This window comes from Chrysemys picta, chromosome 13, assembly GCF_011386835.1.
Source record: "Chrysemys picta bellii isolate R12L10 chromosome 13, ASM1138683v2, whole genome shotgun sequence".
NCBI classification, from domain to species: domain Eukaryota; kingdom Metazoa; phylum Chordata; order Testudines; family Emydidae; genus Chrysemys; species Chrysemys picta.
The window spans coordinates 1,670,280-1,741,006 of NC_088803.1; the positions used below are offsets into that span (position 1 = coordinate 1,670,280).

The 70,727-nt window shown below is 47.3% G+C and overlaps 5 protein-coding genes and 2 pseudogenes across 5 annotated transcripts in view; 2 read left to right on the top strand and 5 right to left on the bottom strand.

Annotated features, from left to right (window-relative positions):
- The window catches only part of ABHD4 (abhydrolase domain containing 4, N-acyl phospholipase B), a 6,115-nt gene extending 3,046 nt beyond the window's left edge, over nt 1-3,069 (top strand). The window contains 8 exon segments of the mRNA XM_065566501.1: nt 543-568; nt 729-786; nt 789-880; nt 1,080-1,192; nt 1,674-1,765; nt 1,768-1,805; nt 1,807-1,865; nt 2,140-3,069. Coding sequence (XP_065422573.1) covers nt 543-568; nt 729-786; nt 789-880; nt 1,080-1,192; nt 1,674-1,765; nt 1,768-1,805; nt 1,807-1,865; nt 2,140-2,230 — 569 coding nt within the window. The 3' untranslated portion in view covers nt 2,231-3,069.
- Nucleotides 3,070-30,361: 27,292 nt separating this feature from the next.
- On the top strand, nt 30,362-31,369 carry LOC135975497 (olfactory receptor 6J1-like). Its single transcript, XM_065566621.1, has one exon. It carries the CDS (start codon nt 30,362-30,364, stop codon nt 31,346-31,348), a length of 987 nt encoding a protein of 328 aa, XP_065422693.1. The 3' UTR covers nt 31,349-31,369.
- Nucleotides 31,370-36,015: 4,646 nt separating this feature from the next.
- Nucleotides 36,016-40,627, bottom strand: LOC101942266 (olfactory receptor 6C4-like). The gene is made up of 3 exons (XM_065566502.1): nt 39,713-40,627; nt 37,977-38,028; nt 36,016-36,044 (listed from the first exon to the last, which is right to left on the bottom strand). Exons 1-3 carry the CDS (start codon nt 40,625-40,627, stop codon nt 36,016-36,018), a joined length of 996 nt encoding a protein of 331 aa, XP_065422574.1.
- Nucleotides 40,628-45,263: 4,636 nt separating this feature from the next.
- Nucleotides 45,264-46,181, bottom strand: LOC103307122 (olfactory receptor 6E1-like). The gene has a single exon (XM_008177386.2). The coding sequence runs from the start codon at nt 46,179-46,181 to the stop codon at nt 45,264-45,266; it is 918 nt and encodes a 305-aa protein (XP_008175608.2).
- A 392-nt stretch (nt 46,182-46,573) lies between these two features.
- On the bottom strand, nt 46,574-48,105 carry LOC135975452 (olfactory receptor 6C76-like; annotated as a pseudogene).
- An 11,030-nt stretch (nt 48,106-59,135) lies between these two features.
- On the bottom strand, nt 59,136-60,080 carry LOC101942817 (olfactory receptor 6C75-like). Its single transcript, XM_042846092.2, has one exon. It carries the CDS (start codon nt 60,078-60,080, stop codon nt 59,136-59,138), a length of 945 nt encoding a protein of 314 aa, XP_042702026.2.
- Nucleotides 60,081-66,066: 5,986 nt separating this feature from the next.
- Nucleotides 66,067-67,490, bottom strand: LOC101943094 (olfactory receptor 6E1-like; annotated as a pseudogene).
- Nucleotides 67,491-70,727: the final 3,237 nt, after the last annotated feature.

Below are 70,727 nucleotides of genomic sequence, written 5' to 3' on the forward strand. Positions count from 1 at the left end.
AGCCCGATCCTACAGCCTGGCATACCCTAAGAGGTAAGACCCGCGCCCCCCTCCCCCCCAGCCCCTGCTACCCGCCCCTCCCCCAGCCCGCCCTGCCCCCAACCCCGATCCTACAGTCTGACATACCCTGAGAGGTGAGAGACGCCCCCCCCCCCACGCCCGGCCCCTTCTACCTGCCCCTCCCCCAACCCCTCCTGCCCCTCCAATCCTACAGCCTGACGTACCCCGAGAGGGGAGAGACCCACACCCCCCCCCCGGCCCCCACAGCCTGGCCCCTGCTACCTGCCCCTCCCCCAGCCCATCCCCCTGATCCTACAGCCTGACATACCCCGAGAGGTGAACCCCCCCTGGCCCAGCCCCCACTTCCTGCCCCTCCCCCAGCCTGACGTACCCCGAGAGGTGAGAGACCCCTGCCCCATGCATGCCCTGCCCCGCTGCTTGCCCCGTCCCTCCTCGCTACCCCCCCATCTCTCCCCTACCCCTACTGCCTGGTCCCCGTTTAGCCCTTTGCTCTCCCGTCCACCCCTCTCCATCCCTGCCAGGATCCCGCGGGGCTCAGAGGACAGAGGTGGGGGCAGGGTGGTGTTTGGGGGGTGGGAGTTAAGTCGGAGGGTGTCTCTGTCTGTGGGATGGGGGAATCTCGGGGGAGGGGGGTGTGCGTTGCCTTGTGGGGGTGTCTGTGCGTCCATCTCTCACCCTTTCTGATGCTGCCCCCTGGCCTGGCGCAGGTGAAGCACCTCATCCTAGTGGACCCCTGGGGCTTCCCCGTGCGCCCCACCGACCCCAGCAGATCCGACCCCCCCCAACCTGGGTGAAGGCCATGGCGGCTGTCCTGGGGCGCTCCAACCCCCTGGCTGTGCTGAGAGTCGCCGGGCCCTGGGTGAGTCACCAGGGGGCAGGACGGTCTGGGGGGCAGGGTAGAAGGGCTGTGGAGGGGGATGAATGGGGCTGGGGATGTGAGTTATTTTGGGGGTAACTAGGGGCAGGGGGTGGGACTGGGGGGGGGCAGGGCCCCCCTCCACACCTCCTCCCGCACCCACGTAACGGGATGTCTGTCTGTCTCCGCATCCCTCTGTCCAGGCCCTGGCCTCGTCCAGCGCTTCCGTCCTGACTTCAAGCAGAAATTTGCGGAGTTCTTTGAGGACGACACCATCTCGGAGTACATCTACCACTGCAATGCCCAGGCACCCAGGTGAGGGGCGGGGGGTCCAGGGTCACCACCGGGCTCCCGGGCCTCAGGGAGGGGATGGGACCCAGGCATCCAGGATGCCAGTGCGGGGAACTCACCCACAGGCTCCAGCGCCAGGGGGAATGGGACCCAGGTGTCCGGGACACCACGCCTAGGGAGGGGGAATGGGGACACAGAGGGTGATCGTGGTGAGGGGTGGTTTGTGAGGGACCCGGGCGTCAAGGGGGTTAGGGTGGGATATTGGCAGGGAGATGCAGACCGGGCGAGGGACCCGGGTGTCCGAGGGGTTGGGAGTGAGGTATTGGGAGGGAGACGCAGACCGGCGAGGACCCAGGCGTCTGGGGGTTAGGGGGTGGGATATTGGGAGGGAGACATGGAGCGGGCGAGGGACCCAGGTGTTCGGGGGTGGGGTATTGGCAGGGAGCCGCGGACTGGTGAGGGACCCAGGCGTCCAGGGAGCACTCACCCCTCCCCCTGCCCCCAGTGGCGAGACGGCGTTCAAAGCGATGACGCAGGCGCTGGGCTGGGCGCGCCGGCCCATGCTGGAGCGGATCCACCTGCTCCCACGGGAACTGCCATCACCCTGATCTACGGCGCCGAGTCCTGGATCGACACCCAGCACCGGGCGCCGCGTGCGGGAGCTGCGGCCTGGGAGCTACGTCCGGCACCTGGTACGGCTGGGCGCCCCCGGGGGTGGGGGGGCAGGGACTTGGGGGCCGGGCCTAGAGGGGTGGGGAGGCCTAGGGCAATTGGAGTGGGGCAGGTCATGGGGACCGGACCCAGAGGGGCTGGGGGCTGCAGTGTAGACGTACCTTAAGGGGGATGGGGGGGGGGGGGGGAGTGGGAAGGGGGGAAGGGAGCCTTGCACCTTGGGGCATGCTGCAGGGGAGGGAGGGGCATAAACCTGTCTCCTGACCCCCCCCCCCCCCACCGTTTCTCTCCCTCCCCAGGCCATTGCCTGGCGCCTCGCATCACGTCTACGCTGACCAGCCTGCCGCCTTCAACGCGGCCGTGCAGGAGATCTGCGACTCTGTGGACTGATGTGCCGACCCCACCCCAACGCGGGGGCACAGACCCCCTCCCCAGCGGGGCTGGGCCACAGGCTACATCCCCCTGTGCCTCCCCAGAGCCCCCTAGGCTCCTTCGCTGCCACTGAAGTCTCGGGGCCGCAAGTTGGGGGAAAGGGGGGACGCATCAAGATTGTGCTGATTGAGGGTTTTATTCCTCCGTCTCCTGGCTGATTCATTCCCCCCTTTCCCTTTGCTTCTCGCTCTCCTGGGCTATCCCTGTCCCCTGTGGCGGGGGAGGACTGGTCCTTGAGATGTCGGGGAGAAGTGGGGGGGCAGGGGCCTGGGACGCGGGGGCCTTTCCCCTCCACGGGTGCTAGATGTGACCCGGCCCCAGGGCGGGGGGACCGGCTCTCTGAGGAAGAGGGGCAAATGGAGCCCCTCCCCCCCCCCCCCCCCCCAGCCATCTGAATCTCCCTCTGCTCTGTGACCCTCCTGATGTGCCTTAGGCTGTTGCAGCCACCTCTGGGGCACGAGGCCCTGGTGGTCGTGTGTGCGCGACGCACGGTTTTGAATGCACATGGCTGGCAAGCTGCCAGGGGTCCTTTGCCCCTGTTGTGTCCCCGTCAGCCCCCCCAGCCTGTGCGGGACTGAACAGCACCGCCGGCTGCCCCTGTCCCAGCTCTGCCCTGGGGCTTGGGTTGGGCGGGGAGAGGACACGATCCCGAAGCCCAAGGGATCGTCCCACGCTGGGACTGGGTGCGTCCATCTAACAGTGCCATGTTCTCCCGTGGGCCGCGCCGCGGGGCTTTGTACGGGAACCGCCCCTTTGTACCAAGTTTCTATCTTAATAAACAAAACCACACTGCAAAACTTTGCATGTTCTGCTGGGGGTGGGGGGCTCAGCAGGGGGCGGTCTCCCCTCGCTCAGTGCAGTGCCCGGGGGGGGGAGGGGGGGCGCCTCGGCAGGCTGGGGAGCTCAGCAGGGGGCGGTCTCCCCTCGCTCTGTGCAGTGCCCGGGATGGGGTGGGGGCCTCGGCAGGGGCCAGGCTGGGGGACAGTCTCCCCTCACTCAGCTCTGACCCCAGTGCCCCAGCCTGGTGCTGGGGGTTGGGGGGGGCACAAGGAGCAAGGAGGGGGGCTCAGGAGGGGCCTGTCTCCTCGTGCTGATCCCAACGGGGTGCTAAGGTGCACAGACAAAGGGTCCCTGTTGAAACAGCCCTGTGCCCCACCCCAGAGGCAGCTGCATCTCCGCATTGGTGAATTTTGGAGTGGGGGGACCATGGGACTTTCTCATCTTCCAATTTCCCCCCCTTTAAGTCCCTTCTGTCGCAGCCAGTCCCTGCACTCAGCAGGCCCCATGGGACCCCCTGGTGAGGTCAGCCTCCCCCCCTCGCTGTCCCAGTAGTGCCCTCTGGGGCGAGGGCATCTCAAGGTGTTGGCTGGAGACAGTGGCCCAGCTGCCATGGGGAGCCTGGTCTCCTCTGGGGAGACATCGACGTACGAGAGGACGGTGGCCAGTCCCCAGGCGCAGGAGACAGCAATGGGGGGGCAGGATCTGCTGAGCCGCTCCCCCAGGAGCAAGTGTGCCGTGAGTTAGAGCCGAGGGCGGTCTCCCAGCCCCGGGGCACAGCGCCGCGATTCACCTTGCTCCCTCCACAGCTCAATGGGGGGCGGAGATGGGCCCATCTCCAAGGGGTGTCTCCATGGGGGCGGGGGAGCCTTGGACAATTTGCGGCAGCCATGTTGACTCCCGGGAGGCAGGGTCAGGGCCCAGTGCCTCTGAAAGCTTATGGCCGGTGGGAGATCTGGGCGGGTGGGGAATGAGGTTGCCTGAAAGGCCACCGGGCAGAGCTGTGTAAAAGGGACTTGGGGCTTTGGGGGCAGAACTGAGAAATCCCAGGGTGCCTGGCAGGGAACTGGTTTGAGGGAACCCAAACCAAGCGTTTTCCATTTGGTTGTTGCATCGAAAATTCCACGTTCATGTCGCGCGGGCTGAAAGATTTCTGACTTTAAATAACCCCCCTCGGCTCCAGGGGCTTGTTCTGATCTGGCTGTTTCAGGTGCCTTTTGCCCTTTTTTAATTTCTTTCCTGGCCACACTTGAGGTTGAAATGCCTTTTCGGATCGATGTGAAAGGCAGCGGAAGGAAAGGTTTGGAGTCTCTTCGTTTGGTTCCCCCACCCCCCACACACACACACTGAAATTGCGCTTTGAATTTGGTGCATAGTTTCAAACCCTCCAGAAATGCAATTTTTTACTGGAAAAAAACCCAATTAGTTGAAAAGCTCTCGCTCCGCTCTCCCCCTGGGGCGAGACGGGCGGCTTCTCTCCGGGGACCGGCCCTGACCCTCCACCCCTGGGTGTGCCCAGAACGAACCCACGTTCTGCACCTCGGAGCAGAGCATCCCCTCTCCCTCCCCGGGGCCTGTCCCCTCCTTGCCTGGCACCTGCCCCTCTGCAGCCTGGAAATGAACCATGTGCCCCAAATCTTTGCTCCTCTCTCAGCCTGACCCCGCTGCACGGCCGCCCCTGCTGAAGGTCCCCGGACAGTTGGACGTGCTCCTCTCGGGGCCCTCCTTGGGCAGAAGAAGCAGACGGGATCGGCAGAGGCTTCCCAGCTTGAACCCTCTGCCATTCTCCTCCATCATCCCCCGGGAACCAGCGCAGCCCCCCGCCTCCCAGGCCCACCTCCCCTGGGTGCTGCTGGAGCTGCGGAGGGAGACCTCGCTCCAGGCCAGGAGGCGCCGAAGGGGGCGGGAGCAGCTGTGGGCTGAGCCACCAGCCGTCTTCCCCTGGGTCCATGTTGGGAGAAAAGGATAAAGACACCCCCCCCACACCCATGATATAGTTCACAGGCTGCAGCTGTGTGTGGTGTGAGGCCGGGGGGCTCCAGGACGGACGGTTCATGGGTGGGGAGGGAGGGGGGCTCTAGGGGGTGCTGTACTACAGGGAACAGGGTGGGGGGCTCAGCAGGGGGCTCAGCAGGGGGTGCTCTCCCCTGGCAGGCAGGGTTGGCCCCAGGGTGGCTCTAGGGGGCACTGTGGGTCAGGGAGCAGGGCGGGGGGCTCAGCAGGGGGCACTCTCCCCGGGCAGGCAGGGTTGGCGCTAGGGGCTGCTGTGGGTCAGGGAGCAGGGTAGGGAGCTCAGCAGGGGGCGCTCTCCCCTGGCAGGCAGGGCTGGCGCTGGGGGCGCTGTGGGGCAGGGAGCAGGGTAGGGAGCTCAGCAGGGGGCGCTCTCCCCGGGCAGGCAGGGCTGGCGCTGGGGGCGCTGTGGGGCAGGGAGCAGGGTAGGGAGCTCAGCAGGGGGCGCTCTCCCTGGGCAGGCAGGGCGGGCGCTGTGGGGCAGGGAGCAGGGCGGGGGGCTCAGCAGGGGGCGCTCTCCCCTGGCAGGCAGGGCTGGCCCCAGGGCGGCTCTAGGGGGCACTGTGGGGCAGGGAGCAGTGCGTGGGAGCTCAGCTGAGGGGCGCTGACTCCAATGCCCGACCTGCAGGGCAGGCGTCTATCTGGGGCATCCGTCCCTCTGCTCAGAGACCTGTTCTCATTCCTTAGCGTCTGCTGCCCCCTGTGGCCCTTCCCAGCAGGGCGCCCCCTCTCGCTGCTGCTGTTTGAATAATCCTAGGAACACCCCGGCCACCCCTTGCGGAGACCAGCCCTGCTGGGTGTTTGTCCCTGTTCCTAAAAACCTCCCAGGACCGGGCCTCCACAACCGCCCTTGGGAGCCGGTTCCAGAGCTTCGCTCCCCTGACATTAGAAAGGGGTTTTCCTGCTATCTAACCTCTTCTCCCTTAACGTGGGCCAGGGCAGTTCGGAGCCCCAGCCCCTCTCGGCTCGCTGCTTCACTCTGAATGGCCAATGATTGCTGGAGCCCTGGCCCCGCTTTCCCGGCAGCGCTGTGTAGCTCCCTTGCGGCCAATTAAGCCCATCACGTCTTGACCTACTGTCAGCGGCTGTGGATACAACTCACCCCCAGCCTCTCTCTAGCCCTTCCCAGATCTGACCCCCTCGGTCTTTTCTCCAGGCTAAACAGGCCCAATTGTTTTAACCCAGGGATCGGCAACCTTTGCCACGCGGCCCGTCAGCGGGAAGCGGCGGTCAGCACGTCCCTCGGCCCGCGCCTCTTCCCGCAGCCCCCATTGGCCTGGACGGCGAACCGCGGCCAGTGGGAGGCGCGATCGGCCAAACCTGCCGATGCTGCAGGTAAACAAACCGTCCCGGCCCGTTAGCAGATTTCCCTGACGGGCCACATGCCAAAGGTTGCCGATCCCTGTTCTAATCTCTCCTCAGAGGTTGGGTTTTCTAAACCTTTCATCATTTTTGTTGCTCTCCTCTCCTCAAATTTCTCCAATTTCTCCACATCTTTCCTAAAGCGTGGGGCCCAGATTTAAATGCAGTATCCAGCCGAGGCCTCCTCCGAGCCAAATAGGGCTGGACCATCGTCTCCTGTGATTTACATTGTTCCAGCCTCTGAATGATAGTTGCCTTTTTGGCGACTGCACCATGTTCTCCCAGGGCTCCTCCATCCCAGAGCAGGGGGGGTTGCCTCTTTATCTGGCTGTGGGGAGCATTAGGGGGTCCCGTGGGGCAGGACTAAGCAAGGGGAGGAATGGAGGGTGAAGGGGGGGTGTCTGGCTCTGGGGGGATGGGACAGGGCCCTGGGAGCTAGGCAGGGGAGATCCCGGAGAGGGATAATGGGGTGGGGTGGGACCCAAGGGGCAGGGCCGACTCCAGGGTTTTGGCCACCCCAAGCAGGCAAAAAAAAAAAAAAAAAGCCGCGACCGCGATCTGCGGCGGCAATTTGGCGGTAGGTCATTTGCTCTGAGCGGGAGTGAGGGACCCTCCGCCGAATTGCCGCCGAACAGCTGGACGTGCCGCCCCTCTCCGGAGTGGCCGCCCCAAGCATCTGCTTGGTAAGCTGGTGCCTGGAGCCGGCCCTGCCAAGGGGACTTGATGAGAGCTAGGCGGATCTCCTGGGATCTGGCTGGGGAGGCAGTGGGATAAGTTGGGGCCTGTCTGGGATCCTGGTGGGATGATTTGGGGCTCTGGTGAGGATCCGATGAGATCACTCAGGATCTGGCTGAGACCTCCCTCTATGACGCTGTCGGCCTCTTGTGAGGTCATGGCTGGCCTCTGAGGTCAGTTTTCCTCTCTCCCATCCGGGGCTCCCAGGCACGGCGCAGGTGCATGGGGATGGGGAGTGGTGCCTCCCTGGAGCCAATCTCTGCACCAGGGGGAGCCAGCAGCCGGTGCGAGGCTGGGGAGAAACGGGGGCTCTTTGGGTGCTGCGGGCCCGGCGGCTGTGCAGTGAGTGACAGCACAGGGAAGGGTGGATGGACACACACTGGCCTGGCACGAGACATCTGGGCCCTGGTACTTCGTGTCCCTTCCCGTCTCACTTTCTGTGCACCGATGTTTGGGGGGCTCCCCCGAGCTTGGGGCCCTGTTACAATTGCCCCCCAATCAGCTCTGTGTGTGCACACGCGTACACTCTGCCTCCCCTGTGCAATACGTGTACAATGCACAGCACGCGCTAGACGCTCACTGACACACACTGGCTGGGAAAACGGCTTCCATCCAGGGAGCGTTTTCAAGACAGACCGACTCTCCCATCGCCAATCCCCACAAAGCACTTGCTGATTGCCTGTTCTGTTCATTCGCTCTGGGGCACCTGGCAGTGGCCACTGTCGGGAGACAGATACTGGGCTAGATGGACCTTTGGTCTGACCCAGTAGGGCCGTTCTTATGTTCTCTGACTTCTCCTTGATGCACCCTGCTAAGACCCAGCCTCTCCTGTTCCCTTCCAGACCCCGCTGCCCCCCAGGTCAGCAACGCCCCCTAGCGCCAGAGACCTGAGTTCCCCGTGGCCCGGCTTTGCCACGCCGTCTCCCCAGGCCGGGAGGGGCTGGAAGGAGAATTTCCACTACCGGGACCGGTGCCTGTCTCTCGCCGTGCTGCAGTGGGTGGAGGCGTCGCTGGCGGAGCTGGGCTGGGAGGTCTCCCAGCGGGGGGATCCGGGCCAGGCGGCCCCGGGGCAGCTGTGGAAGTGGCTGAGGAGGGAGTGAGGGGTAGGCTGAGAATAAAGAGCAGGATATGAAGTGGATGGCCCTGGAGTGTCTGTCTTGCTGGGAAGGGGCAATTGGAGCAGGGAGGGGGAGTGAGGGAAAGGGGTGGGGGGCTCAGGGGGGCAGGGAGGGTGCCCTGGAATGGGTGGGGAGCAGAGATTTGGGGGGGATAGTGTGGATGTGGGAGGGACAGGAAGTGGACTGGGTGGTAGGAAGTGGGTGGCAGAATGGGGAGGGCAGCTGATTTTGAGGGGGGGCATGTTCTGGAAGCAGTGGGGGATGGATGGGGGAGGGGAGATGAGGGGGTGCTCCAGAAAGGATGGGGGTTGAGTTTGGGCAGCGGGGGACACCTGGAAGTAGGGAGGGAATGGGGCAGTGGGGACCGGGCACAGGGATCTGTGTGGGGGTGGGGACAGTGGGGTGGGGGGAGCAGGGAGGGGAGCAGGGGAGTGGTGGGGGAGCAGAGATCTGTGTGGGGCAGTGGGGAGCAGGAAGGGGAGCTGAGACCCCCTTTGGCCCCTGTGACGTTATTGATATAATCTGGGACCATATAGATCATTGTTGCAACCAAGGTCCTGTAGTGGCACGCAAATCTTGTATAAAGGGGGTCAAATGGGGTGTCTAAGACAAGGTTATGGTTTACTGGTTATGATTATGCTGTCTATATGTGTGTATCACTTTTGTAGTTGAAGTTATGAATATTGGCTCTATACTGTCTGTATTTCAAACTTATGCTATGCTGCTGGGTGACATCCCAGACAAACTGGTGTTAGCTCTGCCTAGCCTGTTTGATGGCCCATTAAGGACCATCAGCTATACAATGGACCCATTGAGAGAAGGCAGATACGCCTTGTAACTCAGCAAAGTATGCAGGGACTGGCCCATGTGACTCCAGACTCCATGTTGCTGTAACTTTCCACAGTAAGAACAAAGAGGTTCTTACACCTGGAAAAGACTATATAAGGCTGATGCCTCATCTCCATCTTGTCTTCAATCCTGCTTCATACCTCTGGAGGAACTTTGCTACAAGCTGAAGCTTTGAACAAAGGACTGAGGACCCATCCCAGCGGGGGATGTATTCCAGAGACTTGATTTGAACCTGCAGTTTATTCCATCGCTGCTGCAAGCCTGAACCAAGAACTTTGCCATTACTGTATGTAATTGATTCCATTTAACCAATTCTAACTCTCATCTCTATCTTTTTCCTTTTATGAATAAACCTTTAGATTTTAGATTCTAAAGGATTGGCAACAGCGTGATTTGTGGGTAAGATCTGATTTGTATATTGACCTGGGTCTGGGGCTTGGTCCTTTGGGATCAGGAGAACCTTTTTCTTTTATTGGGGTATTGGTTTTCATAACCATTTGTCCCCATAACGAGTGGTACTGGTGGTAATACTGGGAAACTGGAGTGTCTAAGGAGATTGCTTGTGAGACTTGCAGTTAGCCAGTGGGGTGAGACTGAAGTCCTCTTAGTCTGGCTGGTTTGGTTTGCCTTAGAGGTGGAAAAAACCCCAGCCTTGGGCTGTAACTGCCCTATTTGAGCAATTTGTCCTGAGTTGGCACTCTCAGTTGGGTTCCGCCAGAACCGCATTGTCACAGCCCCCCAGGCTGAGTGCAGTGTGACAGCCCCCTGGCCAGCCCTGAGGTCACAATCACTCCAGGGGCTGTGCAGCCCCCCAGGCATGGGGAGCGGGCAGGGCAGGCAGGGAGGGGACCCCGCCATGGGGAGCGCGGTCTCTTTGAGGAAGTCATGGGAGGAGCGAGCGTGGGCGTCAGGGCTGCTGGGCCGCTGGTGGAGGGGCCGGGGGACGGTGAGTGAGATGGTGGGGCCCAAGCCCCTCCCCCCATGGGTCTGTCCGCCTCTCCGATCCCTCTGTAACCCAACACCCCCCTTCTCTTCCAGCCCCGAGAGGCGCTCCTCAGCTCCCCGGACACGCTGCGCCACCACCTGGAGAACTCGCCCTGGGGGGCGGCCCCGTCTCGGAGACGCTGGCGCCGCAAGCCCAGACCCCTGCCTCCCCTGTCCTCCTCGTTGTGGGTGGCCGGAGACGGAGGCGCTTGGGAGGAGAATTACCGCTACCACCGGCTGGCGGGCAGCCTGGTGTCCTCAGAAGAGCCCGTGGAGGAGTTCCCGCCGCTCATCCACCGGGAGGCGCCGAGGGGCCAGGCCCAGGGGCCCCCGCTGCCACTCCGGGACCTGGCCTATGCCCAGATGTTGGGTGAGGGGCACTTCATGCTCCATCTCCCACCGTAGCGCCTCGGGCACTGGCGAGATGAATAAAAGCGATGGAGGAGGATGAGCCATCTCCGTGGTATCTCTGGGAGAGCCGGGTTGTTTTGGGCCTCTGGCAGTTGTGGGGGGACACAATCAGTTTTGTGTTAAATGAAATGTTTGAGTCCTGGCCTTTTTTAAAGTGTTCCCGGGTTTTTTGATGAAAACACCAAAGACTTTTTGAAGAAACTTTCAGAGAAAGTTTTCCATTAGTCACCCCGTCTCCCTCTCCAGTTTTGTACCCGAGGGAAAGTTAGGGCATCCCTGCCCTCTGGGAGGTGTCACTTTCCATGGGGCTGAGGGAAGATATCCCCCTTGGAGACTAAGCAGAGCCAGCTAGCACTGAGTCGATAGCTTAGTCCTCCCATCACTCTTTTTAAGCTGCACAACACGAATTGGGGGACCTTGCTAGGTCTCGGAGGAGATGGGAAATTGCAGCAGCCTTCACTCTGTGCCCTGTTCGGACCTTCTGCAAATGGCAATTCAGCTTCGTGGGTCAGCAATCTCTGAACCCACAATCTATGTCTTCCCTCTAGGACTAGGGCGAAAGCCCAACACATGGTGCATTCAAAGGGCTTAACTTAATTCCCCTAAATCCCTTTGACAATTAATAGGGGTCTGAATGAAAACCCCATTGAAATCAGAGGAAAGATGCCCATTGACTTCAGTAGGCTTTGGATCAAGCCCGAGCTCTGACAGACATAAGCAGTAGTAGGCTAGTATCCTTTGCAGTCCTCCAGGTTCTCACAGCAGGCTGCCTCCGTTTTTGGGTATATGAGACACGTTGTGTATACAGAACACACAAACTTTCAGAGATTCGAAGGCCAGAAAGGAGCATGGTGATCATGTGCTCTGACCTCCTGCATAGCACAGGACTTCCCGAAGTTCATGCTTGCTCCGAGTTCAGTCGCAGTATGGCTTAGAAAACCAGCCGGTCTTGATTTCCAGATTTCCAGCGATGGCGCATCCACCACAGCCCTTGGCAAGTTGCACCAGTGGTTCATTACCCCCTACTTGCATTAGGAAAGGTCAAAATACAAACATGTTGAAGTTACCAACATGACAGCTTTCAACTGATCCTCACTACGTTGTTTTTCCAGTTTGTCAGTTCATAACAAATGTTGAGATTTCAATGTTTCCATCATTTCGATTTGGGATACGAAATCTCAAAAATTCTTGTGGGATGGGAAAATTCTTCCCTCCGAGGCCCACTCAGGAGACCTGGTTTCTGGTGTGACGGGTTGGGCCCCTGGGGAAGTCACCCGATGTGCTGATATCACTGAGTCTACCTGTTCTGCCAGCCTGGGCCCCTTTAACCTGTCTTGCTGAGCCAGGCTCTTCAAACCTCCTCTAGCGCACACAGGCAGGGCCACCCCCAGCTGCAGATCAGCTCTGGGAAGACCCAGCTTCAGGGACTTGCTCCAGCACTCAGCTGTCCATCTCCCTTGGAATATATTATATTCGCCTCTTCCCTCAATGTGGAAGAGGGTATGCACAATTTCTCGCTCCCCTCCCCCCCAATTTATAAATCACCTAAACTGGGTTGTATTTTACATCAGAAATAAATGTAGTCACTATAACAGGTGTAATTTACGTAGTTAAGGAGGTAGCAGACAGAACAAGGCTGATTATTAAGAAAATAAAACAGAGCCCACAAACGAAGCTTCATACACTAAAGAAACTGGCTCCATGTAAGTTCTCACCCTAAATGTGGTTCTAATAATCTTCACAGGCCAGACGCCCTTCCAGCCTGGGCCCAGTTCCCCCTCCCCCCCAGTTCAGTTTTAGTTGTTTCCGGCCGTCACCTCGGGTGGGGTAATGGAAGAACTGACAACCAGGATGACTTCACTCCCCACCCTTAAGTAGGATTTGCATAAGGCGGGAGTCCTTTGTTTCCTAGTTTAACCCCCCCGTGGAAAGTTCCAAGAAGTCCCAGGTCATGTTTTAGCATCAGGTGCCAAGACCACCTGACTCTGCAGGGCCCCTGTGGCCATTCTTCACAGGGTGACCCACACGGTCACAGGAAGACTGAGCTCTGTTACAGTCCATTGTCCTCGGCGATGGGCCGTCAGCGCTGTCTGGCTTTTCCATTGTTCTACCTGAAGTGTTCGCAGGGGGGGCGTCACCCAAAGAAGCACAGTTGAAATACAGATACATAGTCAATATTCCTAACTTTAGACACAGGAATGATACAGGCACACACACAGGATAATCACATTCAGTAAAGCAGAACCTTTCCGATGATACCTCACATGACCCATCTAGCATAAAGTATCTCTCAGTTATGTCATATTCAGATCACCAGCATATTTTCATAAAGAATATGGAATGAGACGTCACATCTGGTTCCTAGTTCTGCCACTGCCCTGCTGTGTGCCCTTGGTAAAGTCATGTCCCTTCTCTCCAGCCTCCCACCCGTTGTCTATTTAGGCGGTCAGCTCTTTGGTGCCCAGCTGTCTTTGTGCGTGCAGCCCCCGGCACAGTGGGCTTCTGATCTCTGTTACTGTGTGTCTCATCATCCACAAGGAGCAGATTTTGGTCACCCACTGCTGACCTGTGGTGGGATTCAAACCCATACCTCAGAGAATAGCTCAGAGAATAGCTTGTTCAGTGGCAGGGAGCTAGCTAAGAACTTGAGAAACCCAGCTCCAATTCCCTCCAGTGCCCCAAACTCCCTCTGTGACATTTGGGCTCTGTGCCTCAGTTTCCCATCTGTAAAATGAGGACGATAATTCCCTACCTGTGAGAATAAACACATGAAAGATGCCCAGCTATTAGAGTAATGGAGGCCAGATAAGTACCTTAGTTAAATAGATTTTGGGAACTGAAAAAATGAAGAAAAAAAAATCCAATAGGGGTACATTTAAATGTTTCATTTCAATTATGACAATTTTTTGTCTTTTTTGGTAACCTTTTCTCATGTCTAATTAGTTTGAATTTCAAAATGAAGTCTTATGAAACAAACCCAAGTCCAGTTTTCCAGTGATGACAGTGTCAAAACCAAAAGTTTCAAGGGCTTCAAAACTTTTTTTTCAAAAAAATTGTTGAGGAGTGATTCACCCAAATGGACCCACCTTTGCAAACCGTTTTGGTTTTGATGACTCAGCATTTTGTCAACAAAAACATTTTTTTATTGACAAAGTCCTGATTCACTCCGGATTTTAAGGTGGGATAAGACCATTATGGTCATCTGGGCTGATGTCCTGCATGACATTAGCTCCTGCATCCGTTTCTATGGTTCATGATCTTCCTCCCATTGGCAGCCCCCCCTGGAGTGACTCCTAGGAGATGAGGACCCTGAGGGTGCTGCCTCCGCAAGTAACATGCAATTAAGGAGGAAGCTCTTGGACAAGTCTTTATCTCAAAGCAGCATCCGTCAGAGATGCCCAGACACGCACCAACTCCTTGTCCACTTGTTTTACTCAGTGAAAGACTCCTCAGTCCAACTGCCTGCATGGAGACCATGAAGATCTCTGCTCTGCATTGGGATGTAGCGTGGCGAGAGATAGACCATGCTGCTACTGGAGAAGGTCTCGACTAGACCACGCTGCCTGGAATCTAGCAACAGCGAGTGCCCCAGCGTCTGCTGGGCCATGGGTCTCGTGACGCACTGATGCCGTTGCAAAGGTACGTTCACACAAGTGATTGACATGACTGCGCAGATGTGATTCGCGCACTAGGGAGTAGGACAGCAGCAGTGTGGGTGTTCCCCACTCACAGCACAGACTCACCAACGCACTAATCCACCAAAAATACAGCCCCCCGCCCCGCAGTCACAGTGGCTACACATGCACACGCTAATCTCACCTCTCAGGTAAGTCAACATTTCTGCTGTGCCGAGGTGGGAAAGCTTCATTCCAGATGATTTATATCATCCAGATGGTGTTGTCCTTGAACACCTCAGGCAGTTAACACAGTTCACGCCCAAACCCCGTTGCCAACTCTGTCCGCATATCTATTCAAGGGACACCATCATAGGACCTAACCACATCAGCTGGACCATCAGGGGCTCGTTCACCTGCACATCTACCAATGTGATATATGCCATCCTGTGCCAGCAATGCCCCTCTGCCATGTGCATTGGCCAAACCGGACAGTCTCTATGCAAAAGAATAAATGGACACAAATCAAACATCAAGAATTGTAACATTCAAAAACCAGTAGGAGAGCACTTCAATCTACCTGGACACTCAATAACAGACTTAAAAGTGGCCATTCTTCAACGACAAAAAAACCTTCATAAACTGACTTCAACAAGAAACTGGAATTAATCTGCAAACTGGACACCATCAAATTAGGCCTGAATAAGGACTGGGAGTGGCTGGGTCACTACAAAAACTAATTTCCCCTGCTGAGACTCACCCCTTCTTGTCAACTGTTTGAAATGGGCCACCCTGTTTACATTGGCCTCATTACCACTACAAAAGTGATTTTCCTCCTGTTGAGAATAGCCCACTTCCACTTTAATTGCTTTGGCTCGTTAGCACTGACCCCCCATGTGATAAGGCAATTCCCATCTTTTCGTGTACTGTGTATATACATTTTCCTACTGTATTTTCCACTCCACGCATCTGATGAAGTGTGTTTTAGCCCACAAAAGCTTATGCCCAAATAAATTTGTTAGTCTCTAAGGCAGGGGTCGGCAACCTTTGGCACGCGGCTCACCAGGGTAAGCACCCTGGTGGGCCGGGCCAGTTTGTTTACCTGCCGCGTCTGCAGGTTCGGCTGATCGCGGCTCCCACTGGCCGCGGTTTGACGCTCCTGGCCAATGGGGGCTGCGGGAAGCAGCGCGGGCCGAGGTATGTACTGGCCGCCGCTTCCCACTGCCCCCGTTGGCCTGGAGTGACCAGTGGGAGCCGCGATTGGCCAAACCTGCCGACGCAGCAGATAAACAAACCAGCCCGGCCCGCCAGGGGGCTTACCCTCGTGAGCCGCGTGCCAAAGGTTGCCAATCCTTTCTCTAAGGTGCCACAAGGACTCCTTGTTGTTTTTGCTGATACAGACTAACATGGATACCACTCTGAAACCTGTTTCCATTCTAATGTAGAACCATAGAGAGTTTGGGGTTTTTTGTATTGCTTTTGGATTTGTGTGCTTTTTTCTTGGGTGTCTGGTTTCATTTATTATTCAGTTCTTATTTTTTCATGTTCTTTTCTGTGTGTTTTGATTTCAATTTTTATTTTTATTTCTGCTTTGGGGGTTTTTTTGTGTTCAGTTTGGTTGGTCATTTTAACAACAGGGTCAGATTTTTCAAATTAAAAAAAGAAGAAATTATTGAGGGTTTTTTGACACCCAAAATTTCATCTTTGAAAACTGCTCAATTTTCAAATGGAGAAAAATGTCAAATATTCACAGGGAAGTTTTCAAAACCAAAAATCAATCAGATTCAAAACTCAACAGAATGAAGTTGTCTGTTGTAAGAGTTAAACAATGTTTTAACATTTTTTTTTAACCTCTACTTTTTATGCTTTTCTATTTCATTTTTGGAATAAATGGGTAATCCTTCTAGGCATCTAAATGCGTCCTTACGCACCTAAACATCTTTAAAAAGCTGGCCCTTCTTTAACCTCCTTTCCTGAATCTGTTTGGAATAAAACAAAGACGTGAAATATTTAAAAGGTTAACGCGTAGAAAAGAAGTCAAAAAGAAAAGCTGCCTGGTTCTCTTTGTTATCCTGGGGTGCCTCCTTGTGGCTACACTTAAAATAACTTCTCACCACTTTAAAAAAATCCTTTTCCTACTTCAGTAAACACTGTCATTTCTTTGCACACTGTGTCCGTTGGTTAATTTGAGTGTCTCATCACATTTTACATCCTGGTTCATTTATGTGAGAACAGAGGTGTTGAGAGAATTCTGGGAATGTCCCAGACTGGAATAAGTCTGTCTTAAAAAACAAAAAATCAAGGGCTGGAAAAAATGTCTGAAAATGAGGGATTTAGGGAACTCAGTCTGTTTAGTTTATCAAAAAGAAGATTGAGAGATGACCTGGTGACTCTTGGGAAGAAAATACCAGGTACTAAAGGGCTACTGAATCTATTAGAGAAAGTCATAACAAGAACCAGTGTAGGAAGTTAAAGCCAGCCACATTTAAACTGGAAAAAAGCCACAACTTTTTAGTGGTGACGGTTACGTAACAACTGGAACAAACTACCAAGGGAAGTGGCAGATTCTTGGGTCTGTGATAAATCTGTGAATCTGTTCATGGAAGAGCCCATTATAATATTCATCCACTGGGGCAAACTCCAGGCCTGCTTTGATCTACACAAGAGAATAAGGGTCTACTACTGGTGCCAACCAAGAGAGTGCCTCCTTTTACATCCAGGTTCAATTCCCAGCAGAGCTTGTCAGAAAGTAGAGTGGGTTTTTTTTTTCCTGCAGAAAATGTCAATGAAAATAAAACAAAAAGTGTAACTTTTTAAACAAAAATAAAAAATGATGGCCAACGTTTTTGGTTTACTGAGGAAACTAGAAAAATTTCCAGAGAGCCCGCACATTTTTCATAGAAACTTTTGTTTTAATCAAGAAGCCAATTTTCTATCCAAAAAAAATTGACAGGGAAAGTTTGGACATGCTTTCATCCCTCACTGAGCAAGGAACCATGAGAAGGGCTGGTAATACATGAGTTGTCTATAGTCAGATGTTTGCTAGTCAATACTCAGAGTCTGGGATTTGACGGTATTTGGACGTCTAAGCTCCCTTTAGGTGCCTTTGAAAATCTCTGCCTTTCAGACGTGCTTGAGGCCTCTTTAGGTTTGACATTAGTGCTGGGTGGGGACTGGAGTTCTGTTTCACGAAACATCCCGTGATTCTGAATTTCTTTCTATTCTGAAATGGAATGAAAACAAATTTCAAATTTGTCCATGTCACAATTTTTTTAAAAAAATAATATTTTGGGGTCAGTCAGGATGTTTAATTCTGATTCTGGCCTTTCAAAAAACTTTTACATTTTTTTTTAATTTAAAGCAATAGTCCTTTCAAAATGAAATTCAGTTGAAATGCTGTTTAAATGGGATGTAACAAGATTACCAAAATGCTTCCTTTAATGTTGTTGAAAACATAATTTCATATAAATCAACATTGTTTTTGAGCAACTTTGATTTCCACAAAAGATGGCATTTTTCATCAAAATTGTTTGGTTTAAAATTTCCCCCAGACACATGGCAGACAATACTCCAAGTGTCATTAGCTCCAGCCCTGGAGTTTCTCTTGAGCCACATACCCAGATCGATAGACGTGTTCATGAGCGCTTCAGTCGCATGAGATTTTAGATGCTCAATTCTAATTCAAATGCCCCCCAACTGCCATGAAAACAAATAGGCGTTTGGGTGTCTGAATCCCAGAGGCAAACTCAGAAATCCCAGCATCTATCCCCTCTTCATCTAACAGCCATGGGGTGAAAAGACCAAGATATTCTCATTGATATATCAGGATATTTTGGTACTTGCCCTGAGGTTACCAGCACTTATTGGTGTGTGTGATGCTGTGGACTGTTCTCCAAAACTCTGGCCTAATGATTCCAGACGAGCAATGCGATTCCACATTGCTGCCCTGGAGAAGACAGAATTGATTAGTCCTGGGGATAGAAACTAAGAGCTGCATTGGTGAAAGCACAGAGATGTCTCCGTAACTCGCCTTCAGTAGCAGTATCCTAACGCAGGTGCTCAGGCATTATGTTACCGAGAGTCACAACAGTACACAGAGAGACAGAGGAGACTCCAGTGGACTAGAGAAGATCTCTAGATGTGGCTGGATGGACAGACAGACAGATACTGCGGCGAGAAGGATGGATAGATAGAGAATGTGGAGGAAAGGGTGCTTTAGATGGATGGGGAGATACTGAACAGGAAAGGTATGGATGGATAGATGGAGATATGATATTTTTGATGCATTTTCCTCAGAATTGGTGGAACACAACATATTTTTACAGTCTTCCAGCCCTTACTGATCTGAGCCACAGCCCAGTCCCACAGAGAGAGGGAACGGTGATTGCAGAGTTCTGTCATCTTTGGCCTTCTGCAATGTGAGTATGTGACTCTTTTCGCATATTACTCGTTGCTTTGTAACTCGGTTGTTTGTAACCCCTGCATTTGAACCCACATATTGACCCTTCCCCTTTTTGGTGAAGTGGGAGCATGGTCTAGTGGTTTCATAGCAGAGGCGATCTAGGGGTGGATTCCACACCATGGAAAGGGAATGCATCTTGAATAAATCAATGGCATTCCTGTGCATTTACACCAGAGGGACTGCCAGGAAAAGGACGGATGGGCCAGTAGTCAGGTTCAATCTCCTGTTGCAGCACAAATTTCTTGTGTAACCTTGGGTGAGTCACTTAGCCTCTCTGTGCCTCAGTTGCCCATCTGTAAAATGGGCACAATAATTTCAGGTGTCTAACGGGAAAGCCAAAATTTTCAGGCAAGCGCAACTTTCCTGCAAATGAAGTTTAGTTTAAACCCCATTTTTCTAATGGAAATACGTTTCAGTGGAAAAAACGGAACCAGCCCAGATCCCTACCTGACTCATGAGGGAAGATGGATGGATAACTAATAGAGTGATGGGCACATATCGTGCTAATAGACAGAGTATGTATTGGGTTAGATAGCAACATACAGTGAAGAGAGAAAGATGGGGCGAAAGGGGGGCTATATATGGTGATCGATATTGTGGTTGGGAGATAGCTAGGTATATCCTGTTACAGGAGAAAGCGAGGGAACTGCATATGTGTGGGGTATGTAGACAGATTCCCAGGAGGGAGGGAGGGATGGAATAGACCGATAGAGGAGCATGTATGGAGCTGGAGAGATAGATAGGTTTGATGGCTATGCAATACTGATATATAGAGGGGGAGGTATGGATCCGAGAGAGAAGGGTGTGTATAGGAGGCATGTAATAGGATACATGGAGAAGAGGAACATCTGATCATGGGAGAGAAAGGAAGGCTGTATGTGGGGCTGGCACGTACCAGGATAGATTGGGAAGATAGATCTATAGCCCCGTGCATGGCTGTATGGGACAGTGCCTTATTTGCCTTACATTCATGCCACGGGTTTCTTAGGCTACGTCTGTCCTACAAAGTGTGATTCGCTTGCTCAGGGCCACACAGCAGCACTAGTTCTCATTGAGCTTGGGTCAGTAGGAATAGACTTGTAGCCGCAGTAGCACAGGCTGAGCTGGGCCGAGTTCAAATCCTCCAGAAAGTTGTGGGTATGTACCTGATACGGCTCAGCCCGGCCACGGCCGGGACCATGGGTTTGCTATTTATCCTCATGCTAGATTATGTGCACACGAGCAGGGGAGTCACAGTCCTAGTTCACAGTGTGCGTAGCCTTCCAGTGCCCTGTCTCCTCATGCCCCACAGGTGAGCCCGTAGCACGGCCGGAGGGGAGATGGACCGAGTTCACCCTGCTGGGTTCCCGATGGGGCGGCAGGCGGAGATCCTGCTCTTCGTGGTGCTGCTGGCCATGTACCCCCTGACCTTGACTGGGAACATGGCGATCCTGGGTGTTGTGCCCTCCGCACCCCTAGGTACTACTTTCTCGGCAACTTTTCCATCGTCTTCACTGCCATCATCACCCTGCAGCTGCTCAGCAACCGCCTCCCAGGGATAAATCCATCTCCTTCGTCGGCTGCATGGCTCAGTGCTACTTCGTCTCCTTCCTGGGCACGGTGGAGTTCTTCCTCTTGGCCTGCATGTCTGCAGCCTGCTGCACTACCCCGTCCTCATGAACGGCCGCGTCTGTGTCCAGACGGTGCTGGCCCGTTGGCTGGGTGGATTCCCAGCCATCATGATCTCCAGGTTGCCCTATTGCCGTTCCAATGTCATCGACCATTTTTCCTGTGGATTTTGGCCCTGTGGTGGAGCTGTCCTGCACTGACACGTGACTGACTGAGCTGAGGGACTTCATGCTGTCGTCTGTGGTCATCCTCGGCTCGTTCATCCTAACGATCGTCTCTTACACCTATATCATCTCCGCCATCCGGCACATCCCCAGCACCACGGGTTGGAAGAAATCCTTCATCACCAGCACCGCCCACCTGACCATCATTTCAATATCCTGCAGCGTGGCCATTTTCATCTACGTCTCCCCATCACAGAAGGAGATCCTGGGTTTACCAAAAGCACCTGCTGTGATGTCAACCATTGTGAGTCCATTTCTGTAAGGACTGACGCTGTCAGGGGAGCTTTGAAGCAGTCTCAGAGGCAGTGTCGGCAGGTTGTTGTTGAAAGGTTTGGGGAATTTCAACAAAGCAGAGCAGTTTGTTGCTAAGAAATTTCATGGGAAATGTTGGACTTTTTTTCTTAATCCAACCGGACCATAGCAGCTACTGTGATAAACCTAACTTTAAGAGAAAGCTATTCCTGGGGTCCGAATGCTGTTAGGTGGAGGCAATTTTAAAAAATCATGCTGGGAAATTTTTCCTTTTAATGGAAATTTTTATGGGGAAATTTAAAAATTTTCTTCATAAGTTGTTAAATGAAAACCCAATTCCTTTTTGTGATTTTAGCCGCTGAAAGTTAATGTTTTCAGTTTACTAAACAAACAACAAACAAACAAATTAATTTTCATCTGACAAAACCCAGAACATTTTCAGTTTATGGATTTCCAAAAATCCCCCAAAATATTTGATGAAAATTAGGTTTTTTTTTTCTTTTTTCTTGATTTTGTCAAATATTTTAAAGGGGGAAAACATGATTTGGTGATCAGCTGTGCAGTTAGAATTACAAGCTAGACAAATTCACGCTATTTATATGGGCTTCTAACTCTTAACACTGAGTGAAATTTCTAATTTTGTCAGCATTTTGGAGATTTTTTTCCTTCGAAAAATTGAAATCTGTTCAGGATTCAAACTGATTTTTTTTTATTTTAAAGTCAAATACATCATTTTAACTTCCTGGTTTTTTTCTTTTCCCACAAATAAACCAAAAGTTTTGACAGAAATGGGAGAATAAAGAAGAAAAATCCCCTCAAAATGTGAAGCTTTATGTTGTGGGGTGGGGGGATGGGGGAAGGAGGCTTGATAAAGGCGGAGAGCATCCAGGCTGGATAAATTCAAATTAGAAATGTAGTGCAAATTTTTAACCATCAGGGTAAAGAAGCTATTGGAACAACTTGAAGAGGGAAGTGGTGGGTTCTCCGTTACTTGAGTCTTTTTAATTGAGACTGACTACCTTTCTAAACCGAAACTGCCAGAGGATGCACCTCAAGACACGAAGGTAGCAAGATTCAAAGCAGAATTGGACATTTTCTTGGGTAACAAGAATACCCTGGCTCAATATTAGGAACATTTTTTACAGGAATTTTAAACTTCCTACTACAGTAAAACCTCAGAGTTACAAACACCAGAGTTATAAACTGACCGGTCAACCGCACACCTCGTTTGGAACCAGAAGTATGCTACCAGGCAGCAACAGAGACCAAATCAATAAATAGGCAAATACAGTATTGTGTTTAAATGTAAACTACTAAAAAAAAAAAAAAAAGGAAAGTTTAAAAAAAAAAGATTTGACAAGGGAAGGAAACTGTTTCTGTGCTTGTTTCATTTAAATTAAGATGGTTAAAAGCAGCATTTTTCTTCTGCATAGAAAAGTTTCAAAGCTGTATTAAGTCAATGTTCAGCTGGACATTTTTTGAACGAACAACCATAATGTTTTGTTCAGAGTTACAAACATTTCAGAGTTACGAACAACCTCCATTCCCAAGGTGTTGGTAACTCTGCGGTTCTAACGTACAGGGTTTGAGACAATCTTGGTGGTTAGGAGGGGACTATCATGGGGGCAGATGATACTACATACGCACACTGCTAGCACAGCAGTGACTAGTAGTAAATATTTAACTGCTGTAGGGTTCTTGCAACTTTTTATGACACATCTGGTGCTGGCTACTCTCTGAGCCGCAGACTGGGCAAGACGGATCAAGGGCCTGACTTGTAATTTCTATGTTCTTCTGTAAGATCTGTTTAGGTTAGGGGCTCAGTGCAGGAATCAGTGCCCTGGCTTGTATCATGCCGGAGGTCAGGTGAGTACAATGGTCCCTTCTGGCCATGAGTCTCGACCAGTCCCATCCTGCAAGTTCAGTGAATTGACGGGACATTGACAAGGGAGAGCGCCACAGCGAGAGTTACAATAGCAAGTGCACGAAGAGCCCAAGCTTGTGATCTTCAGTTCTTAGGACATAAAGTCCCAACTCCCATTAATTGCCAAGAGGAACTGGTCCTTTGCTAACTTTGAACGTCTCAGCCCCAGAGCTTTGGAAGAGTCACTAGACATCATTACTGAGCGTGTGAGCTCTTAGGGGCCCGGATCACATCTTTGTTCTGTGTTTATAGAATCCTGGGACTGGAAGGGACCTCGAGACGTCATCTAGTCCACTCCCCCGCACACAAGGCAGGACTGAGTATTATCTAGACCATCCCTGGCAGGTGTTTGTCCAACCTGCTCTTAAAAATCTCCAATGATGGAGATTCCACCACTTCTCTAGGCAATTTATTCCAGTGCTTAACCACCCTGACAGTTAGGAAGTTTTTCCTAATGTCTAAACCTTCCTTGCTGCAATTTAAGCCCATTGCTTCTCGTCCTATCCTCAGAGGTTAAGAAGAACAATTCTTCTCCGTCCTCCTTGTAACAACCTTTTATGTACTTGAAAACAGTTATTATGTCCCCTCTCTGTCTTCTATTCTCCAGACTAAACAAACCCAACTTTTTCAATATTCCCTCATAGCTCATGTTTTCTAGGCCTTTCACCATTTTTGTTGCTCTTTTCTGGACTTTCTCCAATTTGTCCTCATCTTTCCTGAAATGTGGTGCCCAGAACTGGACACAATACTCCAACATCAGCGTGGAGTAGAGCGGAAGAATTACTTCTCTTGTCTTGCTTACAGAACTCCTGTTAATGCATCCCAGAATCATGTTTGCTTTTTTTGCAGCAGCATCACACTGTTGATTCATATTTAGCTTGTGATCCTCTATGATCCCCAGATCCCTTTCCGCCGTACTCCTTCCTAGGCACTCATTATGCGGCACCTAGCTCCTATGCAGTATAAACAATAATCATGGAAGCCAAGGCTGGGATTCTCCAATGAGCCGAAGGACGTTCGGCACCCACAGTTTCTGGTGCTGAGAGCTTCTATCAATGTATTTTTCCAGGAAGCAATGGGGATTGGCATTAATTTGTGCCTGGGCTGTTCCAGTTTATAATAAATGCAATGTCACACCACAACTCTCCGTGCAGTTTTGTGTATAGGTGCTTTTTAAACTAGTGCTTCCATTCCAGGGTCTGTGAAAGTTGTTAAAGTCCCACGGCTGAGAATCTCGTGAAGCGCTGATTTCATTCGCTAACGATCAATTCCTTTAACCCTCTAGATAGGGTCAAGTTTCTAAAGAGGTTCCAGTTGTGAGGTTTGCACACGGCAATATCCGTGTGTGAATCTGCACCTGGGAAACGGTTCAAGATGCAGAGTTTGGATTCCAGAGATGGGCCTGGTGACTTCAGTTTGCAAATCAGGGCCCAAAACTAACGGTTTTAATTTGTGAGGGAAAGAAAACACCTTTTCAATGGAAAATGGCTCTTCACACTAATCATTTTCACATTGTGTGAAATGTGGTTTTCTTTTTTTTTTAGTCAAAATGAAATTAATCTAAAAATTTCATTTCAGTTCAAGTTGAAGTTAAATGGAAAAAAAAAATCAGGTTTTGATTTTTTGTATCCTTCCTGCACCTCCTTTCCCCTCCCTTCCATTGGACAAAACAATGGCTGGGCAAAAGGGAGGAGACCATTTGATTTGAAACAAATTATTAGCAGATTTTAATTTTTTTTATTGAATTTTCAAAAAGAAAAAAAATTCACAGAAAATACTTAACACTTTTGAGCAGTTCTGCCAACAAAGAGCACTATAAATAAATACTATGATTAAGGCTCCGTTTTCGTCACAGAGGTCATGGAAGTCACGAATTCCTTGACTTTCTGTGACCTCCGTGACTTCTGCAGCAGCCCGTGCGGCTGGCCTGGGAGCTGCCTGAGCCACCTATCTGGGCCCCTCCACCTCCCAGCAGTAGGAGTTTGGGTGTGCGGGGGCTCAGGGCTGGGGTGTGGTGCAGTGCTTACCGGGGGGGGGCTCCCCTCCCTCAGCTCCTAGCTCCATGTGATGCCTCTGCCAACAGGCACCGCCCCCACAGCTCCCATTGGCTGCGGTTCCCAGCCAATGGGAGCTGCAGAATCGGGTCTTGGGGTGGAGCAGAAGCAGCAAGTGAAGCTAGGAGCTGGAGGTCACCACTGCCCTGGAGCTGGTAGGGAACCTGCCCCAGTCCTGCCAACCCCACTCCCCCAGCACCCGCGACGTCCCCCAGGCCACCCCCCGCCAGCACCCATGGCACCCCCTGGGCTGCCCCCATCAGCACCCATGGCATCCCCCAGGCCACTCCCCCAGCACCCACAGCACCCCAGGGCCACCCCCTGAACCTCCCCCTCCAAGTTTTAGTCAGGGCTATATAGTACAAGTCATGGACAGGTCACGGGCCGTGAATTTTTGTTTACTGCCCTTCACCTGTCCATGACTTTTACTAAAAATACCCGTGACTAAAATGTAGCCTTAACTGTGATTACTGTATTTCTTGTGAGGATGGTTATCCATTGGAGCAAGCCCCAAAGGGAAGTGGTGGAGGAGTCTTTGTCTCTTGATGTCCTCAAATGGAGATTTAATGCTTTAATCAAACACAAGTTCTCAAACTCACGGCAGGGCTGGCTGGGTGAAGGTTAATGACCTGTGACGTACTAGAGAACAGAGAGATGGTCTACTGGTCCCTTCCCTAGGCGTCTAGCTCTCCCCAGGTGTTCTATTGCAAGCTGGGTTTCCTAGCTCGGGGTTCAATGTTCTACTGGGCAGCAGGGCACCTTGGCATGGAGTGTTGCAACACCGAGCACAGCAACATCTACACACCTTTACGGACCTGGGCCAGGCAGGCTGCGGATTGTCAGAAGGGGTCAGCACTCACCTACCTCTGCTCCCGTTAAAGTCAGAGCTGAAACTCCCACTGAGTGCAAACTAAGTCAGCACAGAGTGCCTTTGAAAAATCCCACCTTAAGTGATTTGCCAAAGGTCGCATGCAGCAGCTGTGGCAGAGGTAGCATTTGAACGCAGACATCCTGAATCCTAGTCCAGTGAGTTAACTGTAAATCTGCCTTCCCTATCAATCCGTCTTGCCCATCACTGTAGTATCTGACCACTTATTAAAAACTGGAAATCAGCCCTGAAGTTCATAGTGGTTAATGATTACTGCTGAGCCCATAAATCATTCCCTAGGCTGGCGCGTGAGCATCTGCCCAGCGATACACGCTGCTAAATTGCTTCCCCAGAGAAGAGAGAAGAAATTAGCCCCTGGAGGTGTATTTGCTGGGTTAAAATGACCCATCTTAGCACAATGGTTCCTCTGCAAAGCATCTGAGATTTGCCATGAAGAGAGAGAAGAGATTTCTTAAATGTAGCAAACTCTCACCATGGAAGCACAAAGCCTGTTGCAGGGTAGAGTCCGGTATCTCTCTCGCTAATCGTTGTACCTCAGCGGCATCAGAAGAGCCAAACGTGGGTATTTGTACAGGTTCCAAGATTTCATTTACCCAGCTTGGGCGAGACTTGTTTATGAAATTTTAATCTGAGAATTTGCTCAGTGAAATTTATGATCTGTTGTTCAATGAATTCATTTTTTCCTCACTATTCTTCCAGCTTGGGGGAAAAGGCACAGACATATTGTATAACAGTTTATTCAATGGATTTAATGAGGTGTTTTTTTCAATAAAATATTAGATGCTTTTTTTTTTGTTTCCATCACTCAAAGATGGCTAAAAATAATGAGTAACTTATTCTGATCTAGGCAGCGTGATGCAGAGGAGAAGGTGACTGTGCATGGGGAGACTTTGGCAAACCAGTAAAGTGCCTGAAACTACTATGGCTTATTGTTAAAGGCGGCCTAGTCAGCAGGCTGTAAATTGGCCATTCAGCAATCTCGGCTTGACTAGGGTTACCATTCGTCCAGATTTACCCGGACATGTCCTCCTTTTTGTGCTAAAAATAGCGTCCGGGGGGAATTTGTAAAGCACTCACAATGTCCGGGATTTCCCCCTCCCCCGGCACAGCAGAGCGAGCGGCTGGGAGGGCTGCAGGAAAGTCCCGGGCTGGACTCCGGAGCAGCTGGAGAGGAGCCGGATCCGCCCTGCATTCTGAGCAAGTGTCTCAGCACAAAGTGCAGCCCTCCCCTTTTGCAACTGGGAGCGGTTTCTGCCATGCAGCGTAGCAAAACGGGAGCGAGAGCACTTTGTGCTGATACAAGGGCAGCTCTCCCCTGCAGCCCGGTCCGGGCCAGGGACCGGGTTTTGTTGTGCAGGGCCAGGGACCGGGTTTTGTTGTGCTGGGGAGCTCAGCCACGTGTCCGGCTCGCACAGAGCCCAACACCCTGTTCTGAGCAGCAGGGTAAGGGGGGCAGGAGAAGGGGCAGGGAGGTTCTGGAGGGGGCAGTCAAGAAACGGGGGGGGGCTTTTTGGGGGGAGTGGAGAAAGTTTTGGGCAGTCAGGGTACAGGTAGGGGGTAGGGTCCTGGTGGGCAGTTGGGGGGGGGTCTTAGTAGGGGGCAGTTAGGGGACAAGGAACAGGGAGTCTTAGGTAGGGGGTGGGGTTCTGGAGGGCAGTTAGGAGCAGGGGTCCCAGGAGGGGGCAGTCAGGGGACAAGGAGCGGGGGGGGGGTAGGGGGCTGGGAGTTCTGGGGGGGAGCTGTCAGGGGGCAGGAGTGGGGAGAGGGATCGGAGCAGTCAGGGGAGAGGGAGCAGAGGGGTTTAGATGGGTTGGGAGTTCTGGGGGGGGCTGTCAGGGGGCAGGAGTGCGGAGAGGGATCGGAGCAGTTGGGACAGGGAGCAGAGGGGTTTAGATGGGGTGGGGAGTGGTTGGATGGGGCGTGGGAGTCCCAGGGGTCTGTCTGGGGGTGGGGGTGTGGATAAAGGTTGGGGCAGTCAGGGGACAAGAGGCAGGGAGGCTTAGATAGTCCTGGGGGGCAGTTAGGGGCAGGGGTCCCAGGAGGGGGTAGTCAGGGGACAAGGAACGGGGGGAGGGTTGGGAGGTCGGGGGGGCGGGAAGTGGGAGGGGCAGGGGCGGGGCTAGGGCGGGGCTCCTCCCGTCCTCTTTTTTGCTCGCTGAAATATGGTAACCCTAGGCTTGACCAAGGCAGGAGGGGAGGGGTTTTGGGGTGCTACAGAAAGGGCAACTTGACCCCGTGTCCTTTCTGATAAGAATTGTGTTGAAGTTGCTGACACATGCATTTTAAAAGAGTAGGATGTGCCTCAGGAATGTCTATTGGGGTCTCAAGGCTGCAAACTCTGGAAAAACCCACACCTGGTTAATCAATAATCAGAAGGAACCTCTTGCTTGATCATTGACACTGCTTACTTAACAAGGTTTCTTTAAGGGACGTGATTCTATTACTAATGTATAAATAAGGGGGAAAAGCTTGAGATAGTTGGATTCGTTTGGGGACTCTTTTTGGACTTGCCCTCTGGATACATCTTGCGGTCCCCACAAGATTTGGCCACCGGAAGCCTGCCACTGTGTCACTCGAGAGCCCACTCAGCTTTGGTAATTATCAAGGGTTGTGGGTGTTTCACTGATCTTGTTGTGGACGTGTGTAAGTCCTTGAGACTCAGTAAAGCTTAGCTTTAAGTGAAAGCACTCTTGTGTTGTCCTGTTTGCGCCAGCCAGCTATTGGTCGGACGGCCGTGTCTCCCCTGATTTATTTCCTGACACCTCCTCACACAAAGTAAAAGTTACCAAGAGCTTTGGGTTGAAAGAATCCCAGGTAACAACTGGAGTTCTGTACTGCTCGTCTCTAAGAAAGTGAGTATGTTTACACTAGTGTTGTTCATGTGTCTAGACTGGCATTTTCAGATGAGCCTCAAGGAGTTAGACACTCAAATCCATTGAAAGTCATTGGGAACTGGACACCTAACTCCCTTGGTCACCTTTGAAAATCTTCATCTCCATAGTCTAAATTTTCAAAAGCATCTGTTCATTTTGGGTGCCTCATCTTTTGGCCTGCTTATGACATCTTAAAGGAGCCTGATCAGCAGAGAGCACGTCCTCAGTATTTTCTGAAAATCAGGCTTACTTAGATACTTAAGGCCAGATTGTTAAAGTGTGTAAAGATGCACATAGGCATCTAGTGGGCTTTTCCAAAGTGCCCAACTCCCATAGATTTCAATGAGAGTTAGGTTCCTAGTCACTCTTGAGAATGCTACCAGGCACCTATATACTTCTTTAGGTCCCTAAATACATTTGGCTCCTTAGAGTGTAAATGCTTTGATATTGGGACCATGTTTTGTTTTGTGTTGCTCTTCTTTGCTGCCTGCCTCGGTTTCCCCATCTGTCTCACAGGGGTAACAATACGGCCCTCCTTTGTGAAGCATTTTGAGATTAGCGCCAGGTATTGCTATTATTTATTGTTGTTGTACAGCGTCTAGCACATTAGGTCCCCGGCAGCAGCACTGTGTCTCAATACAATTAATTATAATCAACATCGCAGTTTGGTCACCCCAGAAACTAATGCAACCAACATCACGCTAGTCATTGGTCTGCTTTCCCGCGGGTATACATCTCTCTGGCTGAGTTGAAGTCAGTGGGCCAGATCAACAGCTGGTTTTGAAGGGATGTAGCTCCATTGAATTCATGCAGGTTTTTATCGGCTGAGGATCACATCACATCCTCACCTCTCAACCCGCTGAGGCCCAAACAAGAAACACAACGTGTGACAAACACCGCAGATGAGTGACTCACAAATTATTCAGTCAGGGAACTTGATGATGTGGGATTCCTTTGTAATGGACTCTTTCTCTCACCAGGGTTGGATGTCTGTTTCCAAACATCAGTGTTGTGGTGCAACAAGAAGCTATACATTTGGTGAAGGGATTCACGAGCGAGGTCCTTTAGACTGTTGCACACAGGAGGATAGACTACATGATCATTCTGGTCCTATTTGTCCTTAGAATCTAGGAATTGATGAACCTCTGATTCATGATTGTCTACATTTCTGATGTTAATCATTTTGCACAATTTAAGTGAGAGGAGGAATATCCCATCTGTGCTGAATGTAAGTTACTGTGAGTAAAAATCATTAGATTTAGAGCTGGTCATAAAATTTGGGTGTTTTTTCTGGCTAAGGAAAATGTTTTTTGTTCAAAAACTCGGAAACTTAAAATGTTCACCCCAAACTTTTCAGAGACCATTTTCCCCCCAGAAAACTGCCAGAAACTGAAAATTGTTTGGTTCAAATGTGGAAAATATTCAGTTTTCATATGTTGCTTTTCTGGTGATATATATATGAGCAAAAGAGAAATGTAGGGCTAGCTTTTCAAAGGTTTTTAAGCATCTAAAGATGAAGATAGGTGGTTGGTGGGATTTTTTTCTAAGTGCCTAAACATATTAGGCATATAATGTCTATTGATTTCAATGGGATTTAGGTACCTATGTGCTTTTGAAAATCCTTTAAAATACCTTTAAAAATCTATCCCTAACCTATGTAGACGCTTTTGAAAATCCCACTAGACACATAGCTGCATCTTTTGGTGCCTGAATTCCTTTGCAAGTGTGGCCCATGGACACTTACCACCACCATTTTCTTTTAGTCAAAATCCAGTTTTCTGGGGCTTTTTGGTTTTGTTTTTTGAAAATTTCTGACAGTAGAATTTCACCCAGATGTAGAGATGCCCCCAGACATGAAGGACATTTGAGAGTTATGATCTGGCCCCAAGATTTGACAAACCCTACTGTATAATTGTTTCCTTATCCCAATAGGTCAATGGGGAATGGAGAACCACACTTCAACTGTGGAAGAATTCATCCTCTTGGGGTTTCCCATCCGACAAGAGACAGAGATCCTGCTCTCTGTGGTGCTGCTATACTTGTATCTTTTGACGTTATTCAGCAACATGGTCATTCTCTGCATTGTCTACGCTGACGGCCGCCTACACACCCCCATGTACTTCTTCCTCTGTAACCTCTCGGCATTGGACCTATTTTTTACCTCGGTGACCGTGCCCAAGATGCTGCAGAACCTCCTCTCTGGAGATAAATCCATCTCCTTTGCTGGCTGCATGGCCCAGTCCTACTTCTACTTCTTCCTGGGCACGGTGGAGTTCTTCCTCTTGACCTCCATGTCCTACGACCGATATGCTGCCATATGCAGCCCGCTGCACTACCCCATCCTCATGAATAGCCGTGTCTGTGTCCAGATGATGATGGCCTGTTGGCTGGGTGGGTTTCTCTCCATCCTCTTCCCAACCATCATGATTTCCAGGTTGTCCTACTGCCGTTCCAATGTCATTGACCATTTTTTTTGTGATTCTGGCCCCTTGCTGGAGCTCTCCTGCACTGACACGCATCTGATTGAGCTGATAAACTTCATGTTATCTTCTCTTGTCATCCTCTGCTCATTAACCCTAACGATTATCTCCTATGTCTTCATCATCTCCACCATCCTGCGCATCCCAACCAGCACTGGCCGGAATAAGGCCTTCAGCACCTGTGCCACCCACCTGACCCTGTTTCTCATGTCCTGCAGTATCTCCATCTTCATGTATGTGACGCCGTCACAGAAGTCCACCTTGGGGACGCGCAAGATCCCTGCGGTGCTCAGCAGCATAGTTAACCCACTGCTAAGTCCTTTTATCTACACTTTACGGAACGACATGGTCAAGAAGGTCTTGAGGGAGACTTTTAGCCACAGCAAAGCACTTGTATTTCATAGCGTGGGCGGATTATTCCTGACTTGCAGAAAGAGAAGTGTAGCATAGGAATGACCAGATCCATGGGTCAGACCCATCGTCCATCTAGCCCAGTATCCTGTCTCTGAATGTGGCCATCACCAGATGTTTCAGAGGGAGGTGTGAGAAACCTCACAGCAGCCAGATGTGGGATAACTTGCTCCTCATGAAGGACTCTGTTACTTAGAGGGTGAAAGCAGGAATTTTTATATCCCTGCCAAAACTAAACCTGCCCTTTTTACCATTAACTATTCTAACTTTGGATATTTTTGTCGTCGATATAAATATCCAGTCCCTCTTTGAATCTTGCTAAATTCATTTTTGGTATAATTTAAGGCCAGATCAGACAATTAGGTCATCTAGTCTGACCTCTCCTGTATATCCCAGGGCATTAAATTTCACACTTTTACTTCTGTACCTTCTTGGCCTCTAATATCCTGTGGTAATGAGTTCCATAGTCTAACTGTTATATGAACAAGCATTCCCTTTTGTCAGTTTCTGCATTTGCCACTTTCAATCTCATTGACGTCCCCCTTCTGCTTGTGTTAAGAGACAGTGAGAACAGAAATACCTGATTTGCCTTCACTATTTTATTGCCTTTCATCATGTCATAAGAACATAAGAGAACATGAGAGTGGCCATATTGGGTCAGATCAAATGTCCATCTAGCCCAGTATCCTGTCTTCTGACAGTGGCCAACGCCAGGTGCCCCAGAGGGAATGCACAGAACAGGTAATCATCAAGTGATCCATCCCCTGTCGCCCATTCCCAGCTTCTGGCAAACAGAGGCTAGGGACACCATCCCTGCCCATCCTAGCTAATAGCCCTTGATAGACCTATCCTCCATTAACTTATCTATATCCCCTCTTCTCTGTCTCCTATCTATGGTTAACCATCCCAGTCTTTCCAATCTGTCATCATGTGAGAGTTTTCCCATGCCCCTCCATTCGATAGTATTCTTTTTGGGATGGGCGGACAAACACTGTGAACAGTACTTCACAATGCAGATAGGCAGCTCTGGACAGGCCAATCCACACTGTAGCATCACTAATTCTGTGTAGAGATTGTGCTATCAGAGTAGGGTGTGCAAAATGCAGTCATTGGGTCCGTCTACACTTATGGCAGCATGGAGAGTGCAGACACCGCGTGTCCAGCTGGACTGGATATAAATAGCTGTGTAGATGGCGAGGCACGGCTTGTGTGAGTAGAAAAGAGTTTCCTACATGCATGAACCCCAGGGTATGTACCCGACACAGCTCTCTAGATGCCCAAGTCATGTTTCCCACTCTACACTGTTATTTTCCATGCTGTAGTGTCTCACTGCCTCCCCACAGCTTTTCACTGTGGCTCATAGTTAGGTGAGTAGTGCCTGTACTCTCCACGCCACCATAGCTCTAGCAACAGATTCATAGCAGATTGTAAGCCTAGAAGGGACCATTCGGTCACCCAGTCTGGCTTCCTGGCTAACAAAAGCCGTAGAATTGTTTCCCCTTACTCCTGTATTGAGCCCAATAACTTGCATTTGACTAAAACATCTTCCAGAAAGTCGTCCAGTCTCGTCAGGAGATGGAGAATCCACCACCACCTTTGGTAATTTGTCCCAGTGTGGAAAGCATTGTGCCCTAGTTCTGATTTGAGTTTGTCTGGCTGTAACATGCAGGCAAAGGTTCTTCTCATGCCTTTCTCCAGCAGGTGACAGAGCCCTTGTAGTGTCTGGTATTTGTTCCCTCTGATGGTACTTGCACACCAGAACCAAGCCATATCGGTGCTTCTCAAATGAAGTTGTGTGTGTGGGGACCAGACCTCAGACTCAGACAATTTTTCCCGAATATCCCATCAGCTTCCTTTGTCACCTTGGGAAAGTCATTCAATCTGTCTGTCAATGGGGCCAGATCCCCGGTGGAGTAAATCAGTGCAGCAACCCTGAAGATGGTGGAGTTATGCTGATCGACACCAGCAGAGGGTCACATAATCCTTTGGCAATGGGGTCAAATATCTCAGAAATAGCCTCTCATCTGGATCTCGGGGTATGCTGGCGCCCAGCCCGGAGGTTAAGAATGATTAGTGGGTTAGTAGGATTCCCAGGTCTATTCCCTGGGCTCTTGGCTAATGATTACAACTCAGTGATGTTCATTGAAATTGTTCCCCTGAGAAGACGGAAGTGATTAGATCCTATTATGTGCTGGGTAAGCTAGAGGAACCAGCTTCAGATGAAGGCATGTCATCCTTAGCAGGAAACACAAGTGCCATTTTCTATATGAAGAGGACAGATTTCTTCAGTACAGGCCACCAGTGACCTTAGGATCACTGTAGAAGGCTGTATGCTCATCGTGTGTTGTTAGCAAGCAGAGTCCAGGAGCATTGCATAGAATAAACAGCATTAGCTAGGCTTATTCTGTTATTCTTACTACACCTCAGCATAAACCAGGAGTGATTCTGTTCAGGTTAGATGGACTCATGTTCTTACTCACTCCAGTGTTATTCAGGAGTCACTCCACTGGAGTCAATGGGGCCTGTTCTGTCACGCTGGTGTAAATCAGGAGTCACTCCACTGGAGTCAATGGGGCCTGTTCTGTCACGCTGGTGTAAATCAGGAGTCACTCCGCTGCATTCAGTGCAGCTGATTCCCCTTTCATTCATCCTGATGTCAACCAGTGGTAACACCAAAGGAGTCAGTGGAGCTGTGACGCTGTCAGTAGTGTAAACGAGAGGCAAATCGGCCTTACTCTTACTTCTAGTTCACAAGCGTTAGCTTTGGAGGAGCAACGTAAGACTAGGGAGGCTGGATCAGACCAAGGGCCTATCTAGCAGCGTCTTCTGTCTCCAGCAACGGCTGGAACCAGCTGCTTCAGGGGAGGAGGCAAGCAAGCCTGCAGTGGGTAGTTACGGGATAATCCACCCACGTGGGACATTTCTTCCTAAAAACAAACTAACAAAAAAATCCATAGCATTATAGCAAATGTTTGACAAAAAAAGAACAAAACCACAACCTAATATACATGAAATATTTTCATAATCCCCTCCCAAAATTATTTTAATAAAACAACCTTTAATTTTTTTTTTAATTGAGCAGTTTCACCGACCTGCTAGGTGACCTTGGGAAAGTCACTTCCTGCTCTGCATCAAAGGTTCCCCATCTGTAAAGTGGGGGTGCTGACACTGACCTCCCTAACCTTGACCGTAACCTGATCAGGGGCGGCTCCAGGCATCAGCATACCAAGCGCGTGCCTGGGGTGGCAAGCCGTGGAGGGCAGCCTGCCGGTTGCCATGAGGGCGGCAGTCCGGCGGCTTTCAGCGGCATGCCTGCGGGAGGCCCACCGGTCCTGTGGCTTTGGCGGCAATTCGGAGGTGGGTACGCCGAAGGCCCGGCACCAGCGGCCCTCCCGCAGGCGTGCCGCCGAAGGCTGCCTCACTGCCGTGCTTGGGGCGGCAAAATACATAGAGCCGCCCCTGACCCTGATACTGACCTCCTTTGTACACAGCACTTTGAGAGCTACTGACGGAAAACTCCAGTTACAAGCTCAGCGTTATCGTGCGATACTAAAGCTGGTGGGGGAAAAAAAATAAAAAACTTGTGCTTTGAATAAGCATGTTGGGAATGTTGGAGTTGTTACTGGGAAATGTTTTGAAAGTGACCTAATTTTGTTTTTTTGTTTTTTATATACTTAAAAAAAATCATTATTTTCCTTCTGAAAATTATCAAAAATGTTTTCAGTAAACTAATAATTTCCATAAGGCATTCTATATTGTTTAAGGCCATCTCTATATAAAACCAGGAACATTTTCATTAAAAACAGGTCATTTTAAACAAAAATGTTTTCATTCCACTCATTTCAAGTAGCTCTACTAAATACTAAAGCTGGCTGAAAAGGAAAATCTGTATTTTGACAAAAATATTGAGGATTTTGACGTTCTTTTAGTTGAGTAGAGATTAAAATGGGCCATTTTCTGTGATTTTTAAAAAAACTAGCGGTGATTCTTTTGTAGTTGAATTTCTTTTTTGAAACATGGGTTTTGGTAACCAATTTCAGTAAGCAGTATATTAAAGAAAGCAGTGCATTGTTCATGGAAAAACCCAACTTTCTCTTTGATGAAAGACCGTTCTTTGACCAGCTGTGCGAAATAATGCTGAAGGAGGAAAAGAGATTTTTCAGGCATGACAGCCGATTTTACATGTGAAATGACACGGTGTAGCAGAATGGACAAATAAGCCACCCAGGATAGCGTAAGGGAAAGGAAGTGAGAGAGATTGATTAACAAATCAGTAGCATCAATCATTAAAAAAGGCTACACTTTCACTGACTCCAACCAGTGACGGACTCTGTGAATGATTCTTCTATGTGGGCTTAATCTCCAAGTGATGGACAAACCATTAGGTACAGATACCGTACTTTCTGCAGAGAATGTAACCCTGAGTCAAATTCACTCCTCTGACAAGGCCTACTTCCCTCTTGGCCCCCTACGTCCATTGGGAAGCCTGGGGTGAAGTCAATGAGCATCTGGGTTCACTTCATTCTTGTGCCTTTGGGTTTTCAGTCTCGAAGCCTAAGGCACTCAGAAAATCTCCTGCCATTGGCATCCTTTGACTTTTTTGTTCCCCAGAACATAGATGGAGGGTTAAACAGCTGAGTTGCCCCAGTGTACAGAAAGGACACAGCTTTGTCAAAATCCTGCCTGCCCCGCAGAGCTGGTGGGATTTACCTGGAGATGATCTGCTGTGCAATACCTGCAACCATGAGATGGGCAGAGCAGGGGGAAAAGGCCTTTTTCCTGCCTGTAGAGGTTGGGCTGCAGATGACAGTGCAGACGATGGTGACCATCAATGTGCTATAAGTACAGCTGTCACCAAGGCCACTACTTCAGTGATCCCCGTGTCTGTGCAGGAGAGTTGGAGCAACGGGGCTGTATCACAGTAGAAGTGGTTTATGATGTTTGGGGTCACCAAACAGCAAGCGAACAAGAGAAGGATGGTAGGAAACACCAGTAGGAAACTCACCAGCGAGCAACCAAGCACTGACTGGAGGCAGACTCTGTTGCTCATGCTGGTGATGTAAGGTCGTGGGTTGCAGATAGTCAAACATCTTCCCTCTGAGATGGATACCTACCAACTATGGGCACTTTGAGAAATTCTGTTCAGGCAACTGAACCAAGCAGAGACTCCCAAATGAGTATGATAGATAGATAGATAGATAGATAGATAGATAGATGGGGTGTAAGGGGATAGATAGATAGATAGATAGATAGATAGATAGATAGATAGATAGATAGAGGGTGTGTGTGGGGATAGATAGATAGATAGATAGATAGATAGATAGATAGATAGAGGGAGTGTGTGGGGATAGATAGATAGATAGATAGATAGATAGATAGATAGATAGATAGATAGATAGATAGATAGATAGATAGAGGGGGTGAATGGGCATAGATAGATAGATGATTAGATTAGCTAGTCAATGGGACGTAAGCTCTGAACTGCCTAAGTTACGACTGAAAGTGGACTTAGCCACACCTAAATCACAAAGGGCCAGAGTTTTAAAGGTACTCAAGGAGCCTAACTACTGTTGATTTCAATGAGATGTAGGTGCCTAACTATCTCTTAAAAACTCTGGTCCTTAGACATTCCAGCACTGAGCAGAGCCCACCTAAAGACCTTTACCAGTCGATGCCTTTATCAGTCTGTGACTCAGTTCCCCATCTATAAATCGGAGATAATGATGTTGCCTTTCCTGAAAAAGGGCACTATAAATATAAATCCATTCATCTTTCTTAGGTGCTCTAATGCTATTACCTCCATGGATTTGAGAATCTCAGGCTAAATGGATGAATCACTAATGCCATTCTGAGATGGAGAACTGAGAAACAGAATGGTAGACTTAGCATTTGGAGAGGAGTCGGTGACCCATCACCCACTGGATTTCAGTGGATTTGGGCACTGTACTTCTTTTGATAATTCAAAGTAAAGAAACTTAAGCCAAGCCACACAAGGATTCTGAGGCAAAGCTGGGTTCAAACCAGCTCCCCTGACAACCATCCCATTTTCTTAACCCTAAGAACGTCCTTCTGTTTCCACTGATAGAAATGAACTACTCAGCATGAGTAATGGCAGGATACTAACCACAGACCTTCAGCGCAGACATTTGTCACTTCCTGGGTATGTAAAATCTGGGCCCTGATTCAGAAGGTGAGATCTGAGCACACTTTACCATATTGGGCCCCTAGGTGAGCTGGGGTTTAGGTGTCCGGACACCTAGAGTGGGATGTGGTGTGCATGTGAATATTCACTCTGGATCTTTTTAAGTGCCTGAATATCTTTCAAAATGTGGCCCTGAGACGTGACGCTCGGGAATTTCAGAGGCGCCCAAGGGAATCTGGCATTTATTGGATTCCATTGAGATGTGGGCACCTAGGATTTCTTTTGGTTTCTTTTGGAAAATCCCAGATTCAGGGCCAGATTGTTAGAGGTCTTTATAGGCCGAACTTCCTTTTATATCAATAGGAATTCAACACCTAAATACCTTTTAAAAACTGGGCCTAAGTGACTTGCCAAGGTAAATACGGAAGAAGTCAGAATTGAACAAATGTCGATTTCCCCCTCCCCCAAAGACTGAGTCCTTCCCCCCAACACCACCCTTCCTCTTTGGAATGGGGGGTTACCTACCAAGGAGCCCAAAGACCCCATAACCAAAGAGGCAGTAGATCTTGGGATGAAGCTGACGGGAGACCCAAAAGAAGGAAGTGTATTGCAAATACCAACATATGCAGTAAGTTTATTGTTTAACCACATCAAATGTTATAGCTTTACACATGTCCTGACAAAAGGACGTGTTTAGCCTTTGTCCAGGAGCGCAATATTGATGCTGTTGCAGAACATCACCCACTGCTTCCCGAAGGAGAGATTTTCTGTTCTTCCTCTTCTCAGTCACCTTCTATTGGGGAAACTTTCTGAAGCAAGACAAGGGCGATTATCAAAGGGGCAAAGGAAAATTTGCACCCAACTCCTATTGCTAGTTGAGCACCTGGAGTAAGATTCTGCTTACACATGTCAATGGTAAAACTCTGAATTCAGTGGAGCTGGGATTTCACCCCCACCTCCCTCCCTCTGTAACTTTGAAAATATCCACTGCCAAATCAAGGAGGAAACAAATAATTTCTTCCCATGCCACTTCCAGCATTCCTGTCATAGAAATTGATACATTCATAGCCTTTAAGGGCAGAAAGGCACATTCAATCATGTAATCTGTTCTCCTGTACAGGACACACCACAGAAGCGCACCCAGTTACACCTGTATTGACCACAATAGCTTGTTTGACTGAGGGCAGGTCGTCTACTGCTTAAGTCGATCTAACTTATGTCACTTGGGGGTGTGAAAAAGACTCCCCGTGAGTGACGCAAGTTACAGCAACCTAAGTGCTGTCCGCCCCAGCGCTATGTCAGTGGGAGATGCTCTCCTGATGACATTGCTTCCATCTCTTGCAGAGGTGGAGTAATTGTGCTGGTGGGAGAGCGCTCTCCCGTCGATATAGAGCATCTTCGCCAGACGTGCAGCTGTCCCGATGTAGTGCTTCTAGTGTAGACCTGCCCTAAATCAAAATATCCCAGAAAGGCATGTGGTCAAGACTTGAAAACAGCGAGTGAGAGAGAGAATCCACCACTTCTCGTGGTAGTTTTTTCCAATGTTAAAGAGAGAGGTCTTATTTCTCATTTGCATTTGTCTGGCTTCAACTTCCAGCCCTTGGTTCTCCTTCTGCCTGTCTCCACTAGATTCAGAAACACTCTGCCATCTGGTATCTTCTCCCCATGAAGGTACTTGTATATCATGAACAAGTCAACTCCTAATCTTCCTTGTAATAAATTCAATAGATTGAGTCTCTTATGTCACATTATAAGGCGTCTACCCATCTCTAAGATCTACTCTACAAGGCCTGCATTGTCTTTTGTGTAATGTACAACGGCCTGTGAAATGGGGTGCTAATCTCCGTCGGGGTCTTTAAGCATTGCTGCAACAATACAAGGTGTGGTAAGAAGCAGACCAGGGTAGTGGAGGCCAGGTAACCAATAGAACAGGATGTGCCCATGTCTTAGCAATTCAGTAGAAGAGATAAGCCAGGACAGGCTTTCACCAAAAGCAAGCAGAACTAGACTCTATGAATATCCATTTAATTCTTCTATTGATTGCGTGTCTATACAGTGACCAGAATAGTAGGTGTTGACTGGCTTCCTTTTCCAGAGGAAGTTACCCTGGATACATTGGTTCCAAAGTGCAGCGTCTTACATAGCACTCATGACACACCTAAGCCCATTGTAAGATTGGAATGAAATCAAAGATATTCACTTTACTCTTGCATCTTCCGATTTTAATTTTTTCAGGCCCGATTCGGATGCTTAAAACATACCCTGTCACAAGCATCCTTCAGGGCCTGTTTGACTTGTTCATTCCTGAGAGCATAGATGTAGGGATTAAACAGCTGGGTGACCACCGTGTAAAGAAAGGACATAACGTTGTCAAAGTCCCACCCACCGCGCTGACCTGGTCGGATGTACCTGAAAATGGAGCTACTGTACAATATCACCACAACCGTGAGATGAGTGGAGCAGGTGGAAAAGGCCTTTTTCCTGCCCGTGGAGGATGGGATGCGCATGACAGTGGAGATGATACAGCCATAGGAAATGATGGTGACCGTCAACGTGCTGAGCAGCGTAAGTACAGCTGTCACCAGGGCCACTAATTCAATGATCCCTGTGTCTGTGCAGGAGAGTTGGAGCAATGGGGCTGTATCACAGTAGAAGTGGTTTATGATGTTGAGGCCACAGAACGGCAAGCGGACAAAGAGAACGGTGGTAGGAAGCACCAGTAGGAAACTCACCAGCCAGCAGCCAAGCACTAAGTAGAGGCAGACCTTGGTGCTCATTACAGTGATGTAATGTAGCGGGTTGCAGATAGCCACGTAACGGTCAAAGGACATTACAGCCAGGTGGAAAAACGTAGAGGAGCCCAGGAAGAAGAAGAAAAATGACTGAAGTAAACAAGTGGGGCGAGAAATGGCTTTCCTTCCTGTCAGGAGGCTGTAGAGGAACCGAGGGAGGATGACGAGGGTGAAGCATGTTTCCAAGAAGGAGAAGTTCCTGAGGAAGAAATACATGGGCGTTTGGAGGCGATGGTCCACCAGGGTGATGGTGACAATGATGATGTTTCCCATCAGGATCAAGAGGAAGGTCACTAATAGAACTAGGAATATGACGACGTTCAAATGATTGTCGTTGGTTAGTCCCAAGAGGATGAATTCCACCACTGCAGTGTGGTTTGGCATTTATGGTTCATCTTGAAGCAAATAAACAAGACATAATACTTTAAAAAACAACAACACAAAAATGACAGGGTTTTTTGTTTTGTTTTTGTTTTGCAGAACAGATAGGAGAATAAATCAGACAAATACTTTCAATGGGAATTCAGAACGTGAGCGAGATATATGGGGATAGATAGCTCAGTATTTCTCATTGCATCCTGCAGAGTAGAACAAGTATGTTGCCTGGGGCTTTCTGCTAAAACGACGGGCGGTGAAATAGAAAGCAGAGATGACACGTAGGGCACCTTCGTTAGGTTTAGTAGGTAACATCCCCTCCAGGTGATTCACACTTCTCTCTGCAGCCTCAGGCAGATGTAGCTACATCACTATACATTGGTTACAAATACAGTGCATGCCCCTGTCTTCACACCCTTCCTCCCTGGAACCCATCGCCTTTTGAATTTGAATACTGGCATAATTGGAATGTCTACATTTTTGATCATTCAGGTCATCCCGGTTTATACCATGTTCCAGAAGCTCCAAAAATCTCTGGAGAAGCTCTTCTTGAATTGAGTATGCTTGGGATTAATGCTGTTAAAACTCTGATGCTTGTGCAGAGGTCCTTATAGAGTAGGAGATGTACAGAGATGAGGACACAAATATTTGTAGAGAGGAAGAGCTGCTCACCGCATCTCAAAGAGATCCCTGTCTCTTTTCAGGTTTGGTTCCCCAACCTTCTCCACTCCCAATGTCTAATCTTTTTAACCATAGTTCTCCATGACTTTTAATTCACAGCACAAGGTGGTCCCCTACCCCTGAGGACTACCCATTTTGGAACAAGGTTTATGCAGCTGTGGTTTGTGGGATGTTTTTGGGGTCGGGTTTGGACATCAGGACATCTGCCGTAACTTGTGCCCCAAACTAAAAAAAAGTTTAATTTTCCTTAATTATATATTTCCCTTTAAGAGGATTCCTAGAAGAATGTTAACTGCATTCTCTAACGAAGAACTAATCTTGTGCTTTGACCTCAGTTTACCAATAAATTTCTCACTGTCAACATCTGCGTCATCCCTTATCCCAACCAATCTGTTTATCACCCCCCACAGAGCTGTGCCATGTTGTGCACTGACGTTAAAAGCTGTCTAGGCACAGAATCCATCTCCATCTAGCACATTGGTGGCTCCAATATGGTCCCACAAAATAAACCATAAACTATAACAATGATAACAGCACCCACCACGTTCTTCAATTCATTGTCGCTCTAAACTCCCACTCCAGCAGTCGTGCCTCGCGCATCCTCCCTCAGACGCTGTGATGTTGGAGACCTCTGGAATACATGGAGCAGGAACTGAAGAAGCTCACAAATCTTGCAGCTACAGAACTGATATGCTCCAAATTAGGTCTGTGGTCCAACAAAACATGGGGACAGGCTTGGGCGTTTGCTCCTGTGACAAATAGCACCTCGTTTTTTAAGGGTTGTGGTGCATGGAATTCTTCTCCTTCACCACTAGCTGCGACCCCTGAGACCAATTAGCTAATGAGCTTTGCTGAGAAAACACTTCTGATCCTTTCTTCCGAATGTTTGGGGACACACTTGTTTGCTTGCTATGGGCAAGCCAATGAACTCTGTCACCATTTGCAGATTCACTCATTTTCATGGCACGGCAGGGAATGGAGATAGAAAACGTGACTATAGTATAATGCCCTTCTGAGAGATTGGCCCGGGTTTATAAAGGTATTTAGGTGTCTATTGGGATTTTCAAAATCACATAGATCCCTAAAGCTCACTGATTTGAATGGGTTTTAGTGACCTAGGTGCTTTTGAAAATCCCCAAATACCTTAAAAATCTGGCCCTCAGGATGCAAAATCCCATTGAGAATCAATTGGGTTTAGGTTTCCAGATTTTTAAAGATATTTAGATATTGACACTCAATGGGATTCAAAATCCCTTTTGAAAATGAGATTTAGGCTCCTGAATCAGTTAGGCATTGCAAGGCTGAGAGCAGCAATACCTAAATATCTGGGTCCAAATGCCTAAATCACTTTCTTAAAATGAAATGTAGACTCCTAAAGCAATTAGGGCTTGTGACTCTGAGCACAGCAACACCTTACAAACTTATGAGCTGAGCGAAACCTTTGTTGTGGGCTGAAGTAAAACCTCATTTGAACTGATAAGATAGTTGTAAGAGACATTTAAAAGGGCCACATCTGAAATAAGTGCTAAAAATCTGCCCAGAAACTAGCACTATATGGGTGGAGGGCTTGATTGAGTATTAGTTTGGGTAAGTGTGTGAGGAAGGCAGATAAGAATTCAGAGAGAAAGGCAGAGGCAAAAAGCAAGCAGTAGCCTGGAAGGTCAGTGGAACTCTGGAAAAAGCTGGAGTGAGAGCTTTTGGGTCTGGTGTTGGTTAAAAAGACGGGGGGCTGGAAGCTAAAAAACTTCTCCTTTTGTTCGTGGTTCCGCGTGTGTTCAGAGAAACAGAACTTTGTACATTCCTTGTAAATAAAGAAGATTGAATCAAAGAAAATACCAGACTCCATCAATTTCTACTTCCAACTAGAACAGCCCCAGGGCCCTGAAATTTGAGTAGCTACTCAGGTTGAAATTTAAGGGCCACAATTTATTTTTTTTTAAATCTGTGTTTTTAGCTCCTAAATCAATTTGGCATTGCAACATTGAGTGCAGGAATGCCTAAACACCCTAGCCCTTACATTCAGATGTTCAAAGCCACCTAAGAGATTTACACACATAAAATCCATTTGAATGAATAAAAGTTGGGTGTTTAGATCTCTTAGGCACCTTTGAAAATTCCAGCTTTATTCTCTCTGTCCCAGCCTTTTAAAAAGTTTAAACTTCATTGTCTGTCAATGCAATTTAAATGTTTGAAGTGTTGCGTCCATGTTGGTCCCAGGATATGAGAGAGACAAGGTGGGATCAGCTTCTGTTGGTGAAAGACACAAGGCACAAGGTGAAGTGGACAGTTAACACCCCTGCAGTCATAGGACAAAAAAAGGGGGATTAGTGAGTTACCGGCTATTGTAATAAGCCATAAATCCAGGGTCTTTATTATGACCATGATTTTTAGTGTCTTTCAAAAGATGTGCCTGGGATCTTAAATTCAAAACTTTGCAAGTGTTGTGCAGGTTTCCTTTGAGAACTGAGAGGTTGGGCATGGTGTAATCACTTTGTGAAAAGTGTTTGCCATGGGGTGATGTGGTGTTTTTGTATTTTATCATTGTTCTGTGAGAGTTCATTCGAGAGCATAGTGATTGTCTGATTTCACTCACATGGTAGTTATTGGACCATATAGTGCACTAGATGAGGAACATAAGAACGGCCATACTGGGTCAGACCAATGGTCCATCTAGCCCAGTGTCCTGTCTTCCGACAGTGGCCAATGCCAGGTGCCCAGAGGGAATGAACAGAACAGAGAATCATGGAGTGATCCATCCCCCCATAAGGCCACATGTTATGATAGGCATGTAAGGTCCATGGATCTTGAAAGGTGTGTTTCAGGGGGTGTTGATCATTGTAGAAGTAGAAAGCATAATCCTAACTATACGTATAAAATGATGGGATCTAAATTAGCTGTTACCACTCAAGAAAGAGATCTTGGAGTCATTGTGGATAGTTCTTTGAAAACATCCACTCAATGTGCAGCAGCAGTCAAAAAAGCGAACAGAATGCTGGGAATAGTTAAGAAAGGGATAGATAATAGGACAGAAAATATCATGTTGTCTCTATATAAATCCATGGTATGCCCACATCTTGAATACTGTGTGCAGATGTGGTCGCCCCATCTCAAAAATATTTATTGGAATTGGAAAAGGTTCAGAAAAGGGTAACAAAAATTATTAGGTGTATGGAACGGCTTCTGTATGAGGAGAGATTAATAAGACTGGGGCTTTTCAGCTTGGAAAAGAGACGGCTAAGGGGGATATGACAGATGTCTATACAATCATGACTGGTGTGGAGAAAGTAGATAAGGAAGTGTTGTTTACTACTTCTCATAACACAAGAACTAGGGGTCACCAAATGAAATTAATAGGCAGCAGGTTTAAAACAAACAAAAGGAAGTATTTTTTCACACAACACATAGTCAACCTGTGGAACTCCTGTCAGAGGATGTTGGGAAGGCCAAGTCTATAACAGGGTTCAAAAAAGAACTAGATAAGTTCATGGAGTATAGGTCCATCAATGGCTATTAGCCAGGATGGGCAGGGATGGGGTCCCTAGCCTCTGTTTGCCAGAAGCTGGGAATGAGCGACAGGGGATGGATCACTGGATTATTACCTGTTCTGTTCATTCCCTCTGGGGCACCTGGCACTGGCCACTGTCATTAGACAGGATACTGGGATAGAAGGACCTTTGGTCTGACCCAGTAGGGCCGTTCTTATGTTAGAAACAAAACCAGGTTTGCTGTCTGAAGGGTAAAGACTTCGGATTATTTGAAAATCACTGTGCAAAGGCAAGGTCCAAGGCCTCAGTAGTAGAGGGCCAGGGTCTGAAACCTTTCCTCCTGTTCCGGACGTCCTCACTCAACATAATTTGAAATGGGTATGTACCTTTATTAGATAGATAGATAGATAGATAGATAGATAGATCAGATGATAGATTAGATCGATCAATCAATCATTGTTTGCATTTGTCACCTTGTGTTACATCTTTGGATTCTTAGAAAATACCATGCTCTGGCTGAGTGTATCCCTCATGGCCTCTTTCACCTGTTTGTTCCTTAGGCTGTAGATGAAGGGGTTGAGCAGAGGGGACACAACGTTGTTAAGAACAGCCACAGCCCTGCTCAAGTCCAGCCTGCTGCTCCATGTGGGCGTGACATACATGAAAATGCAGCTGCCATAGGTGATGGAGATCACGGTGATGTGAGAAGCGCAGGTGGAGAAAGCTTTCTGCCTCTCGGCCGTGGAGGGGATGTGCATCACCGTGGAGATGATCTTGAAACAGGAGAAGACAGTGACGGCTAAAGTGCCTAGTATACTGCTTGTGGCCAAGAGGAAATCCAGGAGTCCTAGGAGTCGGGTGTCTGTGCAGGCAAGTTTAAGCAATTCAAAGTTGTCACAGAAGAAATGGTTAATGATGTTGGGGCCACAGAATGGCAACCGGAACAATAGAACAAGTGGGACGAACACATACCCGAAACCAATAAGCCAGGAGCCCAGCACCAGCCAGTTACAGAAGTGACTGTTCATGATGGATGTGTATTGCAGGGGGTTGCAGATGGCCATGTATCGGTCAAAGGACATGGCCGCCAGCAGGCAAAACTCAGCAGTGCCCACAGTGAGATAAAATAAACATTGTGCAAAGCACCCAGCCACAGATATGGACTGATGACCGGATGCCAGTTTGAACAAAACTTTCGGGATTGAGGCCAAGGTGAAGCTGATCTCCAAAAGTGAGAAATTCCTGAGGAAAAAATACATGGGCGTGTGGAGGCGCCGGTCCACCAGAGTGATGGAGATAATGAGAATGTTTCCAGCTAAGGTCAAGACATAGGCGATGAGGAACAAAACGAAGAGCAGGATCTGCAGCCAGCGAACATCTGCAGTTTGGTTCTCCATGGTGGCTGCTCACTCACACGACGTTTGAATAAAAATACAAATTTCAAGTGATCTACGATATTTAGCAATGGATCATCTAGATAACTTGTGTCAGAGCTAATAAGTTTTACTAATGTAGCTCTGATGTTGCAATGCCCTCGTTTAGATGTATGAAATCAAGGTCTTGCAATGAAACCGAGCATGGTGATTGCTTGTTATGATTGTTACCTGCAGCAAATGCCCAACACTATTTCCAGTCCCCCTTTATTTATTTCCAATTCCCATGGTTCTTTTTCCACTTCTACTGGTACTGCAATTCCTTCAGAGACCAATTAGCTAATGAGTGCTGCAGCATCCCTGAGGATACCAGGACAAACTCAGAAAGTTTGGGTATTTTTTTTTTGGTCACAGTTTTACTGTCTGAAAAGAAAACAAATGGCTAGAATGTAAGGAAAACAATTCCATCTCTTTTTTTGCTTTTTCTTGCCCCACAAATCATAGAATTCTAGAAATGTAGGCGTGGGAGAGACCTTGAGTGGTCATCTAGTCCTGTCCCCTTCCCTGAGGAAGAACTAAGTATTATCTACACCATCCCTGACAGGTGTTTGTCTAACCTCTTCTTAAAAACTTCCAATGACAGAGATACCACAACCTCCTTAACCAATTTGTTTCAGTCCTTAACTAGCCTGATGGTTAGGAGATTTTTCCTAATGGCCAGTCTAATCCTCCCTTGCTGCAATTTTTGCCCATTACTTCTTGTCCTGTCCTCTGTGGGTAAGAAGAACCATTTATCTCCCTCTACCTTACATAACATAAGAACATAAGAACAGCCAGACTGAGTCAGACTAAAGGTCCATCTAGCCCAGTATCCTGTCTACTGACAGTGGCCAGTTCCAGGTGCCCCTGAGGGAATGAACAGAACAGGGAATCATCCACTGATCCATCCCCTGTCGCCCATTCCCAGCTTCTGGCAAACAGAGGCTAGGGACCCCATCCCTGCCCATCCTGGCTAATTGTAATTGATGGACCTAACCTTAGGCACTTAGAAAATGCTTGGCCACAGATGTCCCTCAGACCCTGTTTGACTTGTTCTTTGTGGCGAGCGTAAATGTAGGGGATAAACAGCACAGCCAACACACAGTACAGAAAAGACACATCGTTGTCAAAGTCCCAGTGCCCCACTGATCTGGTCGGATGTACCTGAAGATGGCGCTACCCTACAATATCACAACCAGGAGGTGAGCAAGCAGATTGAAAAGGCCTTTTTCCTTCCTGTGGTGGACGGGATGCGCATGATAGTACAGATGATACAGCCATAGGAAATTATGGTGACTGTTAAAGTGCCAGGTAAGACCACTACAGCTGCAACCAAGAGCATTACCTCAACGTGTCCTGTGTCCCTGCAGGAGAGTTGGAGCAATGCGGGTGTATCGCAGTAGAAGTGGTTTATGACATTGGGGCCACAGAACGGTAACAGCACAACCATAAATGCTGCAGGAAAGCACAAGAGAAAACTCATCACCCAGCAGCCCAGCACTAACTGGAAGCAGACTCTGCCATTCATGATGGTGCCGTAACGCAAGGGGCGGCAGATAGCCATGTAGCAGTCAAAGGTCATGACAATTCCCATGGCAAAACATAGAGGCACCCAGGAGGAAGAACAACCACAGTTGAAGGAAATAACCAGGGAGGGGAATAGATTTTCTCTCTGTCAGGAGGTCTGTAGAGGAACCTGGGCATGACGACGGAGGTGAAGCAGATTTAAATACATGGGGGACTGGAGGCGATGGTCCCTGAGGGTGAGGGTGACAACAATGATGTTTCCCATTATGGACAGCAGGAAGACAACTAATAGAACCACACACAGGATGATGTTTAAACGACGGTTGCTGGACAAGCCCAAGAGGATGAACTCCTCCACAGTGATTCTTCGTTTCTGGCTCATCTTTAAAGAAAAAAAATACAAACATCAAAACCAGAGTGGATAGCACCATGGGGACAGAATACGCTCAGGGGAAACTCCATGTCTAAATAGAAAACATCTCTTCAATGGGAGGTGGGTGCCCAGCAGACTTGGGTTCTATGAAAAGATCCTGACAGAGAAATTAGAACCGAGCAGAGGATCTCAGAGGACAATCACTGATAATTGCAAAGAGGGAGGGAGAGAGAGAGCTGGAGGGGAAGGAAAAATGAAAATATTTTCTTTTTTAAAACCATACATTTTTACTTTTTTTTCATAGAAACACAGATTATAAACCTAGAGGGCACCATTCTGATAATCTAGTCTGATCTCCTGTATAACACAAGCCAGAGACCTTTCCCTGAATTAACTCCTGTTCTGCACCTCCTTTCGAAAAACATCACTTTATCATTTTAAAAAATGTGATGGTGGAAAATCCACCACAAAGCTCAGAAAGTTGTTTCAATGATGAAATGCCCTCACTGCTCATTTTTATTTGTTTGTGTTCTTTCCATGTCATTGATGAAAATATTTAAAAGTACATGACCAAGAATCGACCCCAGTAAAAACATACCCGCTCAGTGATGATTGCCCTGATACATTTCCATTTGGAGTCCTTTCACTTAGACACTGTTTAATCCATTTAATGTGTGCTGTGTTAATTGTGTATCATTCTAGATTTTTAATCACAATGTCAAAAATCTAATCAAAAATAGTATCTGTCTTTAGAAAAGGGGAAGAAAGGAACATGGGGAATTATAGACCAGTCAGCCTAACTTTGTTACCTGGAAAGATACTGGAACAAATTTTTAAACGATCAAATTTAAAGCACTTAGAGGATAATGGGGTTTTAAGAAACAGCCAGCATGGATTTGTGAAGAACAAATCATGCCATACAAATCTAATGTCCCTTGTCACAGTTACTGGCCTGGTGGATAGTCGGGAACCTCTAGATGTGATATATCCTGATTTTAGTTAATGCTTTTGACACAGTCCCACATGACATTCTCACAGGCAAATTAGGAAAATGTGGTCCAGATGAAATATAAGGTGGGTGCAAAATTCATTGAAAGACTATACTCAAAGCACAGCTTTCAGTGATTCACTGTCAAAGTGGGAGGACCTAGCCAGCGGACTCCCACAACAGTGTGTCCTTGCTCTGGTACTTTTCAATATTTTCATTAATGACTTAGATAATGGAGTGGAGAGTAGGCTTATTACATTTGTGGATGACACCAAGCTGGGAGGGGGACAGGATTAGTATTCAAAATGTCCTCTCCAAATTGGAGAGGGATAGCTCAGCGGTTTGAGCATTGGCCTGCTAAACCCAGCATTGTGAGTTCAATCCTTGAGGGGGCCATTTAGGGATTTGGGGATTGGTCCCCCTTTGAGCAGGGGGTTGGACTAGATGACCTCCTGAGGTCCCTTCCAACCCTAATAATCTGTGAAATGTACAAGTTGAAATTCAATAAAGACAAGTAGAAGGTACAAAACTTAGGAAGAAAAAAAATCCAATGCACAACCCCAAAATGGGGACTATCTGGCTAAGAGATGATACTGCTGAAAAGCAGGTAGGGGTCAGAGTAGATCACAAATTGAGCATGAGCCAATAATGTGATGCTGCTGCAAAAAAAGGCTAATATAATTCTGGGGTGTAATAATATAGTGGTGTTGCTGTAAGACTTGGGAGGTAATTGTCCCACGCTTCTTGTCACTCGTGAGACCTGGGCTGAACTACAGTGTCCGGATCTGGATGCCTCACTTAAAAGAAAGATGTGGAGAAATTGGAGAGAGTCCAGAGGAGAGAAACCAAAATGATACAAGATTTAGAAAACCTGACCTATGAGGAAAGGTTAAAATAAACAAGGCCTATTCAGTTTTGAGAAAAGAAGACTGAGGGGAGACTCAGTAACAGTCTTTAAATATATTAAAGACTGCTCTAAAGAGGACAATGACCAGTGGTTCTTCATAGAATATCAGGGTTGGACGGGACCTCAAGAGGTCATCTAGTCCAACCCCCTGCTCAAAGCAGGACCAATTCCCAACTAAATCATCCCAGCCAGGGCTTTGTCAAGCCGGGCCTTAAAAACCTCCAAGGAAGGAGACTCCACCACCTCCCTAGGTAACGCATTCCAGTGCTTCACCACCCTCCTAGTGAAATAGTGTTTCCTAATATCCAACCTGGACCTCCCCCACTGCAACTTGAGACCATTTCTCCTTGTTCTGTCATCTGCCACCACTGAGAACAGCTGAGCTCCATCCTCTTTGGAACCCCCCTTCAGATAGTTGAAAGCAGCTATCAAATCTCCCCTCATTCTTCTCTTCTGCAGACTAAACAATCCCAGTTCCCTCAGCCTCTCCTCATAAGTCATGTGCTCCAGACCCCTAATCATTTTTGTTGCTCTCCGCTGGACTCTTTCCAATTTTTCCACATCCTTCTTGTAGTGTGGGGCCCAAAACTGGACACAGTACTCCAGATGAGGCCTCACCAATGTCGAATAAAGGGGAACGATCACGTCCCTCGATCTGCTGGCAATGCCCCTACTTATACAGCCCAAAATGCCGTTAGCCTTCTTGGCAACAAGAGCACACTGCTGACTCATATCCAGCTTCTCGTCCACTGTGACCCCTAGGTCCTTTTCTGCAGAACTGCTTCCTAGCCATTCGGTCCCTAGTCTGTAGCAGTGCATGGGATTCTTCCGTCCTAAGTGCAGGACTCTGCACTTGTCCTTGTTGAACCTCATCTGTTTTTTTTTGGCCCAATCCTCTAATTTGTCTAGGTCCCTCTGTATCCGATCCCTACCCTCTAGTGTATCTACCACGCCTCCTAGTTTAGTGTCATCTGCAAACTTGCTGAGAGTGCAGTCCACACCATCCTCCAGATCATTAATAAAGATATTAAACAAAACCGGCCCCAGGACCGACCCTTGTGGCACTCCGCTTGAAACCGGCTGCCAACTAGACATGGAGCCATTGATCACTACCCGTTGAGCCCGACGATCTAGCCAGCTTTCTATCCACCTTACAGTCCATTCATCCAGCCCATACTTCTTTAACTTGGTGGCAAGAATACTGTGGGAGACTGTATCAAAAGCTTTGCTAAAGTCAAGGAATAACACATCCACTGCTTTCCCCTCATCCACAGGCCCAGTTATCTCCTCATAGAAGGCAATTAGATTTGTCAGGCACGACTTCCCCTTGGTGAATCCATGCTGACTGTTCCTGATCACTTTCCTCTCCTCTAAATGTTTCATAATTGATTCCTTGAGGACCTGCTCCATGATTTTTCCAGCGACTGAGGTGAGGCTGACTAACCTGTAGTTCCCCGGATCCTCCTTCTTCCCTTTTTTAAAGATGGGCACCACATTAGCCTTTTTCCAGTCATCTGGGACCTCCCCCGATCGCCATGAGTTTTCAAAAATAATGGCTAATGGCTCTGCAATCTCATCCGCCAACTCCTTTAGCACCCTCGGATGCAGCGCATCTGGCCCCATGGACTTCTAAATAGTCCCGAACCACTTCTTTCTCCACAGAGGGCTGGTCACCTTCTCCCCATACTGTACTGCCCAGTGCAGCAATCTGGGAGCTGACCTTGTTCGTGAAGACAGAGGCAAAAAAATCATTGAGTACATTAGCTTTTTCCACATCCTCGGTCACTAGGTTGCCTCCCTCATTCAGTAAGGGGCCCACACTTTCCTTGAATTTCTTCTTGTTGCTAACATACCTGAAGAAACCCTTCTTGTTACTCTTAACATCTCTTGCTAGCTGCAACTCCAAGTGTGATTTGGCCTTCCTGATTTCACTCCTGCATGCCTGAGCAATATTTTTATACTCCTCCCTGGTCATTTGTCCAATCTTCCACTTCTTGTAAGCTTCTTTTTTGCGTTTAAGATCAGCAAGGATTTCACTGTTTAGCCAAGCTGGTCGCCTGCCATATTTACTATTCTTTCTACACATCGGGATGGTTTGTTCCTGCAACCGCAATAAGGATTCTTTAAAATACAGCCAGCTCTCCTGGACCCCTTTTTCCCTCATGTTATTCTCCCAGGGGATCCTGCCCATCTGTTCCCTGAGGGAGTCAAAGTCTGCTTTTCTGAAGTCCAGGGTCCGTATTCTGCTGCTCTCCTTTCTTCCTTGTGTCAGGATCCTGAACTTGACCATCTCATGGTCACTGCCTCCCAGGTTTCCATCCACTTTTGCTCCCCCTACTAATTCTTCCCTGTTTGTGAGTAGCAGGTCAAGAAAAGCTCTGCCCCTAGTTGGTTCCTCCAGCACTTGCACCAGGAAATTGTCCCCTACACTTTCCAAAAACTTCCTGGATTGTCTGTGCCCTGCTGTATTGCTCTCCCAGCAGATATCAGGGTGATTAAAGTCTCCCATGAGAACCAGGGCCTGCGATCTAGCAACTTCTGCTAGTTGCCAGAAGAAAGCCTCATCCACCTCATCCCCCTGGTCTGGTGGTCTATAGCAGACTCCAACCACGACATCACCCTTGTTGCTCACACTTCTCAACTTTATCCAGAGACTCTCAGGTTTTTCTGCAGTTTCATACCGGAGCTCTGAGCAGTCATACTCCTCTCTTACATACAATGCAACTCCCCCACCTTTTCTGCCCTGCCTGTCCTTCCTGAACAGTTTATATCCATTCTTCTAGTCCTACATTCATTTCCATTGAATGTAGGACTAGAAGAAAAGGGCTTAATCTGCAGCTAGGGAGATTTAGATTTGATATTAGGGAAAAGGTTCTAACATGAGGGATAGTTAAGTACTGGAATACGTTACCCCAGGAGGTTGTGAAATCCCTGTCATTAAAGGTATTTCAGAGCAGGTTAGTCAAAGATCTGTCATGGAGGGTCTAGGCATACTTAATTCTGCCTCAGCACAGGGATCTGGACTAGATGACCTCTGGAGGTCCCTTCCAGCTCTTCCTTTCTGTGACTCTGTGTCATTCTGTACCACGTCAAATGCCTTACAGAAGTCGGAGATTATCACCTCTATCAATCAAACTTCTAATCACGTCCAAAAAAATTCCAATTACTTTTACAGAATTTCTTTTCCATAAGCCCATGCTGATCGGAATTAGTTCTATTGCCCTCCTTTAATTCTATATTAATCAAATCCCAGATTAGCCGCTTTGTCATTGTGCTCAGGATTGATGTCAGGCTCACATTCTAGTCCACCCCAAAGAACTTTCCTAGCAATTATCTGTCCTATTACACCTCACCCTGAAATCAGACTCTACACCCAATGGTAAGTTGTCTGTATCTTTCTGCTCAAGGGATAGGTGGCAAGACAGCTCTGCTGCCACTGAAGATAACGTCATTGGTTTTCAAAGTCCTATAGAAGTGAATGGGAGATGCTCATGTTTCTCTGTGAGCTATTGCTTCAGGCTGGTTTTGGATTCAGGTAGACGTTGCTCTAACATGACACATGGGTTACTAATTAGGAAGGATTTATTCTAAATCCCTGGTTTCATAATTCATTCCTTTCCTGCATAGACACCCGCCTCCACTTGTATTGAATAGAAGCAAGTTAGAATGGCTAAATGTTAAAATCAGTCAGATCACCCAGCTTAGACCATCAGGATTGGATCCAGAGCTCTTCAAAGTCAGTAGAGAGCTTCCTGTTGGCTCTAGTGGGCTCTGGGTCAATGCTGCTAAGATTCTGGTGGCCCTGCAGAGGGAATTACAGAGTTGGAGAACCGAGCATGAGGACACACATGTTCACCTGCAGGGATGGCTGCTTTCTGCATCACAAACAGAACCTGTCTTTTTTTTTCAGATAACGTCCTGTGCGCATCTCCAAACCCTTCCTCTTTCAACAATATTTCTCTAGGAGTTTGAATACACAGTGCACGACGGCCCCTTCTTCCTCTGAGGTGCCCATTTTGCAGTAAGTCAGATCATCTATTCGGTTGGGTTTACAGCTGGGGGTTGTAGAATTTTTTGCAGGGTCTTGGGCTCCAGGACTTGAGCAACAAAATAAAATCAATCTTAAAGCTTCCTAATTAAATATATCCCATTAAGGGATTCCAAAGATAATGGTAGCACCGTTCTGTATCCTAAGGTGAAAGCAAGTCTCAAAGACTGATACCTTGCAAAAATCTGCAAAACCACCACATTGTTCACCTTCAAATACATATCACCAATTCCATGATAACTAGGAAACAATAAAGATTAGCATCTGCTGTGTGCTACTGTTGCTTATCAAATTTACCATCATGTTCTCACTTTTATATCTATTCTCCTGTCCCCCCAACTATTTGATTATCATATCCATGTCTATGTGTCACATTTCACCCCTATACTGGGAGAGTAACCCTCTTTGCCTAGTCCAGTGGGACTGGGATCCCAGCCAGGGGGTCTCAATCTCATAACACAAAACAAACAGATTACCCAACAAAGCTCTTCGGATCATGATTTCATTCAAAGGCCCCCGGCAATCACACCCGGTGCATTCTCACTCACACTCAGCAATGATGGAGACCTTAGAATTACATGGAACATGAACCCAACTACCTCCCAAAGCCGGCAGGTGCTGAATTGAGATGCTACAAAATAGGGCTATCTGTACAACAGGACACTGGGATAAACTTGGGTGGTCTGTCAAATAATCCCTCCTTTTTCAGGTCCCATTTATGAGTTGTAATCTCCGGTATTCTCGTCCCTCATTGCTGGGTGGGACCTCTGAGTTTACTAATGAGTTTGCTGACAACATTCAGAGAACTCACGTCTGATCCATTCTACTGAAAGTTTTAGGAAAGAGCAGGACAATGTTATGTCTCTCTCTCTTCCACATGGAGAAGTCAGTGGGTTCTGTCACCATCTCCCATCTCACTTGTTTTTGTGGCAAAATACAGAAAAGTTACAGAAAACTTGGACAGAGTTAGATGCCCATATGACTGATGGTGTTGTGTTTAACGTATGAGAAGCAGTGTCCAATTCCTGCTTTAGCCCCAGACCTCAGGCAAGTCACTTAGGTCTGGGTTGTTAAAGATATTTAGGCACCTAGTGGGATTTTTTTAAAGCAGGTAGGCACCTACCCCTCTTTGAAATCAATGCATTTTAGGTGACTTGGTGAAAACCCATTAGGCACCTAAATCCCTTAAGTCCAGCATAAGTGCCTTTGATAACCTGACACTACAGAGACGCAGGAATGGCTGCTATCCCATTTTGACAATGGAGAAGTGAGACAGAGTGAGAAAGCTGGAACTTTGAAAGGATTCGGGCACCCATCACACCCTGAATTTCAGTGACATGTGGGGTACAAACCAGCTCACCTGAGAGACATGCTAGATTCTTAACCACAACCATAGAATCATAGGTCTAGATGACCCTTCTGGTCCCTGCTAGTCCAGCCCCCTGCCAAGATGCAGGACTTGTTGGGTCTAACCCATCCCAGACAGATGGCTCCAGCCTCCTTTGGAAAACCTCCAGTGAAGGAGCTTCAGCAACTTCCTGAGGCGTCTGTTCCATTGTCCTGCTGTTCTGACAGTGAGAAAGATTTTCCTGAGATTTCATCTAAATCTGTGATGTTGTAGTTTGACCCCACTGCCACTCTGCTCCACTTGCCTCCCTGCCGGCCGCTTCCCACTCTGCTCCGCTCCACTCGCCTCCCTGCCGGCTGCTTCCCACTCCGCTCTGCTCCACTTGCCTCCCTGCCGGCTGCTTGCTACTCCGCTCCACCGGCCGCCCTGCCGGCCCCTTGCCGCTCCACTCCACCGGCCGCCCTGCCGGCCGCTTGCCACTCCAGTCCACTAGCCGCCCATTCATCACTATTCTCTGCACTCTCTTGGATCCCTTGAGGGCCCCCACTTAACACAGCTCTCCGTGATTTCAGCTCTTAGTGGGGTAGCCCTAATGCCTAGGCCTGGCTATCAGTGATTTCAGCTCGATTGGTGTGCAGTAAGACTCTCCATTGAGTCTTTACCAGGTCTGCAATTACACAGTGGGGAGAGGAAGGGTCAAATGGTGTCTAGGATCCCTACGCTGGGCCCACACCCCCAGGTACACGTACCTACATCCAGCCTCTCTCAACTCATTGGGCTTTGGCACCCATGTCCCCTGCCTTGGGAGTGCCGTTTCTCTGAGGGTGAGTCCCTCACTCAGGGGACGCCAAGCACCGTTCTGCTGCCCTTGATTCACACAACAAGGATAATTTCCCTGATTACTCCTGCTCCCCATGAGAAAGTGACTTGTGATCCAACACCAGCCAAATATGGTCATTTGGGCAAAGCAGCCCCTCGTGCTCAGTGAGCACCTACGCAGGGTGGGTTTGTCCATGCGAACAAGGTCAGCTCCTGAAGTCCTCTTCCCCAGCTCATCACTAGGGGAGAGCTCATTCAGAGCCCACTTACGTGTGAATAAGAACATCCTTCCTTTGTTTCTCCACTGGGGATTCTCACACAGAGGGGAATTATTTAAAGTGAGTAACGGTAGGATAAATAAGCACAGGACTGAAGCACAGAAACTTGACACTTCCTGGGGATGTAATATCCAAGTCACCACAAAGCACCAATAACCAATGGACCAGTTGGCCGTGGAATAGAGTTGAAGGTGACCCAAAAGAATGAAGCTCATTCAGAACAGAACCCTTATTATTCTGTCACACTGTATCATACAATGTCATTTATGTCCAGGAAAAATAACAGGAGTAATCCGGTGTCTGACCCCAACTATGAAGCTGTCTCAGAATAACTTGTGATTGAGTTTCATGTGGGAAATTTTCAGTTCTTGGTCCTGTTTTCCGTCACTTCCATTGGGGAAATTTTCTGAACAGGTACATGGGCAATTCCCAAAGGAATGAAGGTCAGTTATGAATCTTGATGACATTGAAAGTGAATTTGAACTAGACACCTAGAGTGAAATCCTGACCTTACTGGAGTCACTGGAGAAACTCCCACGGTTTTTCATACACTACTGTTATTTATATTGTGGCCATGCCTAGGAGTGCGGTTTCTCACTGAGTGATTAAGGGACAGGATTACAATCCCAAAACTCATCCGTTTGAGTCTCCCTCCCTCTCATAGGGAAAAGCCAGGCCCAGCTGCAAAATGTGTACCTGATCCATTGGATTAGGGCAGCCAATGATGGTTGGACGTGATGCTGGTCACATCACTTTCTTGTGTGCCTTTGGCTATGAATCTGCCTTGGGGGAAAACTCTGATGTTGACAAGCCTAGAAACACCTGTCACAGACCAGCATCCCATTGTGCTAAGTACTGTACAAAGCCAAGCCCCTGCCCAGAAGAGGTCACAAAATATAAGACAAGAATGGGCCGGGAAATCTATGAGATAGCATCGGTCAGCATGATGCACGGTGGACTCAGCAAAACAGCTGTCAAGTGTGTGTGGAAGGAATCACAACCGAGGAGAGTTTGAAGGTCAGTGATGTAGCTTTGCAGATGTTTACTGGGTGCTCTTCCTAATCATGCGGGGCAGCCTGGAGAAAAGCATGAAGCTGCTTCTTTGAGAATGTAAAGGGGGTAAAACATCTGGCATCAATGGCCAATTGCAGAAAAGAGTCAATGTCTTACTAGTGTCTGAGAGACGATTGGTAGGGTTTGGCTAGGACCTGGTGGGTCTATCAAATGAAGACAGATTGCTTATATCTGATGAAGAGTCCAGAGCGGACCCAGCGGAGGAACACAAAGTAGCGGTGAGATTTCCAAAACAACGAGGTAGGAAAATTAGAGACACGTGTTGGGTGAAGCTGTATCTTTTTACTAGACCAGCTTCTTTGGTCCAATACAATGTATCACCTCCCCCACCTTGTGTCTCTAATATCCTGGGACCGACACAGCGACAACAACACTGCAGACAAGCTAGGAAAATGGCTTTGAAGAAAGACCGATTCCAATGGAGCCAGGATTTCCCCCTGATCTCTACTTGTGCCTTTGAAAAAGTGCCCTTACAAGGTCTAAGAGGAAACCAAACATTTTCCTTACTATACATCACTGTTCATTAGATTATAAGCTCTGGAAGGATGTGGGTCTCTTATTTTTGTCTATTTAATGCCCAGTGGAAAGGGGTGCTGATCTCTGTTCAAATATCTCAGAATTTACAAGAAAACAGCACTACTAACAACACTGCATAAAGACAAAGCATAACAGGGAAATGGTACTAACAACCCGAGCAAGGCAGGGTACAAGATATGAAGTAATTAATACAATAAAATGTGCACAGATCTCAGCAACTAAGGAGCCATTCTAGGCTCTTTAAAGAGCCATTCATCCCGCCTGTGGATTGAATATCTAAAAGTGTTTCTTGTTTCCATTTTCCATAGGAAGTTCCCCTAGCACAGAAAGGTAGAACAAGAACCATTGACTTGTTAAAACATTGTTAAAACCACACAAGTTGGAATTACAAACAGAGTGGGGAGAAATTTTTCAGATGAATAATTTCTTCTGTACAAAATAGAAGTTTCAGGTCAACTAAAAGTATTTGGGAATTCAGAACGATTCTCTGAATTCACACTGGACACAAAAAATATTGAAAAAATAATTTTAAAAAATTCAAAACCTTTCAGTTTAACATCTTTGAAATGAAAAGTTCTCTCCTTTTTTCTTTTCAAATAATATTTTGTCCAAAAATGTAGCTACATGTGAAAGTAAAGGTGTTTAGTTCAACGTAAACTGAATTTTGTTCGGTATTTCATTTCAGCAAGAAAAACTTAATAATTTCCATTTTTGGAACAAACTACAAAGAAAGATTCTCCATCTCTTAAAGTCTTCAGATCAAGACTGGATGCAATTCAAGAAGAGATGCTTTCATCAGGCAGAAATTACTAGACTGAATGCAAAGCTAACGAGGTGGAATTCTCATGTCTGTTTTATGCAGAAGGTCAGACGAGATGACGTAATCACCCCTCAGGCTTTATGATCTATTAATCTAGATATGGAGAGACAAATTCACCCTGTGTACTGCTGAGGACCCACCAACCCCATTGTGAAGCCTGGCAAGAAGTAAATGACCATCCATGCTCTCTTCACTCCTGCATCTTTGTGGGTTTGGATTTTCATGAGAGCCTCACACATTTAGAAAATGCTCTGCCACAGACGTCCTTCAGAGCTTGTTTGACTTGTTCGTTGCGGAGAGCGTAGATGTAGGGGTTGAAGAGTTGAGCCACCACAGAGTACAGAAAGGACACAACTTTGTCAAAGTCCCTCGCTCCCCGCTGACCTGGTCGGATGTACCTGAAGATGGAGCTACTGTACAATATCACAACCACCAGCAGGTGAGCGGAGCAGGTGGAAAAGGCTTTTTTCCTTCCTGTGGTGGATGGGATTCGCATAATAGTGGAGATGATACAGCCATAGGAAATGATAGTGACTGTTAAAGTACCAAGTAAGATGACTGTTGCTGAAAACAAGATCATTACCTCAATGTGTCCCGTGTCCCTGCAAGAGAGTTGGAGCAATGCGGCTGTATCGCAGTAGAAGTGGTTTATGACATTGGGGCCACAGAACGGTAACAGCACAACCATAAATGTTGGGGGAAATATTAAGAGAAAACTCATCACCCAGCAGCCCAGCACTAACTGGAAGCAGACCCTACCATTCATGATGGTGCCATAATGCAAGGGATGGCAAATAGCCATGTAGCGGTCAAAGGACATCATAGCCACATGGAAAAATATACAGGTGCCCAGGAGGAAGAACAACAACAACTGAAGAAAACAACCAGGGAGGGAAATAGATTTTCTCTCTGTCAGGAGGCTGTAGAGGAACCTGGGCATGATGACTAAGCTGAAGCAGATTTCCAAAAAAGAGAAGTTCCTGAGGAAGAAATACATGGGGGACTGGAGGCGATGGTCCACCAGGGAGAGGCTGACAACAATGATGTTACCCGTTATGGTAAACAGGAAGATAACTAATAGAACCACAAACAGGACGGTGTTTAAACGACGGCTGTTGGACAGGCCCAAGATGATGAATTCCACCACGGTGGTCTGGTTCTTCATTCTCAGATCATTCTTAAAAGAAAAAAATTAAGAAGCATGTCAAAAACAGAGTGAATGGAATGTTTGCAGGAAAAATTCTGTAAGTCAATAGAATACACATCATCAATGGGAGTTGGGTACCCAATAGACTTGGGCTCTACGAGAAAAGCCTGACTGGAAAACCAGAACCAAAGACAGGATCTTAGAGGAGAATATTTGATACTTTAAGGGGGCGGGGTAGGGGGGAGAGAGAGAGAGATAACTGGAAGGGATGAAAGAATGAACATAATTTTTAAATAAGAAAATGTTTACCCCAATTTTTCATGTATTTCTAGATTATAAGGCCCAAAGGTACCACTGTGATCATCTAATCTGACCTCCTGCATAGACCAAGAATTTCCCTCAGTTAACTCCTGTAAGAACTAGAGCATAGTCTTGAGAGGGACAGCCAATCTTGGTGTAAAAAATTTCCAAGGGTGAAGAATCCAACACACAATTCTTAGTAAGTTGTTCCAATGATTACATACCATCACTGCTCATCTTCTGTGTTTGTTTTGCTTTTCTTCCAGGTCATTGATAAATATTTTTAAAAAGCACCGGGCCAAGAACTGATCCCTGTGGGACTCCACTAGAGATACACCTGCTCAATGATGCACCGTATGCAATTCCTGAAGGAGATCTGTCAGTTACCCACTTTGTAATTAATTTAAAGGGTCTCACCTCATTCTCGTTTCTTAGTCAAACTGTCAAAGACTAAATGAAAAATAGTACCTATCTTTAAAAAAAACAACAGAAATGAAGAGGACTGAGGAATTATAGACCAGTCCACCTAACTTCAAGACCTGGAAAGACACTGGGACAAATTATTAAGCCACAAGTTGTAAGCACCTAGAGGATAATAGGGTTTTAAGTAAAAACCAACATGGTTTATCAAGAATAAATCGTGCCAAATCAAAGTAATTTCTTTCCTTGACAGCATTACCGGTCTGGCGGATCGATCGAAAGCCATAGATATGATGTATCGTGATTTTTAGTAGGGGTTTGACACAGTCCCACATCACATTCTCGTAAGCAAACTGGAGAATGATGGTGAAGATTAAATTACTATGAGGAGGGTGCACAACTAGGTGAAAGACTTTACTCACAGAGAGCTATCAGCGGCTCACTGTCAAAGTGTGGGCATTTATCTAGTGCAGTCCTGCAGGGATCTGTCCTGCATCCAGTACAATTCAATATTTTCACTAATGATGTGGATAATGGAGGGCAGATTATGCTTATAAAATGATCAGATGACACCACATAAGAACAGCCACAGTGGGTCAGACCAATGGTCCATCTAGCCCAGTGTCCTGTCTTCCAACAGTGGACAATGTCAGGTGCCCCAGAGGGAATGAACAGAACAGGGATTAATCAAGTGATCCATCCCCTGTCGCCCATTCCCAGCTTCTGACAAACAGAGGCAGGGATACTTCAGAGCATGGTTTTGCAGGCTGGGAGAGTTTGCTAGCACTGTGGAGGACAGGATTAGAAATCAAAATTACATTGACAAATTGGAGAATTAGTCTGAATTCAGCAAGATCAAACTCCGTAAAGACAACTGCAAAGTACTACACTTAGAAAGAAAGAAATTAAATGCACACATGCAAAATGAGGACTAACTAACTAGGAGGCCATACGGCTGCATAGGCTCTGGGAGTTAGAGTTGATCACAAATTGAACATTAATCCAATGAGATGCAGTTACCAAACAAAGGCTAATATCATTCTGGGGTGCATTACCAGAGAGGCAGTTGTCCCTGGTAAGGCGTCGGCTAGGGTGCTGTGGCTAGTTCTTGTTTTCACACCTTAGGAAAGACGCAGACTAGTTGGAAAGGGTCTAGAAGGGTGCAACAAAAATGATAAAACGGTTAGAAAACTTGACCTTGAGGGAAGGTTTCAAAAACTAGGCCTGTTTAATCTCTGAATGCGTGAAGGGCTGTATAAAGAGGACAGTGATCAGTCGGTCTCCACGCCCACTGAATGTGGGGCAAGTAATGCAGTTAATCTGCAGCAAGGGAGATTTGCCTTAGGCATTAAATAAAAATGTCTAACTGTAAGGATAGTTCAGTGCTGGAACACTTGACCATGGCAGGATGGGGAATCCCAGTAATTGGAGATAGCAGCATTCTGTATCCTACGGAGAAAGGAAACCTCAACATTGCAAATCTGCAAAACCTCCACAATGCGCACCTTGGAATTCATTCTCAGATCTCACCAGTGCCTCGATCGCTATGAGACATTAAAAACTGGCAGCTGGTACCTCTGTTACTGTAAGTGTTACCTCTGCTTATAGAATCACAGAACCATAGCGTTAGACGAGACCACAAGGGTCATCTAGCCAATTTCTCATAATAGTCTCACTTCTATTTTCGACTTCCCTGGCCCCAGAGTAGTCTTTTTATCATAGCCAGACATTTGTGTCTCGTTTCACCATAAGACTGAATCATTTTAGGAGTGCGACCCTATTTGCCTAACACAGTGGAACTGGGATCCCAGGCAGGTGGTCTTGATTTTGTACCCAAAATAAAGCAAAAAAAAAAAAAAAAAAAAGATTACCCACAAAGTTGTTCATACCACGATTTCTTTCACCTCCCAATCTGCAATCACACCTTGTGCATTCTCACTCAGACCATGCAATGATGGAGTACATGGAACACGAACCAAAATTATCACACAAAGCCGGCAGGTGCTGAATTGAGATGCTCCAAAATAGGTCTGCCGATTTATGCTTCTCTATGTAACAGAACATTGGGATAAACTTGGGTGAGCACTGCCTCTGCCAAATAATCCCTCATTTATAACAGTTGTAGACTCTGGTTTTCTCGTCCCTCATTGCTGGCTGGGACCTCTGAGACCAATTAGCTGATGAGTTTGCTGACAACACTCAGAGAACTCAAGTCTGATCCAGTCTACTGAATGTTTTAGGAAAGAGTATTACAATGTTATGTCTCTCTCTTCTACATGGAGAAGAAAATGGGTTCTATCACCATCTTCCACCTCACTTGTTTTCATGGCAAGACAGGGAAAAGATTCAGCAAAGTTGGACAGACTCAGATGCCCTTATAATTGATGTTCTTATGCTTAACATATTAGAACAGGACTCGGGAAAGCAGTGTCCAATTCCTGCTTTTGCCACCCACCCCTCCACAACCTCAGGCAAGTCACTTAGGGCTGGTTAAAGATATTTAGGCACCTAATGGGATTTTTAAAAGCCTCTAGGCACCACAGAGCCTAAATAACCAGAGGACCAGTTGGCCAGGGAATGGAGTTGAAGGTGACCCAAAAGAATGAAGCATATTGAGAACAGAAGCGTTATTGCTCTGTCCCATCACGTTATGCAATGTCATTTGTGTCCAGGAAAAATACCAGGCGTAACCAGGTGTCTGACCCCCATTATGAAGCTGTCTCAGAATAACTTGTGATTGAGTTTCATGTGGGAGATTTTCAGTTCTTGGTCCTCATTTCAGTCACTTCCATTGGGGACATTTTCTGAAAGGATACATGGGTAATTCGCAAAGGCACGAAGGGCAATTATGAAGCTTGATGATCTTGAAAGTGAATTTGAACTAGACACCTAAAGTGAAATCCTGAGCTTATCAAAGTCCCTAGAGAAACTCCCACGGGGTTTCATACACTACTATTATTATTATCTATCATTTATCTTCTGGCCATGCCTAGGAGTGCGGTTTCTCACTGAGTGATTAAGGGGCAGGATTTCCCAAAACTCATCTGTTTGAATCTCCCTTGTTCTCACAGGGAAAAGCCAGGCCCAGCTGCAAAATGTGTTCCAGAGCCATTGGATTAGGGCAGCCAATGGTAGTTGGACGTGATGCTGGTCACATCACTTTCTTGTGTGCCTTTGGCTGCGAAAGTGCCTTGCCTTTGCAAAGGGTGAGCCATTTGCTTGGGGGAGACAACTGATATTAACAAGCCTAGAAACGCCTGTCTGTACCCTGATTTAGGGTGTGTTAATAATATAAATGTAATGTATCAATTTAATATTTCATTAATTTTAATTTAATTAATTAATAATATTATTAATTAATCATTACTATTATTTAATGGGTTTTAGGCTCACCAATCTGTTTGATCAGAAGATAAAATTTCTTGTCCCGAATCAGGCTCCACAGAATTTATAAAGGACCCTCGGGGTGTGACAGGAAGCTCACACTGTGACAGATATAGTCGTAAAGACTTTTTATTAAAATCAATAATAGTAAGTAAATGGTAAATACCCAGAGCTACAAAGTTACAATTGCATTACTGCTATTCAAAAGATACATATGATAATATACTATTACATGCAACAAAGCTTTGGTTAACATCCTCACACCCTTCCTTGATAACCTGGGGGTAAGAGACACAGGACCAACCTTGTGGTTCAGGTTTCTCAATTCTTGAGTGAGGGATGCAGTGCTTAGAAAAAGCTAATGCTAGGACCTATCAAAACTTAATTAGGGTTTACTCGACTAACTTAAAATCAAAACCTAATAAACAAACTAAGAATTAAACTTAGGGAAACCCAGCTTAGCCTAGTTCCCTTGAAACTTAAAGTTTAAGAAGAACAAGTACAACCTACGAATAGTAGAGTCATCGTAGATAGATAGAATAGAGAGAGAGAGAGTGGAGGAAGCAAGTGAGAATGATAGAGCGGAATTCTCTAGCGAGGTGGGTCAGCTCATTTATCGGGCACAAGTGCCGGAAATCCTTCCTCCTATGCCTAAATTTCATTCCTCACCCACAAAATGTTAGGGTACACTTACCCCATAGGCTAGTATGTTTGTGCGGATTGATGACATGTACCTACCACATAAGTTCCCTTGTGGTGTACTTGTTAAGCCTGTGGGAACAACATTGAACCCCCCCCCATGCAATTCTCCATTGTCTATTGGTCTAGATAAAAGGTCATGGACATAGGCATGGGTATTCAGCTATTTAGGTAACAAGCTATAAGTCAACTTTGCTTTCTGAGTAAAAGGTCTTAATATAGACATGCTTACTTTGCCTTAGCTTAACATACAGGATATGGCCTGTAGGTCTCTTGCATTACAGCCAAACTGACTTTAATATAAATCTATAAACCTATTACAATAAACCACATACTTAAACTATAAGAAAAGATATATATATATATGCAAGCAAGCAGGTTACTCCTATAGGCTCCATGTCTCAGACCAGCATCCCATTGTGCTAAGTACTGTACAAAGCCGGAGCCCCTGCCTAGAAGAGGTCACAAAATATAAGTCAAGAATCGGCCGGGAAATCTATGCGATAGCGTCTGTCAGGATGATGCTCAGCAAAACAGCTGTCGAGTTTGTGTGGAAGGAATCACAACAGAGGAGAGTTTGAAGGAGGTCAGTAGCTTTTGCAGACGTTTACTGCGTGCTCTTCCTTAGCGTGAGTAAGGCTACGATTTTTTCACAGAGATCACGGAATCTGTGACTTCCAAAGACCTCCGTGACTTCAGCCTGTGGTTGTTCTCTCTTATAGGTGTCGGTTTAATGACCAGTGCAAAGGGGTGCTGATCTCAGTTCAAATATCTCAGAGTTAACAAGAAAAACAGTATTACTAACAATATGGCATATTAGGTGAATGGCACAAACAAGCAGACCAAGGCAGGGTACGAGAGATGAGGCAACCAAAACAGTAAGATGTGCACATATCTTAGCAACTAAGCAGCCATTTTAGCCTCTGTGAGGAGCCATTTATCCCTCCTGTGGGTTGAATATCTAAAGTGCAGTGTTTCTTGTACCCCTTTTCCAGGGGAAGTGCCCCTCACAGAGAAAGGTAGAACAAGAACTATTGACTGGATGCTAAAACCACACATGTTGAAATGACACAGCCGGGAGAATTTTTTCAGATGAATAATTTCTTCTGTAAAAAATACAGTTTCAGGTCAGCTAAAAGTATTTGTGAATTCAGTCATGAATTCAAATTGTGACCTGACCACAAAAAAAAAAAAAGGAAAATAATAATTGAAAACATTTATTTCAACATCTTCAAAAATCAAAAGGTTTCACTTTTCAACAATTTAGCAAGATGTTAAAGAAACGTTCTTCCCAAACTGAATTTTGTTTAGTGTTTCATTTCACCAAGAATAACCTAGTAATTTCTATTTTGGGAACAAAGTAGCAAGAAAGAATCTCCATCTCTTGAAGTCTTCCAGTGAAGACTGGATGCCATTCAGGAAGACACGCTTTCATTAGACATGAGTTACTGGTCTCAGTGCATAAATAACTGGTGGAATTCTGTGGCGTGTCTTATCAGGAGCTCACACTTGATGATCTGAGGATCCCTTTTGGGCATACAATTTATCAACCTAGACATGAGGAGGTAAATTCACCCCCTGTTAAAAGCTCAGGACCCACCAAGCCCATTGTGAACCCAGGCACGAAGTCAAGGACCATCCATGTTCTCTTCACTCCTGTATCTTTGGGGTTCCAGATTTTCATGATATCCTCCGGCACTTAGAAATTGTTCGGCCAAATATGTCCTTCAGAGCCTGTTTGACTTGTTCATTGCGGAGAGCGTAGATGTAGGGGTTAAAGAGTTGAATCACCACACAGTACACAAAGGGACACAACTTTGTCAAAGTCGTGAGTGCCCCGCTGACCTGGTCGGATGTACCTGAAGATGGCACTACTGTACAATATCACAACAACCGTGAGGTGAGCAGAGCAAGTGGAAAAGGCCTTTTTCCTTCCTGTGGTGGACGGGATGCGCATGATAGTACAGATGATACAGCCATAGGAAATGATGGTGACAGTTAAAGTGCCAGGTAAGACCACTACAGCTGCAACCAAGATCATTACCTCAATGTGTCCCGTGTCCCTGCAGGAGAGTTGGAGCAATGCGGCTGTATCGCAGTAGAAGTGGTTTATGACATTGGGGCCACAGAACGGTAACAGCACAACCATAAATGTTGGGGGAAAGATTAGAGAAAACTCATCACCCAGCAGCCCAGCACTAACTGGAAGCAGACCCTACCATTCATGATGGTGCCATAACGCAAGGGATGGCATATAGCCATGTAGCGGTCAAAGGACATCATAGCCATATGGAAAAATACACAGGTGCCCAGGAGGAAGAACAACAACAACTGAAGGAAACAACCAGGGAGGGAAATAGATTTTCTCTCTGTCAGGAGGCTGTAGAGGAACCTCGGCATGATGACTAAGCTGAAGCAGATTTCCAAGAGGGAGAAGTTCCTGAGGAAGAAATACATGGGGGACTGGAGGCGATGGTCCACCAGGGAGAGGGTGACAACAATGATGTTTCCTATCACAGTCAATAAGAAAACAACTAATAGAACCGCAAACAGGATGATGTTGACATGGTGGTAATTAGACAGTCCTACGATGATGAATTCCACCACCATGGTCTGGTTCTTCATTCTTCACTCATCTTTAAAGAAAAAATATTAAAAACATGTCAAAACCAGAGCCTATTGGACAATAGGGACAGAACGCTTAGAGAAAAAAATCTGTAAATAAATAGAACTAATCTCTTCAATGGGAATTGGGTGTCTAACAGACATGGGCTCAATGAAACAATCCTGATAGAGCAACTAAAAACAATTACTGATAGTTGGAGAGAGAGAGAGAGAGAGAGAGAGAGAGAGAGAGAGAGTACTGGAGGGGAAGGGAGAATTAAAATAATTTTATTTTAAACATTCATAAGTTTTGCCACAATTTTTCATTGATTATAAGGCCAGAAGGCAACAGTATGATCATCTATCCTGATCGCATCTATAGAACAGACCAAGGAATGTCCCTGAATTAGCTACTGTTAGAACTAGAGCGTAGCTTTTAAAGAAAATCCAAGCTTTATTTTAAAATTTCCAGTGATGCAAAATCCACCACAAACCTTGGAAAGTGGTTTCAATGATTAAATACCCTCATGTGAAAGTTTTGGTTTTTTTGTTTTGGTTTTGTCTTGGTCATTGATAAAAATATTAAAATGTACAGGGCCAAGAACCAAACCCTGTGGGACGCCACTAAAACCACGCATGCTTAATGATGATTGCCCATATATAATTCCAGTTTGAAACCGTTCAGTACCCACCTTTTAGTCCATTTTGTGCCATGTTAATTGGGTATCCTTCTAGTTTCTTAATCACAAAGGCAAAAGTCAAATGAAAAATAGTCCCTGTCTTTAAAAAAGAGGATAAAGAGGACCTGGGAATTATAGACTATATACCCTAACTTTATACCTGGAAAGATACTGGAACAAATTATTAAACTGGTTGAAAGACTGAACTCAAAGACTAGCTCTCAGTGAGTCACGTTCAAAGTGAGGGAAAGTGTCTAGTGGACTCCTGCAAGGGTCTGTGCTGAGTGCAGTACAACTCAATCTTTTCATTAATGACATGGATACTGGATTGGCGATTACACTTACAACATTTGCAGATGACACCAAGGTGGAAGATGTTCCTAGCACTTGGGAGGACAGGATTAAAAATCAAACCAACCTTGACAAATTGACGAATTGATCTGAAATCAACATAACGGAATTCTATAAAGACAAGTGCAAAGTACTACACGGAGGAAGAAAAATACCAGATGCACAGCTACAAAATGGGGAATAACCAGTTAAGCGTTTCAGAGTAGCAGCCGTGTTAGTCTGTATCCGCAAAAAGAAGAACAGGAGGACTTGTGGCACCTTAGAGACTAACAAATTTATTAGAGCATAAGCTTTCGTGGACTACAGCCCACTTCTTCGGATGCATATAGAATGGAACATATATTGAGGAGATATATATACACACATACAGAGAGCATAAACAGGTGGGAGTTGTCTTACCACCTCTGAGAGGCCAATTAATTAAGAGAAAAAAAACTTTTGAAGTGATAATCAAGCTAGCCTAGTACAGACAGACAGTTAGATAACAAGTGTGAGAATACTAACAAGGGGAGACAGATTCAATGTCTGTAATGGCTCAGCCATTCCCAGTCCTTATTTAAACCGGAGTTGATTGTGTCTAGTTTGCATATCAATTCTAGCTCAGCAGTTTCTCATTGGAGTCTGTTTTTGAAGTTTTTCTGTTGTAATATAGCCACCCGCAGGTCTGTCACTGAATGACCAGACAGGTTAAAGTGTTCTCCCACTGGTTTTTGAGTATTTTGATTCCTGATGTCAGATTTGTGTCCATTAATTCTTTTGCGTAGAGACTGTCCGGTTTGGCCAATGTACATGGCAGAGGGGCATTGCTGGCACATGATGGCATATATCACATTGGTAGATGTGCAGGTGAACGAGCCCCTGATGGTATGGCTGATGTGATTAGGTCCTATGATGATGTCACTGGAATAGATATGTGGACAGAGTTGACATCGGGGTTTGTTACAAGGATAGGTTCCTGGGTTAGTGGTTTTGTTCAGTGATGTGTGGTTGCTGGTGAGTATTTGCTTTAGGTTGGGGGGTTGTCTGTAAGCGAGGACAGGTCTGTCTCCCAAGATCTGTGAGAGTAAAGGATCATCTTTCAGGATAGGTTGTAGATCTCTGATGATGCGCTGGAGAGGTTTTAGTTGGGGGCTGAAGGTGACAGCTAGTGGTGTTCTGTTATTTTCTTTGTTGGGCCTGTCTTGTAGGAGGTGACTTCTGGGTACTCGTCTGGCTCTGTCAATCTGTTTTTTCACTTCAGCAGGTGGGTATTGTAGTTTTAAGAATGCTTGATAGAGATCTTGTAGGTGCTTGTCTCTATCCGAGGGATTGGAGCAAATGCGGTTATATCTTAGAGCTTGGCTGTAGACAATGGATCGTGTGGTGTGTCCTGGATGGAAGCTGGAGGCATGTAGGTAAGTGTAGCGGTCAGTAGGTTTCCGGTATAGGGTGGTATTTATGTGACCATCGCTTATTAGCACAGTAGTGTCCAGGAAATGGACCGCTTGTGTGGATTGATCTAGGCTGAGGTTGATGGTGGGATGGAAATTATTGAAATCATGGTGAAATTCCTCAAGGGCTTCTTTTCCATGGGTCCAGATGATGAAGATGTCATCAATGTAGCGCAAGTAGAGTAGGGGCGTTAGGGGACGAGAGCTAAGGAAGCGTTGTTCTAAGTCAGCCATAAAAATGTTGGCATATTGTGGGGCCATGCGGGTACCCATAGCAGTGCCGCTGACTTGAAGGTATATATTGTCCCCAAATGTGAAATAGTTGTGGGTGAGGACAAAATCACAAAGTTCAGCCACCAGGTTAGCTGTGACATTATCAGGGATACTGTTCCTGATAGCTTGTAGTCCATCTTTGTGTGGAATATTGGTGTAGAGGGCTTCTACGTCCATAGTGGCCAGGATGGTGTTTTCTGGAAGATCACCGATGGATTGTAGTTTCCTCAGGAAGTCAGTGGTGTCTCGAAGATAGCTGGGAGTGCTGGTAGCGTAGGGTCTGAGGAGAGAGTCTACATAACCAGACAAGCCTGATGTTAGGGTGCCAATGCCTGAGATGATGGGGCGTCCAGGATATCCAGGTTTATGGATCTTGGGTAGCAAATAGAATACCCCTGGTCGGGGTTCTAGGCATGTGTCTGTACGGATTTGTTCCTGTGCTTTGTCAGGGAGTTTTTTTAGCAGATGGTGTAGTTTCTTTAGGTAATCCTCAGTGGGATCAGAGGATAATGGCCTGTAGAATG

Coding starts and splice junctions, on each gene's coding strand:
- LOC135975497 (XM_065566621.1), top strand. CDS start 30,362: ATGGAGAACCACACTTCAACTGTGGAAGAATTCATCCTCTTGGGGTTT.
- LOC101942266 (XM_065566502.1), bottom strand. CDS start 40,627: ATGCCAAACCACACTGCAGTGGTGGAATTCATCCTCTTGGGACTAACC. Junction 38,029..39,712: donor TGAAGGATGCTTGTGACAGG/GTATGTTTTAAG, acceptor GTCTCCCGTCAG/CTTCATCCCAAGATCTACTG. Junction 36,045..37,976: donor TGGGGTCTTTGGGCTCCTTG/GTAGGTAACCCC, acceptor TCATGGTTGCAG/GTATTGCACAGCAGATCATC.
- LOC103307122 (XM_008177386.2), bottom strand. CDS start 46,181: ATGGAGAACCAAACTGCAGATGTTCGCTGGCTGCAGATCCTGCTCTTC.
- LOC101942817 (XM_042846092.2), bottom strand. CDS start 60,080: ATGAAGAACCAGACCACCGTGGTGGAATTCATCATCTTGGGCCTGTCC.